Below are 72,089 nucleotides of genomic sequence, written 5' to 3'. Positions count from 1 at the left end.
CTGGGCCGCCATCATTTCTTCGGTTTGATTTTCTCCTGATGTGGTAGCGTCTACTGATTCGTCTTTGATTGCTTCGGCGGTTTCTTTAGCCCGTTTAAGAGTTCGTCGATGAAAGAGTCGTTCCGGTTCAGAAATTGGAGAAACAAGCTCGGATTCAAAAGTAGAGGACATACATGGGACTAAATCAAAATGAAAACTAAAGTAAAAGTTAGCTGAAGTTAGTCTAAGTTAAACTATGAGTTAGGTTAAGCTATTTTAAACTAAACTAGGGTCTAAATTAGTTAAGCTAAAGTAGAGGTAAGGTAAATAAAGGTTAAAATTAGGCTAGCCGTAAAATTATATTTTTTAGAAAGAAAGAAAAAAAAATATATAAAGATAAAATAAAATAGAAGTTAAAAGTTTGTACAATTATAGACAATGATTACATTAAAACTTGGATCGTTCTTAGAAACGTGCGTGCGTTCTATTATAAAATATAAGAGGTTGGAATGATTTGCTTTTGCACAAGATCGTGTTTTAAATTTATAAAAGTGATTTCTACAAAGACTAAACTCACACAAAATAGGCAAGTGTACCTATCGTATATGTAGAATAGTGTTGGTAAGAACCAAGTATCGATCCGTGGACACAAATGTTTCTAATGATAAATCGTTATTTTACTTTAATCGGAGGTTTTAATCATTTTGGGGTTAATTTTTTTGAACTTTTTATAAAATATAAATACTTATATATAATATATAGGTGACCGAGACAAGAAATTCTAAACGAGTTGTTCAATTATGCGAAGGTTACCATCTAAGATCAAGAATCCACTCCATTTTAGCATTGATAAATAATACTTAAACATGTGGTAAACTTGCCGTAGTAATATATGATACATAGCTCCTTAAACCTTAAGTGAGCATCTTTGGCACTAAGGAGATAGCATGCGCATTTTAAAGTCCACCCTTTCCTAATGTCATGCCATCTCAATGATGTCAATTTAAGTTGGCAAGTAGTTTCATAAAGTAGAAATATTAGGATTGACTTCGATTTCTCAAACACCAATTCTAACAACTTCGGGTGGTTGTAGTTCATCACACAACCTCCCCTTGGTTGATTTGTGTAGGTTATGATTACACATTCCGTTAACATATGATTTCTTTAACTAGCTTGATATCCTAAGCAAAGCTATTTTCGGATTACCAAGACTTAGAGAAATACATCATAATTTATATCTCATCATTTCTAAGTACAATATAAGGATCCGTGTTTCGATAATGTATCAAAGTATTTCTATTTTTCAAGAACATGAATCGATCATGAACGATTGCCAATATAATTGACAACCACCAACTTTGAATTAGTAATTTAAGATGGTGAAACATTTCTCATTAAAAGATAATTGTAATATAACCATGTACTTTACTAGACTACACCACATGTTTTGCATATTTATCAAGCAAAACAAAGCTTCTTCATAGATTTTAGATGGTAAAAGGAGTTTAGCTCATAATGAGCATAATGATAAACATTAAGATGAAAGATGATAACAAATACATGATTAAACTTAGAATGATCTAACCAAATGTAGATGAATCTTCCTTCTTAATGATGGTGATGATAGTTGATGATGATGGTTGATGGTGATGATCTCCAAACCTTCAAACTCTTCACTAGAACTTCTATGTGAGTGTTAGTGTGTGTTTTTATAAAAGAGAATCGGATAGAAGTCTTTTCAAGGCACACCCTTTAAATGGCACAAGAGCCTCTATTTATAGGCAATCTGGAGTGAGAAGCACGGCCCCGTTCTTAGTGGGCACGCCCCCATGCATTTTTATGACATGTGCCAGATTTGTTTTGTCTTTTCTGAAAGGTGACCACGGCCCCGTGCTTTTTAGTGACATGTGCTAATTATTTTTGTCTTTTCTGTGTAGACGTCCACGGCCCCGTGGTTGCGAGTCACGGCCCTGTGCTTTTGCTTCCAGGTTTTGTCTTTTCTTGTGTTCAGAAGCATGGGGACGTGTTTCTTGAGGCATGAGGCGTGTTTCTTTGTCTTTCTTGTGCTTTCTTCTGTTTTTCTTCGTCTTTTCGCTTGTTTCTTCGTTTGGGGCTTGGTTTCACCTGAAATTATATTTTATTATGATAAGTAGCCTTTTATGCTATGTTATTTGATAGAAATTGCAGTTTTTAGAGATTATTTGATGCTTGTAAGATGTATTTTTCTATGTACATCAGTAGATTAGAATGATATCGACTCAATAGATTGAAATGTCGGATTCAGAGAAGAATATGTTACCGACAATATTGGAATCAATGATATAACATAAAATAGAGTTGAATATAAATCGGCTATATAATAGCATTTGTTTGTCTACTAGGTCAAATAGGTTATTCGGATTTACTTGAAACCAATAAAAAGTATTTGGTAATCTACTCAAACTAGTACAAGTCGGGTTTGGGTCTGTTAGTTTCGAGTTCAGATTTCATGTGTATAGGTACTTTCAGGTTCAGTTTAATAGTTATCGGACCATGTTTCGATTTACCGAAAAAAATGACAACCCTACTTACAAATAGTCTAAAAAAGGTTAAGCCCTAAAAACATGTCATAATTACCTTTTAGTTTCTACATAAAATTTAATTTATTGAGCGTGTATCACATTGCAATACGGATTATTGGATTTTAATAATCTCAACTTTCAACTTATTTTCCAACAACAATCCCTAAGCTAACGAATCACTAAGCTCATTAGTTTTATGTTGACCGGACCGCCTATGTGGCTGTTTATGAATATTTGTTTGCTGGCTGGACTATGTATGTAACTTCTTATGTTATATATATATACCCTTTATGTATTTATATGTATCACCGGTCACCACCCACCTCCACCAACGCTGGCCACCACCCACCTCGACCACCACCTCCATTGCCACCCACAAACCCTAAATTTATTCCTCTGTTTTTCATCTTCACACATCTAGAAACACAGAAATCTTAGCAATCTTCTAATGGAACTAGAGCAGCATCCATCACAAGAAACCAGGAAAAAAAGCGGAAAAAAAAAAGAAACCACTTAAACAAAGAAGCTACGCCTTCCAGGAAGCCACCGCTGACCCCGTCGCATTTGAAATTTTCGGTGTTTCAATAGACGGTCATGTGCCGATGGTGCAGGTGGTGGTGGAGCTTAATCAACATAATTAGAAATCAATTCATGTTTTGAACTAAAAAACCAAACTAACATTTGAAAGGGATTCCTTCGATTCCCAAGATAACTCATCTGATTCAAGGGTAAGAACAACTTCCCCTACATGTATCCATGAAGAAATTTGAATTCAGAATTGACGGATTTTGACCACCACCGTCATATTCGCCAGAGAATCTTCATCCCCATGTAAACAATTTGTGTTCGTCTACGTATATAATACCCCCCCCCCCCCCAACACACCACATACGTAAGGTATGTCGATTTGGATAATATAATTGTTCTTGATTTGGTAGTTAAATGGGGATTACAGATTTACTGGGATGCACGATAAATATATAAAATATAGCAAATTAAATATTTAGGGGTAGTGGTGATGGTCGATATGTGGTGGTCGGGTTGGACTATGGTGGTGCAGGTGGAGGTAGAGGCCGTGGTGGTGATGCAGCGGTGGTGGGGTGTATGTATGTGTGTATAACTTTTTTTTTTCAAGTAATCGTCCACACAAGCATTCATGTCAGGAAAAAAATCTAACGAGGTTTGTGTTTTGTTAGCTTGAGATTGTTGTAGAAAAATAAATTTAAAGTTAGGTTAATAAAATCCAATAATCACGGCAATAAGCAATAAATTAGTCAAATTTAATTTGTTACTTTTCTACAAGAATGAACTAGAGGTAATAATGTTATTTTTCTTTTTTATAGCAAGAAGTTATAATATATCCTTAAATAGAAATAATATAGCTTCTAAGGAAGAGTCTGGGTGATGATATATACTTGAAAAAAGTAACTATATGATGGGGTCATGCTCCACAGATTTTGAAATTTAAAGTTGACATTCAGCAAACTGTATAACAAACAAATCCATCATCCCTTAATTGGTACGAAATCTCAATCATAGCGCTGGCAATTTGGTTATAACTAATTAAAGTTAAGATTAGAGAATAGATTAAAATTAAAGTTAGAATTGAATGTGGTTAGGACACATCATCATTATTATTTTTGTTTATTAGTATAGGTAGATAAAGCAAAAGACAAACTACACTCTCACTCCTTTGCGTTCATCTAATTTAACCTTGAGCCCCTGTAGTTATAGCCCCCTAGTGTTTTAAATTATGTATAAATATCTAGAATAAGTTACAAATTATACAATCAATTACGTGTTGGTTCTATATCTTTATTAACGCCCCCCCCCCCCCCCCTCACACACACATTGTTTTCGGCATCTTGCAAACCAAATGAGGCAACAATAGCTTTGCTTCCGGCGAGAAACCACCCATATCATTTTTGACATATTGCACTACCAAAGGAGTAACAATCGGTTTGATTCTGGCATTTTGCATAGATGATATGGTTTTAATCGGGACTACCGTACATCATCTTTATCAACCCCCCTCCCCCAAGACACACACAAATACACATCGCTCCCAACCACATCTCTCTCTCTCTCTCTCATTAAATTTAATTTTATTTATGCATACACACACAAATGTATCATATAACATATTATCCATTTAACATGGATTTAACTAAAAATTCTAACGTAGTATATTTTGAATGACATAAAGTGTTACAAACCCATTAGTTTAAGGACATCTAGAGTAGCTAATAAAGAATTAAGGACACAACCGGCAACTAATTTTAGGACGTCTGGTATAACTGATAACAAATTAAGACGTCTATATTGATGTATTGTTTAATAGATTAGACATTTTATGGTGGAGTTGGCAGATTTACAAAGTGTATGCCTACATATAGCATTGTCGATCAAAAGACACCTGCGCTTGGATTAAAAATTCTTCCAGGATTTTTTGGTTGCATCTATGAAGATGATTGTATTCAACACCTTGTTTATATTTTCAAGGAATAAATGAGTTCCAAACAAAGTAAATATTTTTGTTTGGAAAGCGGAGATGGATTGCCTCTTGACACATGAAGGTCTAGCATACAAGAATGCGCAAATAGAGACAATAAATTGCCAATTATGTTAGGAGTCAATTGAAAATGCAGCCAGCCGTTAACTTATTGTAACACTGCCAACCGAGTTTGGCAATCGGTATGCTCAAGGTGCAAAGTCCCCATTTCATTCGCTTTTTCGCTTCGTGACTTGCTTGCAATCCAAAAAAAAAAACCCTATTTGCAACAAAACGAAAAAAAAAAAATCCTACATGAGTACAATGCATTTATTATGAAAGTGTGATGGGGCATTTGGAAGACGAGTAACGAGACTTTTATAAAGATAAATTCTTGGTGTACTTATGGATAAAAATAGGTCATCGTTTAGAGATCTACATTGGAAAGAATGATGTAAGTTTCATTTTAACTTTGTTGTTTGTTTTTTGCTCTAGTTTCTTGCTAGTTCACCATTTTTAATGAAAGTTGTAGTTCAAAAAAGGTATTTCATGGTAATTAAGCTTATCATTGTCGATACACTTCTCATGATCGTTCTACTATGTATGATGAGGAACATGTTGGATCAAGATAAAAAATCGTTCCAAGTGTAAAAGTGTTTCTTTTGTAAATATTTAATTTTTGTGTGTAACTATTTATTATCGTTTTTAACGGCAAATTATTAGGCTATTTTTTTGTCACTTTGGGATTTAAACCCTAAGGTCATGAGGTATACTCTAACCTCAACATAAGTTAAAATAACATAACACTTTAAAGATGGATTAAATCACTTCCCATTTGTGTTAAATTTGTTAAAGAAAAGGTCTTGGATTATGTTTTTAACGGGTTAAAAGGCAAATAATAACACATTAAATTTAAAATTAATAAGGGTGAGATGAAGTTAAAAGGATTAAACCATCTTACGGTGAGATGGAATGAAAGAGAAAAAAATGAATGATGTTGTGCTTATGTGGAGTTAAGATGAGATAGAGTATACCCCATGACCTAACAATTCGAAAGGAATTTAATTTTAACAAACACTTTATACCATTAAATTACAAGCTCTTTGGATTTTAATACGTCCAACTAAATAAAGGTGAAGAATAGGGCGGTATACAGAGTAAAATATATGATATCAAAGTGAAAATCCTATAAATGTATAAGTTTCCCCTAATTTAAGTCAAACAAGATAATGTGATCCGTGATCTGTAATTCAACTCACAATCTTATAATCCCATAATCAATCTTGTGATCTGGTGACAATGGTAAGCTTATAGTGATCCTATGCATTTGCGGGTTTTTTATCGATCAAGATCATGTGGATATATAATCAAAATCTAGCATTAAAATATGGGTGCTGCTAAACTATCCCTTTTACACTATTTTTACTAAATATACACCCCTTAACTTGTTAGATAAATTACTATTACCTCTTAACATTATTTAAATAGATATTGGTCCTTACAACATTTTTTTCACTTAATAGTCTTCACTACATATATCAAATTAAAAACTATCAAGTATTACTATTAATTTATCTTTTTAGTATTAATATTGTAAATATTTATAATATCTATTTTTGTAATTTTAATAGTATATATATTTATAATATACTTATTTTACCTCTTTCTCATTTACAAAATAAACCCGAAACTCAAAAAGCTAAAACCCTAAACCTGAACCCTAAACTCTAAACCCGAACCATAAACCCGAAAACCTAAACCCGAACCCGAACCCTAAACCCTAAACTCAAAATCATAAAAAAAACGCAACTTGTAAAAAGAAAATATAAAATCCTTATTTTTCTGCTAATTTGGTAATTATATAATTTCAAGGGGTATTATGAAAGTTGGTTTTTCAAAAGGAGGGGATATGACAAGCAACCAGGGGGAGATACGTTTAGCCTGACCCTTAAAATATCTTGACTTAATATCTAGAATAGCCTTTAATATGATAAAATTTAGAAAATTCCTCCATCCCTTTTTTCTAATGGTAAAATTTAGAAAACTTTATGAACCAAAATCAAGTAATATATTGGTTGTTAAATACAATTTAGTAAATTTAGAAGGTAATCTCAATAAAGACCTTAAAAAGAAAAAGAATATTGGATTTTAATAATCCCTATTGAATGGTATTGGCCGATAATAATTCTTATTAATTTTATCGCCACTAACGGTCTCAAATTCAAAAAAGTTGGCCCTCAATGGTCTCCCGTTAAATATGACTTAACGGCGTTATAGTTTTTTCTAAATTTCAAACCCATGTTTTAGGGCTTTTGATCGTTAGGAGGATACGAGTCGATTGATGTAAAACTTAGTTCGAAACAGTGCTTCAAAATGACGAAGCAATGCTTCAATTCAGGTGTTTGAACTTACAATTAACCAAAATCAAGTCGTTTAGATAATTGTTTGGAGCTAAGTTTTATATTATTCGACCCGTATCTTCTTTCCGATTAATAGCCCTAAAAAGTTAGTTTGAAATTCAGAAAAAAGTATAACGCTGTTAAGTCCTTTTTAACGGGGGACCATTGGGGCCAACTTTTTTAAATTTGGGACCGCTAGTGACGATAAAATGAATAGGGATTATTATTGGCCAATACCATTAAATAGACATTATTAAAATCCAATATTCCAAAAAAAAACCCTTTTCATACTAATTATTCATTTTCTCAAGAGACAGAGAAAGTTGGTAACTTTTCAAATCAGTGCATTTGCTTTTCAGTTTAAGTTTTTAAAATCAATATAAATTTTGAGATGTTTCTTAGAAAAACATGGTATCATGATTCCCCAATCTTACAAACACTACAAGCACATTATTTGTGTTTGTGAACAATAGAAACTTGAAAAGTAGCTCATGTCTCATCGAAAGTGGCAATAATCCTACTGGAATCCTCATGAACCCAAATATCAACTTGGAATTTAAACAATCTCCAAATTAAGTTGAAACATATATAAGAGGACTAAACTAAAAGAAACCAAAAGAATAAGGTGTAAATGTAAGTTTTGGTTGAATCCAAAGGACCAATAACCAACACCTTCAAAGACTGCCCTCAAACTTTTATAATAAAACTGATAAAAAGAAAAGCTCCACCTCCATGGTTCATGTGCGATTGTCCACCAACCTCTCTCCTCTCACTTTCATAATACATCACCCTTAATCTTGCTCTAAATTCAGCAAAACCGGCCCACCTCATGATAAATTAAAACCCCCCAAAAATAAAAAAATAAAAAATTGTTGATCCTCTAGTAGTTGAAAACATGGATTGTAACTCAATCCCAGCAGGGCTGACCCCGGATGAATACTCAGAGCTGCAACCATTAATTGATGGGTACCACATGTTTGAGAAAATGCCAAACACATGCACGTCTCTGATCACGCAGCGCATCGATGCGCCCGCCCACGTGGTGTGGCCCCTAGTGCGCCGCTTCGATAACCCGCAAAGGTACAAGCATTTCATCAAGAGCTGCAGCATGATCATCGGCGACGGTGGCGTCCGAGAGGTCAATGTCATCTCGGGCCTCCACCAGCACCGAGCGCCTGGAGCTCCTCGACGACGACAGGCACATACTCAGCTTCCGCGTCGTCGGCGGAGAGCACCGCCTCAATAACTACCTCTCGGTCACTTCGGTCAACGAGTTCAACAAGGAAGACAAGCTTTACACCATCGTCTTGGAGTCTTACATTGTCGACATACCCCAAGGGAACACGGGAGACGACACCAAGATGTTTACGGATACGGTTGTTAAACTCAATCTGCAGAAGTTGGCTGTCGTCGCAATGGGGTCTTTGCATGCTGGTCAATGATGCTGCTGGTGGGTCAAGTAATTAGACTTTTTTTTAATATGAAAGATAAGATGTTTCTTAAATTAGTAAAATCTTTTTTTTCTTTTATGAAATAAATATGGGGTTAGAATTTAGCTGCCAAACAAATTAGTATAATTAAATTCACTAGTTGTTGTTTGATTTATTTCATTGTCAACTGTCAACTCATTGTTCATGCATGATTTTGACTTTTGCAATTTGGTAATTGTATATTAAAGATTCCAAATTGTATATTACGAATTGATTTTATATAAATAGATGGTTTAGGAATCCTGCATCTATAATTCTATATAATATAGTAACGAATTGATTTTATATAAATAGATGGTTTTGTAATTAGTGTTTAGACGTCTTTAATTTCTAATTATTATACTATATGTGAAGCACTATATATATTAAAATTGTATTATACGCTGTTGATTTAATGTATTATACGCGACTTATATTTATATTAAAAAAATGGAGAGGACGTTATTCATTCAATTGGTATTAAAGTAGACAATTTATGAATCATGGTTGCAACTTGATCATGATGATATGTGATGACAACATGGGTCGGATAGCGACATTTTTTATTTTTATTTTATTATGTTATGTGTCCAGCCGAAAGTCCATGAGGTTGGCCCAGGAAGAAGTTGGATCCAAGGAATAACAATAAGGCCATGCAATGCATGCATGGATCAGTGCAACATCTCTTTTGTTTTCAAATTATTATGTTAGTTAGTTTGTTTAGTCTAAAAATAAAGGAGATCATGGGGGATGCCCCACGTTTTCCAAGTAACGTATCTTTCCAAGTTTTTAGGTTTACTTTGTTATTATTATTCTCTTTAAAAAGAGAAGCTTTTATCTAGAAATATATCGAGAAATTTGCTTCAGTTTTCCTTCTTATTTTCTTCTCTGGTTCCTTCTATTTTCTTTATCAATCATAACGCACTCTATCCACATCATATTATTGCTTAACTGGCATATATATATCTTAAAAAGGAAGAAGATAAAGGTTGGTGAAGTTGGGAGACTTGTGAGCAAGGCCAAGGCTCCCAAGAAACATGTGATCATGAAGCTATTTCTTTGACTATAATTGGTTTGGGTGATCCAGTCGGTCGTTTTCACTTTTGAGTCCAATCGTTAACTATGTTTTCAAGAATATAATTTCCAACACGGTAATACCATACCTATTCCATTCGACAGTTTGAACAACGTTTTTATAATTATTAAACTCGTTAGTTTGTACCGGATGTTTTTAAGTGCTAAGACGGTCCTAAAACCAGAGAGAGAGAGAGAGAAACAATTCATTTTTTAAAAAAGAGGCTCATTTCTCAAGTGGTTCCTGCCCAAAACCACAGGAGAAGCAAAATGTAATTTACTCTATTATGTAAATAATTATGTATTTTAAAGATAATGCATGCATGTATGTATACCAAACCAAACCACGTGATGGTTAGCTTGTGCTTAACTCGTTTACAAACCGACAAAGCTGATCGGCTCAGTTACAGACCAAGCCAAAATTGAACGAGAATTTTCTGAGCATTTTTCGATCGAACATCGAGCGAGTTTACGAGCATTACGTATTTCTCTTCTATCAATTTATTGGCCCAGGTGGCGGCACCAAACTGGTCAATGCAAGGTTTTTGTTTTTTTAGTTATGAATGTAAGGGAAACGGCAACTGGCTGACCTCCAAATTATCTTCTTTTTTTTTTGTTTCGATTCCGGTACTGTAAGAGCGTGACAAAATCCTACAGACTTCCCGCTGACTCATCGCCTCAACGTCCGGAACTGACAACTCTTAGGTTTGACCAACTTCCGAGTTTTACCAACAGCCACCTCATTGGTCCACCTCAATTTTTATATAATATAATTTTTGCTTTACTTTTGGTTTTGTAATGAATGTAATGAACCGACCGAATTAGCACATCTATGCCCGAAAACATCAACACTTGGGTTTACCACCGATTGATTTTACCGACCGAATAAATGTCGTTTTTAGTTTTTATGTTCTTTTGTATGTATTACTTTTTATATTCTTTTACCAACTGAATAACTATGTTCTTTTTTATAATACGACTTTACAAGTGTCGCTATTTATTTTATTTTGAATATGTTAATTTGACGATTTTATTTTTAGGTTTAGTTCTAATATCGTAACGAACATAACCAAAACCAACTGTATTCGTGTTAACTCGCCGTTGAAACGTCCGCGCAACGCGCATGTACATCACTAATTATGGATTATGGAAGATGATTTGTACATATTTTGTTATTTTTTTATTATCATCTTTTTTTATCAACTGTTGATTGACGCAGTACGGATGGCAAGGAAACCCGAACCTAATGACAAACTCGAAACCTAAAACATTTGGATGGTAATACCCATCCCACTAGGGGTATGAGACGGGGTAGAGATTATTTTTTAGCATTTTTGTGGGTCAAGGATGGGTTTGTGATTTGTGATATGCCTGATCACTCGACCCGATTACCCGATAACATATCTCACTTACCCGATAACATAGCCCGTTTACCCAATTTTATACCCAACAATCCGACATAATTTTCTTTCTTTACTTATTTTAATATATTACCCAATTAATTTTTTTCTAATTTAAACATTTTATTTTAATAAGATTTTGTAGTTGATTAATAGTTACCCGATGTAACTGATTACTTATATGCTATCAAAACTCAATAGATACCCGAAGCGTTTTGAGGCGTATAACCAGTATTTTTAATAAACTAACATGTTTACGCGAAACACGCGGGTTTGCCTGATACCCGCAATAATTACCCATGAGAAACATGACAAGTTTGGGGCAACAATTTATAATATGAGTATGGGGTTGGGGGTTACCTATGCTCGTCTCAAACACGACCCATTACCATCCTGCATCAGTAACCTTTAAGGCTAGTTGTTGTGGGGCTTAACAAGCTTGTTAGTTAAAGCGTTATGGCACTGCTACATAAACAGTGGAGCTTTAACTAACACAACCGTTTAACACAAAGTTGAAATTTAACTAACAATAACTAGCATTAACATTATATTACGTTTTTTTATTTTTAAAATAAATACATCATAAAATGTAAATAAAGTTATAAAACTAAATAGGTTTAGTATATTAAAGTTAAAAAACTACTAAAATAATTAAAGTGAACACTAAAAAAAATATATTTTAGTAATCGTTGGTTTCTTCTTCTTTTCTTTCTTCTTTTATTTTATATTTTTTAAGGGAAACAGCATCCGAAATTTTATTTAAAATTTAAGAAAAATCTTTAGTTAATATATCTATCATATTTTTGTGCTAAGACTTTTACCCCCGACCCAACAATACCTTGATATCATCTTATCTTATGGGCTCTATACATGAGTTTAGTAAACCCGGCCCAAAACCTAGAATCTCACTCAAAATATTTATCCGTTACTCTCTCTACATACAGTAAACACACAAGACATTATTACAAATACCCGTGAGTTGCACAATAAAACAAAATTAACCAAACCAATTTGCTTTTGCAGACTTTCAATAGCTCCTAATTAAAATAGGGTCCTGCTACAGACACCACTCAAATCCAAACACCCACCCATTACGCGTCGTATCGCCTGATATACGACGTATCAGAGGTTTTTGTCCTATTATGTCCAAAGCTTTTGTCTTATTATGTTTGTACCTTATCTGCGGCATATCGATCGATCCGCCCGTCAACCTACGACTATCAAATCAGTCATAAATCGTACACGATCCTCCGAGGATCTACCGATCCGCCCCAGATCAAGACATCGAAATATCGACATCGAAATTATTTGTGTTTGTTAAAATATAGATCCAGGATTTGTGTTGGTTAAAGTATAAAGGACTTGTATGATATTTTGTTTGGTGACGGGAACAACGAGCAGTCGGGCTATGCATACAACGATCAGCCGGAGCAGTCGGGCTTGCCAGATTTGAATGAACTTCCCGACTCGAACCATGAGCCTGGGTATGGAAATATCGAGCAGTACGACTTACCAAATCCTGACCAGGTTATTTAGTGTGTTTATATAGTACAATAGCGCGCTAGTTATTTTTTAAATATTATACGTTGCCTTGCCAATATTTTTTATCAGGGGTATATCATATACGGCGGTAGTCACCCTTCGTGGCCAGAGGATAATAGGATATCCTTGAATACATATGAGGCCAGAGTCGAGGAGTCTTATGGTCAGTCTTCCCAGCAGTTACATGTAGAGGGTCCGTATTGCGGAACCCAGAATTCGTACCAGTTACCTTTAGGAGAGCAACCATACATGTCAAGACCAGTCACGAGCATCGTCGTTGATGGCATTCAAGAGGCTCACGGCGAAGGAGGCAATGAGGATGTTGATGATGATGATATTGTTGATGATGATGATGATGATGGTGATCGTTACATACGGGAGACGACATTTTCTTATGTAACTAATAATGTATGACCTATTTTCTTTTTAAAAAAAATTATTATTATTCTTTTACAACACGTTACTAAATATTACTTTATTTACATTGATTGATATCAGTATTTTGATTCTGTTGCTGAGTTGGTGGATTGGGTTAAGCATGGTTGTGTTATCTCAGTCCAACGTTCAAGGAACAAAAGTGTTGAACTTGTATGCAATCGAGGTGGGGAACCAAAACTCAAGGCAACGGTAAGGCATACCGGGAGTATTAAAAGGGGTTGTCCATTTAAACTTGTCGGGAGGTACAAAGCGCCAGGTGGTTGTTGGAAGCTAGAGGTTGTCAACGAGACGCACAACCACGATCCCGTTTTGTTTGAGGAGGGGCACCCGGCACTAAGGAAACTGACCGACAAGGAAATTGATATGGTTGCGACGTTGCATAGGCAGGGTCTAAGGCCTCCTAAAATTAAGTCAGCCATAAAGCAACGCTTTCCCGGTAACAAATGTATTACTAGGGATATATACAACGTCGTGAAGCTTTTGATGACCAAGATAAAATTGGTGACACCCCCATGCAGGTACTTGTTGTTAGAATATTATTATTTTGTAAAACTCTTTTTAATATATATTATTTTAAATATATATTATGTTGTTTTATCATATATATAAAATCTATATATTCTGTAAGATTTAATAAGAATATTATTTATAATATCATTTTATTATATTAATTTTATTATAATTCTGATGTTTAATAAGAATATTTGTAATGTTTATTAATTTTTTGTTGAACCCAACGTAGGTACTTGAAAACTTTATTCAAATCCAAGGGTTTACCTTTTACACATGGGAGAATCCTTCCACTATAGGACGGAGAATATTTTCTTTTGTCACGAGAAGTCGCATACCATGTGGCGTGCGTTCCCAGATTTGTTGCTAATTGACACGACGTACAACACCAACATGTACAAGTGGCCGTTTGTTCAGTTTGTTGGTGTGACGTCGACATCAAAGTCTTTCTGTATTGCGCACGTGATTATCTTTAGGGAGCAAGAATGTAACTTCACATGGGCCCTGGAATGACTTAAAGGCATGCTCGTCGATTGTAGGGAGCCGCGTGTCATCCTGACTGACAAGGACCAAGCCTTGATGAAATCCTGTGAAAAAGTCTTTCCCAATGCTACCAAAAACCTTTGTAGGTGGCACATCTTCCAGAACATAAAGAAAAAACATAAAAGTCTTTTTCAGACAGATTTCTTTGAGTCCTTCTCTTACTGGTGGAAAGTATTGTACTCGTCACCAACAAAATCTATGTTCGACTACAACTGCGGTCAAATGGAAGCAATGTTAGCTGGACACGACAGACGCGGTAAAATGTTTTTTTATTATGTCTCGTATGTACACATGATTTTAGATTCTAGTTGTACATTGCCTAAAATGTTTTTTTTATTATTTGTTTGTAAAGGCTTGGTATTATATTCGCGACAACTGGTTGGTACCCTACAAAGAGAAGTTCGTGTCCTGCTGGATTGACGACCGACTAAACTTCGGCGAGCATACAACAAACAGAGTAGAGGGCCAGCACGTGAACTTGAAGAGATACCTTGCGGGGCCGAACAATTCGCTAGACTCTATTGCGGTGTTTGCCCTTGAAGTGGTGAATTCCCAAATGGAAGAAATTAGTGCGACCCTTGAAGACTCTCGTGTTAGGGTCAAGAAGTACCATAAGTTGACTTTGTTTGAAAAGCTACATAATAGGGTTTCACTTTTTGCTATCGCTAAACTTGACAAAGAGCTGACTTTGCTTGACACATTGCAAGATACGGGGGCGGAGTGCGACCACCGGTTACAAACATCATGGGGCTTGCCGTGTGCTTGTAAGCTTAACTGGTACACTATTAACAATATACGTATTTCATTAAAAGACATAGACCCCTTTTGAAGGAAGCTCGATTTCAGTCCGGCGTTTGTTCGATACGAAGAACCAGACTATGAAGCGGAACTGAAAGATGTGAAAAAACAAGTTCTAGGACTAAACAACCGAATGCAAAAAAAAAAGTCTATTCTCAAAGATAATGTCTGTTCTTCTTGGGAAATCAAACAAGGACGAGCCTGAGAAACGAGAGGACCCTAGGGGGCGTCCAAATCTAAACCAACAAGCCAAGAAAAGAGAAACCCCTAGACAGAACTCGTACTCCCCGTCCCCGTCAACTGATCCCCACAGACACAGCTCGTACTCCCCGTCCCCGTCATTTGATCCCCACAGACATAGCTCATACGCCTCCTCCCAGTCATTTGATCCCCACAAACACAACTTCTACGCCCCCTCCTTGTCACGGAAACCAACACCCGAAACCCCCACCCATTCGTTGTCGCGTTCCCAGTCTCAGTCTCAGGCCCGGTTTAAGATACCTAAACCACTGAAACGCTCATCTAAAAAGAAAGAGACTCCAACTGACCTTGGGTTTCCATTACTGCGTGACCCAAAGGACATCCCAATCATAGAAAGTTATAGGCACATCATTCCCACATGGGCATGTTGGGTTTTATACAAGTTTATCAAAGTCAAGTTAACCACATTTAACTAGAAAACGCAACGGAAGCTTAGATTTTAAATCTTGTTATGAACATACCATTATGTTAAAATCAAAACCCAATGAACAAGGATCAATATTACAAGAACAATATGCTCACAAATGTAAATATACCTTTTCTACCTTTAGAAGAAGATGTAGGTGAATGAAGAAGATGATGACTCGAAATGGCAAGGTTGCAAGGTAGAAACCCTCAAGCTAGTATACCCCAAGCTTTGTAGCAACAACACCAATTAATTGCTAGGATTAGAACACTTGAACAAGCTCAACAAAACCCCTAAAATCTGCCCACTTTGGCCGTGGGTTTTAGAGAGAAAGAGAGAGAGATTGTAACTTGATTCAACACACTTGAAAATTCAAAATGAAAGATTACTTTTGCATGTCTTGGATGTGGAGATAAATAATAAATTCATCACATGGAGACAAGGGATTTTATTGGGTAAAACCACCACCCCACATGGGTGGCCGGTTTTGATGTTATTTATTTTTTTTATTTTTTTTTTTTGTTTTGTTTTAACAATTAAAACATCTCCATCTCCATTTATTTTATAAAACTCATTTTTATAAAATGCACATACATTTATGTAATTATTTAACCAATTAAATAATTAATTTATATAAACAAATTATCCAGATAATTTATTTAAATCCTCAAGTGTGTTTGTTTAGAAAACCAATTTTCTAAACACGTAGTGTTCGGTATTCGTTTAAATGATCAAATCATTAAAAGAATACATTTGGTGTTGTCTAGCTTGTTATTGGGTATGACCCGACTTGGATTAAACACAGTTAGCCACATTAATATAAATATGTGTCTCGGGCATACGTAATTCCAACAATCTCCCACTTGTACGAGATACATAGAAAATTAATGCAAGTGGTGAATACCGCCTAACAACAGTTCACCACCCCTAATGTGTTTGACGAAGTGCCATTCAATAACATCATCCCTTCAAGTCCCTTACTTGATATGATTTAGGTGAATCTATCATTATATCCCTTTGTTACTAGATGTCATGTTGGATCTAAGAGACATAGGTGATCATTCTCTTTACAATTCAACTTTATCAGGCCTTAGACATCTAAACTCTCAACACATAAGAGGAACAAATTCCGTCTTGACTGTATACGCCTCTCACTATCACTTTATACTCCACCCGAGCTCATCCTTATGTACCATCTTTTACGAATAGCGAAGGGGAGAGTCAAAGTGTAATACTCGGTGAAAATCAAGACCCAATATACATCTCAGGTCTAAGGATAATATGAAATTCTCCTTTACTCAAGATTACTAATGATCAAGTCAATCGACTCCATGTAGTAATATTGAGAGCGGGTCAGTCCAATATTTGTATCCCATAAATATCTATGAACTTTGGCAGCAAACCTATGCTCCATATTCATTTCTTATGAATATCCACCAAACCTAGTTCATAATAGTCTTGCTTCATATTTGTTCCCACAAATGTGATCGACTACGGACTTTTAGAATAAGATAACTTATTCATGGATTAAACATGCAAAATTAGAATTTAACTCAAGATTCCATAATCATATAAAAGAGTTAAATTACAAAAGTCTTTTAAACTTTAATACAAAATAGATCAAATCCAATTACTAGAATATCGAAGTCCTAAGCCACTCGCATGACGCTCATGTTTAGGTCTTTCTAGGAGCTTCGTGAATGGATCCGCAAGATTTTGATCAGTTCCAACTTTGCGAATACATATCTTTCCCTTTTCAACTTCATCCCTTATGTAGTTGAATCTCCGCTCTATGTGCCTTGTCTTTTGGTGCGAACGAGGTTCCTTGATTTGTGCAATCGCACCCTCGTTGTCACAAAAGATTTCTAGGGGGTCTTGAATGGAAGAGACCACCCCTAGATCAGTAATGAATTTCTTCAACCATGCAGCTTCTTGAGCTGCCAATGAAGCGGCGATGTATTCTGATTCTGTAGTGGACAATGCTACCACTTCCTGTTTTGAGCTCTTCCAAGAGACAGCTCCTCCATTAAGAGTGAACACATACCCAGATTGTGATCGAGAATCATCTCGATCAGTTTGGAAGCTCGCATCTGTGTAACCTTTTATAGCGAGTTCCTCCTCACCAGATCCATATATCAGAAACATATCCTTAGTTCTCCTAAGGTATTTCAATATGCTCTTAACAGCCATCCAATGACTGTTTCCTGGATTCTGTTGGTATCTGCTTGTCATGCTCAAAGCGCATGACACATCCGGTCTAGTACATATCATCGCATACATGATGGATCCTATAGCAGAAGCATATGGGATTTGTTTCATCATCTCTTGCTCACCCTTTGAGCTTGGACATTGATCTGAACTCAATACGGTCCCTCTTTGAATAGGTACAAAACCTTTCTTGGAGTTTTCCATCTTGAACCTTTTCAAGATCTTATCAATGTATGTACTTTGGTTCAAACCTATCAAGCGCCTTGACCTATCCCTATAGATCTTTATTCCCAAAATATAGGCAGCTTCACCAAGATCCTTGATGGAAAATCTACTTCCAAGCCAAGCCTTAACGCTTTCCATGGTTGGAATGTCATTTCCAAATAGTAGAATGTCATCGACATACAATACTAAGAAGGTAATTATACTCCCACTAGCCTTCTTATACACACAAGCCTCATCAGCATTCTTGATGAATCCAAAATTTTTGATTTCTTCATCAAAACGATGATTCCAAGTTCTAGATGCTTGTTTCAATCCATAGATTGATTTCTTTAACTTGCATACTTTATTAGGATGTTTCGGATCGACAAAACCTTCAGGCTGAACCATATAGACATCTTCCTCAAGATATCCATTTAGGAAAGCGGTCTTGACATCCATTTGCCAAATTTCATAATCATAATGTGCAGCTATGGCAAATAATATCCTAATAGACTTTAGCATTGCGACAGGCGAAAAAGTTTCATCATAATCAACCCCTTGAGTTTGAGTGAAACCTTTAGCTACAAGTCTTGCTTTATAAGTATCCAAGTTTCCATGCATATCAGTTTTTCTTTTGAAAACCCACTTACTTCCAACAGCTTTGGAGTTGAGTGGTGGTTCAACCAATTCCCAAACTTGGTTGTCATACATGGATTGCATCTCAACGTTCATGGCTTCAAGCCATTTGTCACAATCATTCTTGGACATTGCATCACGGTATGTGGTTGGTTCATCCGAATCTACCACGTAGCATCCTTCTACAAAAAATCCATATCTTTCGGGTGGATTGCTAACTCTACCAGATCTGCGAACGTTTTGTGTGTTTTGATCAACCACTTGATCTCTTTCAACAACCTCTTGTTGAGTGCTAGTATCAACCAATTGTGTATCATCTTGTGATTCTTGATCCTCATCAAATTTCACTGTTCTACTATTAGTTCCTTCCTTAAGGAACTTAGTTTCCAAGAACTTACCCTTTCGAGCAATAATAACATTTTGCTCACTAGGATCATAAAAGTAATATCCTAAATCATCTTTAGGATAACCTATAAAGATACACTTAGTGGATCGGACTTCTAATTTGTTTGGGGTGTATTGCTTTACATAAGCTTCACAACCCCAAACTCTTAAGAATGATAGCGATGGAGCCTTTCCATGCCATACTTCAAAAGGTGTCTTCTCCACTTTCTTGGTTGGAGCCATATTCAATATGCGAACAGCGGAAAGTAAAGCATAGCCCCAAAATGATAGAGGTAAAGTGCTTCTAGCCATCATCGATCGAACCATATCTAATAGGGTACGATTTCTCCTTTCAGACACACCATTATGTTGTGGTGTTCCAGGTGGAGTAAGTTGTGAAATAATTCCACAACTCTTAAGATGATCTTGAAAAACACCACTTAGGTATTCACCTCCTCTATCACTACGAAGTACTTTGATTGTTGTCTTAAGTTGTCTTTCTACTTCAGTTTTGAAGTCTTTGAACATTTCAAAAGCTTCATCTTTGTGTTTCATTAAGTACACATAACCATATCGACTATAATCGTCAATAAAGGTAATGAAGTATCTTTCACCATTCCTAGTCATTGGTCTAAAAGGACCACATACATCCGAATGTATGATACCCAATAATTCTTTTGACCTTTCAAAAGTCTTATTAAAGGGTTGCTTTGTCATTTTGCCTTGTAAACAAGATTCACATACATCAAATGAATCAAACTCATTGGTTTCTAGAATACCACTCTTGCGAAGAGTTTGCATGCGATTCTTGCTTATATGTCCAAGGCGACAATGCCAAAGATAGGGATCACCCAAGTCCTTCTTGAGTTTCTTGGTGTTGACATTATACATTGAATTACTATGTGACATACCACTTTGATCTATTTCATATATACCATTCATGGGTATAGCTTTAAAATAAAATATGCCATTCATCAAAACATGAATATCATAATCCATAAATTTAAAATCAAAGCCACATTGTTTCAAAAGGGACACGGAAATAATGTTTCTCCTTAACTTAGGAGCATACAAAACATTCTTCAAAATTACTTCCAAACCACTTGGAAGCTTTAACAAGTAGTCTCCTTGAGCTTGGACTTCAACTCTTGCTCCATTGCCCATAAAGAGACTAATGTCCCCTTTGTTGAGTTGCTTACTTCTTTTGAACCCCTGCAACAAATTGCAAATGTGAGTTCCACATCCGGTATCAAGTACCCATGTATTTGAAGAAATAACATTTAGTTCAACATATATAGTAAAGATAATACCTGAGGTTTGCTCCGCATCCCTCCTATCTTTTAACGCTTTGAGATAGGTCGGACAATTTCTTTTCCAATGACCTATCTCTCCACACTCAAAGCATGGATCTTGCGTCGCAACCTTTTGCTTCTTTTCCTTCGGTTTGAAGGGCGTAATGGCTTTCCTCTTTCCCTTTCCTTGGACGTGGCCCTTGCCCTTAGCAACACTTGCTTTGGGTTTGGAGTTATGTCCCTTTTTGCCTTCATTGATTGTTAGAACGGGTAAAACCCTTTTACCCATTCCCGCTTCGGCCGTTCTTAGCATTGCGTGAAGCTCTCCAATGCTTTTGTCCCACCCATTCATGTTATAGTTCATGACAAAGGTTTCAAACCTTTTGGTCAAAGAGTTGAGGATCAAATCCGTAGCCAACTCATTAGAGACGGGACAATTCAACCTACGAAGCTTTTCAATGTAGCTTTTCATCTTTAGGACATAAGATGAGACGCTTTGGGTTTCCTCCATACGACATGCATGAAACGCTCGAACCGTTTCGAAACGTTCCGCTCTAGCTTGTTGAAGGAACATTTCCTTCAATTGAGTTATCATGTCGTATGCCCCATGATGCTCGAAATCCTTTTGGATTTCGGGAATCATAGTTCCCAACATGAGGCAAGAGGCTTGCACCGAATCTTTGGTGTACTTAACCCAATCGTAATAAGCCTCCTCATCTTCCACGTTAGGCTCGTCGGGAATGGGATCGTCTAAGACATATGATATCTCTTCTTGCTTGAGAACTATTCTCAAGTTGCGATACCAATCCATAAAGTTATTATGGTTTAGACGATCCTTTTCAAGGATGGTTCTTAAGGATAGGTTACGGGTGTTATGGGTAGAGGTGTTTGCATTGTTAGCGGCCATCTACAAAATTTAACAAAGTTCTATTTTAGTATTATAAACAATTTAATTATTAATACCCTTTTATTCCAAATTTTTAAAATAATAATTAAATTCTAGAATCCAACGATAAATCAAATTTCGGTTAGGTGACCTTTATCCCGTTATTTGATTTAACAAGGTAGTCATCCTTGACAATTGCAACCCTTTGCAACTTCTAGAGGTATGGGACCATTCGAAATCCTTATTTCGTGTTGGCATGTTTATCCCATCAACACCATTGGACCCCATGCTTAGGTGACCTTTATCACATGGTTTCCAATTCAAGTCGTCCTACTTGTATAAACATGTAAGATTAACATACAAGTGGTTAGGTGACCTTTATCCCACAAATATGTTAATATTACCCTAAGTATATTAGTTTGCTCAAAATGGTTAGGTGACCTTTATCCCATTTAAAGTTCCCTAATACGTTAAGTGTCTTACAAAAGGATGGTGTTAGACTTGCTTCCATGGTAATTATGAAAAAGGGATTTTTAAGTTTTCCAATATTCTAGTTTGAAAAACATTATGCCATATCCTAACATGCATTTAGTAATATGGCGATTTTGAAAACCAATTTTCAAGGTTCTAGTTATAATAAAACCAATTTTATTATATGTGAGTAATCGCTTAGTTTTAATAAATCCATTTAATTAAACTAATTGACGCGATATTACCAAATATATATTAGAACCCGTTTTATGCTTGTTGTCGTTCCTATGTGACGGTTTGGATATCCTAATATCTATCAACCACACATTACATAAAGTAAAACAAACAACCAAGCATACATGCAAAATATAGTCATAACCGAGAACCGCTAAGTTTGACCATACTTGTTAGCCGAAACAAGTATAGGTCATAAGTCACACCTAAGGGACAAAACATGACACAAGGATGGAATGTTGACTCCCACTTGATCTTGCATCCAAATGCTTCAAGTATCCTTTCAAAGTTGTTGTGTTCTTGTTGGGCTTGTAAATGGGCTCCAAACTTCCAAAAGTCTTCTTGGGCCCAAGAGTGAAATTTATGGGCCTAATGGGCTTGAATCCCATGATGGGCCGGTGAGGCCCAACAAGCCCAAAATTTCGGTCCAAGGCCCAAATCCACCAATTCTTGCATCTTCAATTTTTACAAAATGTATCCTAATACATATTTTTCTAAAAAAAAAGAAATGCAACTAATCTATTTATTACAAACCAATTTATGAATAAATAAATTACACAAGCCTAAGATTATGAATTATTACAACCATATTGAATAATAAACATAATCAACATACACAAACAACAATCAACACATCCAAGGTCTAGGTTTCGGTTATGACACAATCAAACATACCAAATGTTCTAAGCATGCAACCTAAGCAACCAATGCCTAAATACATCAAAAAAAAAGGGCAGCCCCCCCCCCCCAAAGAAGGCTACGGCTCAACCCCCCCCCCCCCAAAATTTTGCAATTTTGATATTTTCAACATCCAAATGTTAGTAATGGTTTCCTAAGATCTTTGCATGCATGTCAAGATCTTACAAAACCATGAGGGGTAAAATCCACCAAAATTTCGGACCCCTTTTTCACCCATGAAAAACCCGAAATCTATGAACATGCAAGGAGCATAAGTCCTTGTAACCTGGCTCTGATACCATTGTTGGGTTTTATACAAGTTTATCAAAGTCAAGTTAACCACATTTAACTAGAAAACGCAACGGAAGCTTAGATTTTAAATCTTGTTATGAACATACCATTATGTTAAAATCAAAACCCAATGAACAAGGATCAATATTACAAGAACAATATGCTCACAAATGTAAATATACCTTTTCTACCTTTAGAAGAAGATGTAGGTGAATGAAGAAGATGATGACTCGAAATGGCAAGGTTGCAAGGTAGAAACCCTCAAGCTAGTATACCCCAAGCTTTGTAGCAACAACACCAATTAATTGCTAGGATTAGAACACTTGAACAAGCTCAACAAAACCCCTAAAATCTGCCCACTTTGGCCGTGGGTTTTAGAGAGAAAGAGAGAGAGATTGTAACTTGATTCAACACACTTGAAAATTCAAAATGAAAGATTACTTTTGCATGTCTTGGATGTGGAGATAAATAATAAATTCATCACATGGAGACAAGGGATTTTATTGGGTAAAACCACCACCCCACATGGGTGGCCGGTTTTGATGTTATTTATTTATTTTTTTTTTTTTTTTTTGTTTTGTTTTAACAATTAAAACATCTCCATCTCCATTTATTTTATAAAACTCATTTTTATAAAATGCACATACATTTATGTAATTATTTAACCAATTAAATAATTAATTTATATAAACAAATTATCCAGATAATTTATTTAAATCCTCAAGTGTGTTTGTTTAGAAAACCAATTTTCTAAACACGTAGTGTTCGGTATTCGTTTAAATGATCAAATCATTAAAAGAATACATTTGGTGTTGTCTAGCTTGTTATTGGGTATGACCCGACTTGGATTAAACACAGTTAGCCACATTAATATAAATATGTGTCTCGGGCATACGTAATTCCAACAGGGCATACCCGTTCATTTCAGGAATACCAGATGTAAAGCCAGATGGTAATTGCGGTTTCAGAGCAATCGCTGTCGGCTTAGGCACGCGTCAAATGAACTGGAAGGAGGTCAGAGCAAGCATGAGGAATGAGATGGACACTAACAAATCGTGGTGGAGGCACAGGTTGAACTACGAGATAACCGGTAATTATGACACGATTCGTGATTCGTTGGACTACTCAACGTCTGCTTTATTCCATCAAAAGAGTAGGTGGTTTACGTTACCTGGGCACGGACACGTAGTGGCTCAGATGTATCACTGTGTTTTAATCAATCTCCATCTGACTTCCAGTGAGAGTTACTTCCCAATGAGAATGAGTCCGGAACCACTATCTCAGACTCCGGTAATAGTACTCTTAAATGTTAAGGATAATCATTGGCTCAACATACAATTAGAAGGGAATTTCACCGTGCCGCTACCAGCATGTCAATGGGAAGAATAAGCCAATGAAACGGCGCACGAATGGAGGTCTTTGTACGAAGATCGTATAAAAGAGTATCTGCGAATAAGGGAAACTTGGCGAGTGCAAACTGAAGAGCCAGTTTATTTAGGATGATTTGTAAAATGTTTGAGATATTATCAATAAAATGTTTTGTATTATTATGAATAATTAGGAATAAAATGTTTGTGTTATCAACAATATTTAAATAAAAACAACTTGATAAAATGTATAATTTAAAAATAATATATTTTTAAACAAATATATTTGATAATATATTTGTTTAAAAAAATAAAACATGATAAAATATATAACTTAAAAATAATATATTTTTTAAAATAATATTTTCGATAACCCTTATTAAAAAATTATTTAAAAATTTAAAACATGATAAAATATCTAACTTAAAAATAATTTATTTCTTAAAATAATATTTTTGATAATAAATTTAAAAAAGAATTATTTAAAAATATAAAACATGATATTTAAAAAAAATAAAACATTATAAAGTATCTAACTTAAAAATAATTTATTTTTTAAAATAATACTTTCGATAATATATTTTTTTGAAAAAATAAAAATTATCATGATAAAATATATAAATTAAAAATAATATAAAATAGTACCAGAAATATTAAAATATTCATAAATATCTTCAAAAGTAGATCATATACGCCGCATATCGATCTATACGCCGCATATTCTGCTGTAAATCAGATCCGCAGCATGTCGATCGATATGCGGCGTATCTTATATACTTTTGAAGATGTTAAATACCCACGGGTTATAATCGTTCAACTCGTCAAAACCACAAAAAACGCTCAACCTTTCACTCAAAACATCACCAGATTATACCACCAAAACCACAACCATCACCGGTAAATAATGACGACGGGGTCCGAAAATAACATCTACACAGCCATAATAATTTCGTTCTGAAATAATGGTGGCTGTGTAGTTGTTATTTTGGAGTTTATAAAAATGGTTCGAGCGGAAGACAAGATAGAAAGAATTGTTGGGAAGGATACACCGTGGGAGAGATTGGTTACCGCCCAGCAGCCAGCGTACCCGGCTCTCACGCTAGAGTTTTACTCTACGTTCGTTTTCAGGTTTTTTTTTTTTCCTTTTCAATTAACTTATAAATAAAGTATATTTAACCAACGTATAAATATTTCAGGCAACTCCCGGAGGGAGATCCGCAGGTCGAGATGTTGGCTGATGGTGCAGATGTAACAACTCGGTTTTTCCGGACTTATATATCTTTATTATTATTCATTACCCGATCCATTTTTTTATGTTCGGGAAATTTTATCGCGCTTATCGAGTATATAAATTTTTATAATATTATTACTAGTTATTTAATTAATATATGTTTATAACTTTCAACTTATGACAAAAATCACCCTTAACTAAACTATTAACCCCTTTTGTACCCATCCTCAAACATAAAGGGTTGAAATTGAAATTTATGTTATAACCCATTATATCTATTGGATACCCATAACCCATATCCTGATCCAACCCTAAATCGCAACCCGGTTATCCATTGATATTTCTTGGACCTTAATTAACGTAGTTCTTATGGAATTGAATCTTTATATACGTCATATATACCATATACAGCTTAACCGACAGTGTAACTTTGTTAATTTCATTGATTTGATCCGTCCTTCCTTGTATGCGCAGCCGTCATCAATTACATCTCGTATACATAGTTACAGATCATTATAATTCAATTAAATCCTTCTGCGCCATCTTTATACCACCTTATATCAAACCCCCTTAATCAATTAGATTGTCGTTGCTGTATTGATATTTTTCTTGACCTCAAACCGCCGACGCTGAAACGGGATAATTAACCCTTGTAAAATCATCATTAAAGGTAATTATATACATGTTTCTGATCGTCGTGTTTCGTTGTATGTTAACCCTAAGGTTAATTGAATCAACATGTAACACATTAACGAATTGATGATCCTAGGACTTGTAGTTGATATGCACAGTTAACTGTTTGTTTATTTTAATTTGGATTCATGTTATAACCAGCTAGCACCCTTGCCCAGTTGGCTAGGGTAGTGTTGTTATAGTAAGCCGGCCATCTCCTCAGGTTCGAGTCACGGCGGTTGCGTTCTTTTTTGCTATTATTTTGGCAGATTACACTAATTAAAATTTAATTACCTTTAAACTTCTAAAATACATTATAACGATATAAATATAATATTAAATCCGTAAATCGACACTTTAACTAGTTGTTTTCCGAACTTTGGTTAAATCATGTATATATATGTATTAGTTGTTAAATTGTTACAGTTTATATAATAAAGGTTTTTTTAATATATATATTTAGAATATCCCGTTATTTGACATAATGTATAAATCCCAATGTTTTATTAAAAAGATTACAATTTACATAAATATTATTAGTTAATATTTATTATTTTTATCTAAAAGAAATTCTTATTTACAATAAATATATATAAATACATTTAACTTATTTACGGATTAAATAAACAATCTTTTTATATAATTTATCCAACAATTTTATAAATACTTATTTAAGTATTTTTATGTATTTTATATAATTAAATCATGTTATTTACGATAAAACTTAATAATGAAATTTATAATAAAATAATGAAATAAATAAGAATACCCGATCATCATCAAATCCCGAACCTCTATTTTAGTTTTAGACTTTTTATTCAATTCGTATTTATTCCACAACTATTGTTACTTAGGATTTCTCGTCGATAACTCCCGAATAGCGTGACTCTTGTTTACTACTGTTCTTACCGCATTCGTTTGTCTCTTGCTTATTACTAAGGTGAGTACCACATTCCCATATTTTACTTGTTTTTCACGTTTTGGGGACATATGCGTAAATATATTTCTCATATATACTTATACTTAAAGCTGCAACTTTGTTATGTGTTAACAACTTAGACCTTACTTGTGTACGTGCTTATTTGCTTTGTATGATTCCGCATTCGGAGAGGTCCAACTTAATCTCAGTCTAGTATGATCATACGCCAGTCGTTATAGCCTTTGTGCTTCTCGACATCTCAGTTATACTTGCTCATTTGGTTAATTTGTTATTCTCATATGACTTGTTGTAACTACGTATTTTGTTATATATACTATATGTACAACTAAACTGGTGTGCTGCTCACTCAACATGTGTTGTTGACAAAATTCTATTTTAAACGCATATGCAGGTAGTCGTAGAAATTTAATGCAGGTTGGTGAAGACTTAGTGAAGAATTTAAGTTAGAAATGATACGATCAATGATTTAATTTGTAATTGTTGTTTGTTTAATAAGTTGTATTTTTGTACTTGAATTATTTAAAATTATTAAATAGATATTGAAACTTATATTGTGCATGATAGTAACCTTGAGAGCTGTGACAATCAGTTCGCGCCCTGGCATTTCCGCCATAGGTTGGGTTGTGACAGCGGATACCAGTCGGGCGGAGGTTCGGTTCCGTATGGTCGGGGTGGAGCATTTTCTATCATTGGAGGAGTTTGTCTTGGCGAAGGGCTTGTACACATTTCAGGATTTAATCGACCTTGTTTGGACGGAGAGCATACACGAAACACCAGATGACGTTGCACATTTCAGGATTTATATAATATAATATAATATAATATAATATAATATAATATAATATAATATAATATAATATAATATAATATAATATAATATAATATAATATAATATAATATAATATAATATAATATAATATAATATAAATGAGAAAACCATTATCACCATCTGTTCCTTGAACCCATTTGTGCAAACCACTTGGTTTTCCGAACATAATATTCTTTGCTGATCTTCCACTTGCCAAGATTCATCGCCACTTTTCTCCTTTCTGGATCGAACACGAAGACGCTTATGTTTTGCTTATTTCCAAGTATCAGTTTCTCCTCCCGTCAAGAAACCCGGGTTCTTAACTTGTAACATGGGTTTCATCGTACCAACGTTTTTCCTAATTCCCTCCATTTCCTTATTCTTTTACCTCCATTTCTTCACACCCATTTCACTATCTTTCTCTCCAAAGACACACCGAGTCACTGCAGCCGTCTCCATCTCTATTTTGACACCATTGTTCCCTCCAGTCACCTTCTCCGGCCGTTAAACCACCTTCTCCGGCCGTTAAACCACCGTCGCCGGCCATCAGACCACCGTCGCTGGCCTACAGACCATCGTTGGAGCCCCAGGTGCACCACCGTCAGCTCGTGGCGGCTCAAGGTGTACCCGGCTCGCTTATACATCGTTGAACCCGAGACATGGTCGGTTCAGCTCGTGGCGGCTCGGTTTGTGTATATAAAATGATAATAATAATAATTATTATATAAACGAATAATAGTAATAATGAATTTATATTATGTTTTTAATAAACGAGTTGTCTCACGAGCCGCACCCAATTCGCTTATAAATTCGTTGAACCCGAGACATGGTCGGTTCAGCTCGTGGAGGCTCAGTTTGTGTATATAAAATAATGATAATGATAATAATAATAATTATATAAACAAATAATAGTAATAATGAATTATATTATGTTTTTAATAAACGAGTTGTCTCACGAGCTGCACCTGGTTCGCTTATAATTAGTTGAACCCGAACCTAAGCCAAACTTTATGTTGTGTTTGTGTTTATATTATATTTTATATTATGTCAGACTCATTTTATTCATCACGAGCTTAGAATACCCGTCCAAAATTGATTTAGAAATCAGTTTTGGGTTGTCCCCCGTTTTGGGACTGCCTTTTGAATACTTTATCTCATTTATGATGTGAATGTGTATTACATGATTGTTTATTTTAAGAAAGATTCGGTTGTCATTTTCTTTTTGCTCCTTGGGTATATATATATATATATATATATATATTATATACTTGGGAGCTAAAGGGAAATGCTGCCGAGTTTTTCTTAAATAAACAATCGTGTAATACATATTTATATATGAGATAAAGTATTTAAAATGAGGGTTTAGAAGCCTACCCTTGTAAATACTCAACCAGTTGTCCAAACAATCTTTTAATACTTTCCCGTAGCCTCAAACTCCTAAATTATGTTTCAGTTTCATGATCATGTCCGTCGATAAAAATTGGATTACCAATCCAAGCATTATATCAATTATCAAATGAGTATCAACAAGGACTCGAGTCTTTAACGAGACTCGAGATTTTCAAAAACCATGTTGATAGCGGAGGCCTTGTAAGATGTGCATGTGCAGAATGTCAGAATTCTGAACTAATACCTTACAAAAATATGAAAGCTCATATGCGTGCATTTGGCTTTTGTCGGACGTACACTGAGTGGATCTATCATGGAGAAAGTTTAATTCCTCCAGTTGCGGTTGCAGACGAGATTGCGCCAACTAAGGATATGGCGGTGTCCGTGATGATTTTGAAGAGTTGTTAAAGGAAGCCCAGTCAGAACTATATCCTAGTTGTATCAAGTTTTCTTCCCTTGACTTTTTAGCAAAGATTATGCATATAATGGTGAAAAACCAATAGACTAATACTTCGCTTGATGAGCTCCTCAAGCTATTGCAATCTTCACATCCAGAAGGAAACAAGGTTCCCCCTTCGCATTATGTAGTGAAAAAGACATTAAAGAAAATTGGTTTGGGGTATGAGTGATAGACGTGTGCAAAAATGATTGTGCTCTCTTCTGGGAAGAACACCAGTTGTTGCAGAATTGTCGTATTTGTAATGAGAGTCGATGGGTCGATACAAAAACAAAGGGCAAGAAGGTACCACACAAGGTGTTATGATATTTTCCTTTGACCCGAAGACTAAGACGTTTGTATTGTTTGAGACCACAACAAAATAAATGATCTGGCACAGTACCGGACGATCAGAAGATGGTACAATACGTCTTCCTGTTGATGGATCTTCATGGAAAGAATTTGATAAAAGGTACCTTAATTTCTCGAGGTAGACCCGAAATGTTCGCCTAGGGCTTGCAGCTGACGGTTTCAATCCGTTTGGTAACATGTCCTTGGCACATAGCACGTAGCTAGTTGTACTCACCACATACAATCTGCCTCGATCGCTATGCATGAAAGAGTCCTCATTCATGTTATCCTTACTAATTCCTGGCCCAAAATCATCCGGGAAGGACATGGATGTTTTCCTTAGGCCCTTGATGGATGAGCTTAAGCATTTGTGGCAAGAAGGCACACGTACTAAAGACGCGACTACAAACACATTCTTCACAATGAAGGCGGTGCTATTATGGACCATAAATGACTTTCAAGCTCGTAGTAGTCTATCAGGGTGGAGCGGACAGGGCTACAAGGCATGCCCGACTTGCAATGAAGACACTCCTTCAATACATGTAACAAATAAAGTTGTATATTGTTGGGCCTAGATTAGAGTGGTTTGTACTTAGTCTATTTGTGTTTGGGTTAAGCAAGTAATATGGGCCTGGGCTACATATGTAAACCGAGATCCCTTGGGATCTCGATGGGCTTTGGGTTAGTATTGGGCTTGTGTAGTTGGTTCCCTATAAATAACATATATTGTATAGTGTTTAAGGTTGTTTGTTTGGTTGGCCGTCTAAGTGTTTCACAAGACGAGGTTGTAATCGTGCTTAAGCTAATCGTGCTTAAGAACCCAACGTATAATACAGTACGTGTGTTTTGAAGCATTGCTCATGTCTCGTGTTTGTGTTTGTAAGTCTTCTTGAGTCACCGAGTATTAGATTTTCGCACTAATACTTGTTGATATGATAGTTGTAGTGATCCAGATTCGGGACTTAACAATTGGTATCAGAGCCTTAGACCTTTTCAGGCTCGTTATTGTGAAATCAAGGATTCAAGATCTTGATTTCTTGGTGGTTTGTTTGTGTTTTCAAGCGAAACAGTAATTGGAGAAGAAGGATCTGCTTGTTTTGGTAAAAGATTGATTTTGGTTTAGAAACAAATCAAATCCCTTGTTTCTCGGGAGTTTGCTACGATCTAGACTGATTTTCGGTGTAAAATCAGTGATCTCGGCTGAGTTTCCAAGTTTTCGGTCATAAGATTAGAGTTTTATGTCTAGTTTGATCGTTCTCGCCTTGAAACAAGTGTTTTCGGCCATCATTAAGCTGTTCTCGGTCAAAGGTGTGAATTTTCGGTCAACATTGAGTTTTCGGTCAAGCTTGTTCTCTGTTGACTTGTCAAGGTTTTTGGTCAAAGCTAATTCTCGGTCAAACTTGGTCAACTCAGGGTTCTCGGTCAACAACAGATATCGGTCAACAAGTGTGACATTTGTTCTCGGTCAATAAACTGTGAATCCTGTTCTCGGCACAGTAAACTGTTTGGGCCTGTCTAGTCTTTATTTGGGCTTGTTACCTGGATCATAAGACTTTTGGACTTTAAATAACTCTTAATATGGATCAATTAACTAATGGCAATGGTTCAACAAACTCCTCACTCCATCAAGAACTTGACTCTATCATGGGGACCACCACTCGTATACCCCGTCTCTTATCCCATGAGGGGTTTAGTGAATGGAAATTTTGTTTTGAGAAATATGTTAAGATGAAAGATTCCAAAGTTTGGAGAAGCATTGTTAGGGGGCCTCAAAGAATCACTTATCAAAGGGAAAACTCAAATGAAGTTGTTGTGAAGCCTGTTGCACAGTATGACGATAATAATTTTGCTAAAGTTGAGGAAGATGAAAAGGCTCTCTCTACTCTAACCATGGCACTCTCACCCGAGATTGCTCTTCAATTTAGAGAACTTCAATCTGCTAAAGAGTTGTGGGGGGCACTGATTGAGGTGTATGAGGGGAATGAAGATATGAAAAGAAGTCGCCAAGACTTGCTGAGACAAAAGTTCAACATGTTTAATCATGTTCTGGGAGAAACGTTGGACACTCAACTTCAAAGGTTCATATCATTGGTGATTGAAATAAGATCAGCAAGTATTTATCTGGCAACTTCTGAGATAAACAACAAGCTTGTGAACTCATTGCCAAAGAGTTGGGATATGAATATGGCCCTTATCAAAAAGACTAAAGATCTCAACAGAATGTCTCTCTCTGAGATGATGGCTACTATCAAGGCATGTGATATGGATTATAAGCAACGTGCGATAAATCATGCAAATTATTACAGTGCAGCTGGATATAACGTTGCTTCCAATAGTGCTCTCATCTCTCACGACAGTTTTTCAATGTTCAAGGCTACTCAACAACCACCTCAGGGAAACCTTCAAATGTTCTCATCCACTCAAGGCCAACCATCTTCCATTCCACCCCAACCAGCTCCAGTATTCTTCACTAAATCCGGTCAATATTCAGTTAATAATGGAAAAGCTTCACTCTCAGGGGTAACTTCCAGTCAGATTCCTTCCATCCCAAAAGAGACTCAGGAGAATATAGCTCTAATGGCGGGATTCATGAATTGTTATAATGCATTTTTAGCTAGAGACTTGGTTCAACCTGTGGTTTCTGCTGAACTTGATCAGATTCATCCTGATGATGTTGAAGAAATGGATATCTCTTGGAAAATCACCATGGCAGTATTTCGGGCAAAGAAGTTCACTAAGAGTACGGGTAGAAATAATTGGAACATTCCTAACAATCAGAAGGTGGGTTTTAACAAAGACACTCTTAGATGCTACAACTGTCACGAGCCGGGTCACTTTGCTCGTGAATGTACTAACCCAGCAAAGGATGGAAACACGAAAAGGGCATTGGTTCCATTTTGGAATACTAGAGGTGAAGCTGGAAATAGTTCAGGAAACTATGAAAGAGGAATGGTTGCTCAACAATTCTCTTGGGAGGGTCAGATGGTTGCGCTCAACATTGGAAATCAGACCGGAAACTTTGCCAATGTTGAAGACACTGGAGAAGAAAATACTACTGAGGAGAAGATCAAGGAACTTCAATTTGCATATATGATATACGGCGTTTACTTCTCCAAATTCATCTAAGGTAAGTTTTCAACCATGCTCTTTAGATTGTGTTGATAAAATAGAATATTTAAGCTTCATAATGACAACTTAATTAGGGATATAGAAAGAATAAAATCTGAGAATTTTAAACTTAAGAAAAATGAAAAAGCTTTCCAAGATAAAATAGAAGCTCAACAAAAGGATATCTCTAAGCTTAAATCTGATTTTAGTATAAAGTGTTGTCACCACCTAGATGCCAAACAAGAAATCACTGAATTAACTGCTAAACTGGAAGCCTCTGAGTTAGAAATTTCAAATCTAACTAGTAAATTTGAAAGGGCTGAACTAGACTTTAAAAAATTCGATGGTTCCAGTAAAGTAGTCAACTCAATGATTGAAAATCAATTGTGGTGGAAAGAAATTGAAGGTGAGGGAATAGGATACAGTCAAGTTCCCCCACCCTACAATCACAATTATGTCCCTACCAATGTTACCAAAGAACAGGAAGAAAAGGTAAAGGACATGAAGTACGGAAAACAAGACAAATGTGATGGAACCAGTCCTGTAAATGCTGGTCCGTCCACCTCAGATATGAAGGATTCTAATGTGTTTACTTCATGTGCAGAAAAAGTAATTGTGAAGGAATGGACTGATGAGGATGACGACCCTTGTTTTGAATTTCATAATGACATTGTTTCTGATATTTCTTTAAAATTACCTATTTTGGATTTTGTTATTTCGACTGTTTGTGTGGGATCTGTTTTAAAGAGCAAGGATTCTTGTGTGGTTGATTCTAAACTTTAGAGTCTGATAATGTGGTTTCTAAAAAGATTAAAAATTCAAAAATTTCCAAAAAATACGTAGCACCTAAATTTGTCAAAGAGGGATGCTCTAATGACAAACAATGTGATAAACTCAAGGATGTTAAAAATGGTCCTCGCATTTTTAAGCAAACTGGTCCATAAACCAGTCCAGACGAGGAGTCACCCAAAATATTTTTACATAAAATGTCAAACTTGTTTTAATTGTGGCACTCCTGGTCATATTGCCAGAAATTGTCCACATCGTCCATATGTTCCTTATTATGGATTTTATCAGAGGAATATGCTCCATATGCCTCATAACTCGTACAGGCAAAAATTCAGGCATAATCAGGCTAGTCCCTCTGACGATGATTGGAATCGAAACAAATCTGGCAGGTTTAGTCCTCATCAGACCCAAACTAACACGTTTCGCGAAAGGGTTAGAAAAAAAGATGTTTCAAATTCAAATATAAACACTAAGTATAAACCAAAATAGGAGGAAAAGATAGTTTCTTCCTCTTACAAACCCAAAACACCAGAGGTTACGAAAACCATTCGTACTTATAATGCCAAGTCATACAGACATACATGTTTGCCTAAATCCCCGGCAAAAGAATCTGCAAAATCTACTTTTGACGATCAAAAGGATATGTCATGGCAACCCGTGACAACTTTAGATGAGTCAGGGTCACCCAGTGTAGGTATGGACTGGGTACCAAAATCTAACTAATCCCGCGCTTTTTGCAGGGACAGCTATGGAGGAATGTCATCAGACCTTGGTATGTTGATAGAGGCTGTTCCAGGCACATGCAAGGGTACATTACCCAACTACACAACATTCAGACATTTAATGGTGGGTATGTGTCCTTTGTGGGATGAGAGAAAGGAAAGATCACTCAGAAGGGTACCGTAAGTTACGGTGTTCTAAAATTTGAAAATGTTAATTTTGTTCCAGAATTGAAGCACAGTATTTTGAGCGTGTCACAAATCCGTGACAAAGAATTTTTGACTCATTTTACTAAGAAAGAGTGTCTGATCTTGAAACCTGGTATAATTATACCAGAAGACTGGATTCTTGTTCGATCACAACGAAAAGATAATGCTTATGTGATCGACATGAACAAAAATGTTCCTGTTGAAATTACATGTTTTCAAAGGTGTCTGAACATAACACCTTGCTATGGCATCGTCGTCTTCGTCATGAAATTCCAAAAACCTTAATCTTCTTGCTAAAAATAATTTGGTTCGTGGTCTACCCATTAAGGATTTTGTAACTATTGAAAAATGTGTGGCTTGTGCTTTAGGTAAGCATCATTGAAAAACTCATAAGCCGAAGTTGATCAATACTATCTCATTTGTTTTTCAATTGCTTCATATGGATCTTTCTGGACCAGTCCATTTTTTGAGTTTTTATCGTAGCTCTTATTGTCTTGTTATTACTGATGACTGCTCACGTTTTACTTGGGTGTTTTTCTTATCAAATAAGAGTGAAACTGCAGATTTAATCAAGAAATTTATAGTGCTCATGGAAATCAACTTAAATTGAAGCTGAAGGGAATTCGTTGTGATAATGGAATGGAGTTCAAGAATGCATCATTGAATCATTTCTGTTCAGAAAGGGGGGGTGCTACGTCAGTACAGCGCCGTAAGAACACCACAACAAAATAGTGTAGCTGAACGAAGAAACAGAACTCTTATCAAGGTGGAAAGAACAATGTTGTGTGATTCTAAACTGCCACTATTCTTCTGGGCATAAGCTATTAATATGACCTGTTATGTTCAGAATCGAGTGATAATTAACAAATCCAAGATGAAAACTCCATATGAGATTGTTTATGGTCGCAAACCCACTGTTGCCGTGGAAGCTGCAAAAGATGACCCACAAGCAGTATCTCACATTTCTCCATTTCTGGATGATGATGTCACTGATTTAAGTAATGACTCACCCGAAACCAACGCTCAGCCAAAAGAAACTCCAAAAACCAAAAGCTCGCCGAATTCGTCTGAAGATGTTGCTATAGTTGAGGGGGAGAGTTCCATTCGCCAGATCTTCGGGAGCACACTGTTTCCTGATGTCATTCTAAATGAATATGTCTCCAGCACCTCATACTCTCACAGTACGACGACCTATGGATGGAAGAATACTCTTGTTGATGTTAATGAGAACCTGTATAATTTACAATTACAGGTGATGTTTCTGATCAGTTAATTCCTTCAAGAATTTAGAAAAATCATCCAATTGAGAATGTCGTAGGTCCTCTTGAAATGGGCGTGTCCACCAGAAGTCAGACTGGACACATAATTGCTGTCTGTTCTCTTGTTTCATTTCTCAAATTGAGCCAAAGACGGTAGAAATGGCACTTCAGGAACCCAATTGGGTTGATGCTATGCACGAAGAGTTGAATCAGTTTGATAAGTTGAATGCTTGGAGATTGGTTAAGTTGCCGGAAGGAAAGAAAGCTCTTGATACAAGATGGGTTATCCGAAACAAGCAAGACGACACCGGGGTTATTGTTCGGAATAAGGCACGGTTGGTAGTTCGTGGTTTTCGTCAGGTTGAGGGACTAGATTACACTGATGTTTATGTCCCAGTGGCTAGACTTGAGGCAATTAGAATTTTATAGGCCTACGCATCATTCATGGGATTCACAGTGTATCAGATGGATGTCAAGACCGTGTTTCTGTATGGTGAAGTCAAAGAAGAGATTTATGTGGATCAGCCACCGGGTTTTGTTGACTTTAAGAAACCAAATCACGTCTACAAGCTAGACAAGGCGTTATACGGGTTACATCAAGCTCATAGGACATGGTATGCTACATTGACCGCACATCTTTTAGATCGTGGCTACAAGAGAGGAACCATTGATCAAACACTTTTCTGGAAAACTGTCAGAAAAGATTTGATTCTAGTCCAGATCTATGTAGATGACATCATTTTTGGATCCACCAGCGCTGAGTTGTGAACATAATTTAAAGGTGTAATGAAGAAAAGATTTGAAATGAGCTCGTTGGGTGAAATGACAACCTTTCTGGGTTTACAGGTTCGCCAAAGCTCGGCAGGAATTTTATTGCATCAAGGGAAGTACGTTGAGGATATGCTGGCAAAGTTTGAACTTCAAGATTCCAAGAGTGCCAACACTCCTATGGCAGAAAGGCCATTACTGCCATCTGATCCTGAAGGGAGTCCCGTAGATCAAACGTACTATCGATCGATGATCGGGTCTCTGATGTACCTCAAGCCAGTCGTCTTGACATCATATTTGCAGTCTGCCAATGTGCTTGTTTCTAGGCTAATCCTAAACTCTCTCATTTAACTGCTGTTAAACGTATTTTTAGATATATGAAAGGACAACTGAAGTTAGGTCTTTGGTATCCCAAACAATCAGACTTTGATCTTTTTGCTTTTGATGATAGCAATTATGGTGGAGATGACATTGACAAGAAATCTACATCAGCTGGATGCCAGTTCTTAGGAGATCGTCTCATCTCATGGCAGTGTAAGAAGCAGCAGACGGTGTCTACCTCGACCGCCGAAGCGGAGTATGTTGCCGCATCAGCTTGCTGTTCTCAGGTTATCTGGATGCAAAACCAACTACTCGATTACGGTTTGGAATTTCTTGATACTCCTATTTTTGTGATAATGATGCTGCCATTGCAATTGTGAAAAAATCCCATTCAGCACTCTAAAACCAAGCGCGTCGATATTAAAATTCATTTTATTCGTGACTGTTTCAATTGAAAACTGATTCACCTTGAAAAAGTTCACACTGACGGCAGACTTAGTTACAAAACCGATCGGTTAAGCCAAATTTAAGTGCTTGTGAGTTTTCTTAAAATGCTTCGTTTCGAGGATTGAGTCTTTTTGGGTATAAATTTGTACATATTTGTTTAATTTTGCACAAATTTAGGGGGAGAAAATCAAAATGTCAAATATAGTGTCTGTGCGTTGGTTTTATTATTAAAAAAAAATTTCAAGATTCATTCTCGCTTAAAATTATGTCGGTTGCTCAAGTTGGAAGAACATATACTTGTATATGGTTGGTCCGGTGTTCTACTCGTATAGTCGCATGATAGCCATTTACCTAAAGGCTGAAAGCACCCGGGCGATTATGATGTGTTTTGTGTTTCATATTCTTTCACTTAAAATTATGTCAGTAACTCTGAGCTGGAAGGACATGTATTTTCATACATGTTTGGTCCGGTTAACCACTTGTGGTCATACTGGATAGCCATTTACCTGTAAGTTTAAAGTGACCGGGGTAACTGAATTTTTAACACGTGTGTTTTATGTAACTCCCTGGGAAGTGATATTAATATTCAGTTAACAGCTTTTTAGAAGCTTCAAAATATTTTCAAATGAAAATTGATCCAACCTTTGAAAAATGATAGATAAATTGTTTTTGTGTGCCTAACGGGTGAAGTTAATAAGCTTAAAAGGCTCTAGAAAAGTCGTTGATTTATATGGTAGCTTTCCATGGTGCGTAAAAGTTGAAGTGATATAAACTAAATTTGCTAAACTTACTGTGGAGAGTCATTTTGAAGAAATGTGCATGTCTTCATATACATCTCTCCGAAGGATAGGCAGAAAAGCAATTACCCAGTCATACACGAGCCCGTTAGTGTCTTGATCAAGGTTGCAAAAGTCGCTAGGCGGACCCTGGGCGGTCGACTGGGGAGTTGGGAGTACTCGGCCTTAGTCGGTGAGTACTCGGCCTTAGTCGGAGAGTACTCGGAGATGGCTCACCGAGAACTCGGCCTAGGCGGGGATTACTCGGGGATTACTCGTTGAGTACTCGGCGCCTAGGCGCGATTTTTACAACCATGGTCTTGATCACAAAAAATATTGTGTTATTAAGCTATTATTATTAAATAAAAATCAACAAAAGAGTTTTCGTTATCTTATTAAAGTTTATATTTTAAAGCTTAGAGGGTCAAACTAGAACTACAGAGATGGGGCACACAAGTAAGTTCTGTCATGTCTCGAATGAAAGGCTTGTCAGTTCACTGGCTTGTAAGTCCAATGTTCAAACTCTAAGCTTAAACTCTTATTTATTTATATATAAAAGTCTTTTGATCAAGCACTAGGGGGTTGGAGTCAAATTGGGGTGATCTGGAGAAAGGCCAAATACGCTTTGAAAAGAGATAGGAGGCATCACAGGTCCATGAGTGATCTTCATCTAAGCTTTATGCCGAACTGAACCTACTCCATATCACTGATACAATAAAAATCATGCTAAGTTTGTTATACCTGCTATAAACCTGTTTCTTTATGTCATAATAACGCTGAACATGAATCCTAGTGACAACCTCTTAAACGATATGATTCCATGTTCGGATCTTTTCATAAAAAGGCGGCGTTTTTACAGAAACTGAAATTTGATCCCGATCTTACAAAATTCAAGGGAGTTCTTTTGTGCATTAATTTTGTAGTTATTTTATCTATTTCCTTTATTTTATTTTGTTTTGTTTGTTTTATCCCGAAACTACTCTCCTCAAAACGTGTGATTTAACTGGGTCACTTACAAGTTGTGTTTAAAGATAAGTTTGGGCTGTCTGTCTCTTTTGGGTTAACAATTCTGGGCTGTCAAGATGGCTTTGAGTCCGCTTAGGGTTCTTGGCCCATGAAAGTTGGGGTATAAATATACCCCAACTCCTCTATTGCTCTCCATTCCCTCAAAAACCTTTTCATCTCTCTCAAACCTTTCTGCCAGCCGAGAACCACTCCTTGCATAATCTAATCTCATTTAGTTGTAATCTTTAGTCGTGTTTGCTGTTTCACAGGTAAATGAGCAAAGGCTCAAGCTAATTTTTTTCTTTCTTGTTTGAAACTTGGGTTCTCGAAGGAATTGACAGATGAATTACCAGATTTTATGGACTAAGAGGGGTCATGGAGGATCAATGCTTAAAGACTTAGATTGGATGTTTAGAGTCATATGTTGGAAATTACTGGACTTGTTGCAGATTTGATGTAGATCTCGGTGAATTGGAGGAGATGACACACTTTCCAAGACGGAACCCAAAGGGTTCTCTGCCCACAGCTGTCAAGGTGTTCTCGGTTGACTTTCGTTGACCAAGATCACCTAGACTTGATCGAGAACTCTTGTTCTCGGTTAATATTGACCGAGAACTCTTGTTCTTGGTTGATTTTCGCTGACTGAAATCACAGGGTTTGACCTTGAACTCCTGTTCTAGGCTAAATATTGACAGAGAACTCATAGTATTGGCCGAGATCTCCCTCGTGGGCTTAAAAACCAATGTTGCGCTTAATCTAACTGCACTTCTGTAAACTTGATCTTATGGACCAATTAATGAACTATTGGGCCTGATCTCTAATCTTATGGCCCAAATCAACAAGACTTTGTGTTCTTAAAAGGGGGACAATTATTTTGACTAACTTCCTCAAAATTATATAACTATAGTCAAGTTTACGTTTACTGACTTGATTCGTTTGGTGTAGTAATGGCTGATCAGACTCCGTTAAAGTTTGTAGATACACACAATATAGCTTGACACTTATTTGATCCACCACTGGCTCATAAGGAATTCAAATCTATGATCGTCGGCCTCAACACGTGCAGGATTTCTCACGCACTATGAGAAAATACTGTCATATGCAAGAAGATGATCACGAAGTTTTAGAATAATGACTCAATCAACCAACGAGGGCAAAATGGAGTCATGTCGATAGACTCCAAAGTTCAAAAGAAGCCAGTTAGTATCACAGAGGCTATCATCAGAGAGGTGCTGTTGTTTGGTGATCAACCAGATTACCTGACAGAATATTCTACTGCAGATGTTACTGAGATTCTCACCAGAATGGGTTACAAGAGTACTTATCCTCCGGAAATCAAGAAGTTATTTCACCCCTACTGGAGGTTTTTGATACACACGTTTTTCACATGTGTGTCGGGTAGAAAAGGGGGGGGGGGTCTGACGAAATAAGCCATACCCAGATGTCTGCTGTCACTGCACTGATCATGGATTGGAATTACAATTATTCAAATTTTGTTTTCAATGAAATGATGTGCAATTTGAAAGGGAAGAAGAAAGAGATGTTCCTTATGTATCCAATATTTTTGCAGATGATCTTCGATTCTCATTACACTGATCTCGTCAAATCGGTTGATACTTTGGATATGAAGTCAATGGGACCAAACACCTTTGGGTTAATGAAACAGTCCAGGAAAGGATCCAAGATTGTATATCAGGGCCTCAATGCTCTGGTGAAATTTGGACAATTTGCTGAAACAGAAGCTGAGCCAATTATAGCTCAGGTTGCTAATGAGCATGTGGCACCAGCTCAACCACGTGCTGTGGCTTTTAAGATTTCTGATGATGAAGATGAAGAGACAGAACATCGTAACTTGGAGACCTCTCCGAGTGCCTAGGATTTAGAAGATTTTGAAAGGTTCAAAGGACAACTTCAGTCAACTGCTCTGAAGCCTCCTCAGACAGTTGCTGAAAACATTGAAGAAGATTTGATTGAAGAGCCAGCCGCCGACCTCGTTCCACGCAAACGAAGGAGGAAAGATCTGAGACCTGGCGTGCTGGTCAGTGAACATGAAACAACCACAACACCAACGACAAATGCAATCAATAGCCCATAACAACAAACTCACCAACCTGAGTCACATGCTCCAGAGACTCAAGTTGAACCAAGTACATACACCGCTGAGCCACTGATTCAAGATCAGGTGTTTGATGACTTTGCTCGTGATTTTGATTTTGAGTCAGATATTCCACACACGGATGAGGCTGACATACCGCTCAACGCTGCTCCCTCCAGCTCACTAGGCCCATAAAATCAAGGTCAGTCTAGTTCCAATGTTTTTGATAAGGTTGCCCAGATTCTTTCCATGCAAGAAAAATTTATGCAGATCAAAGGCAATGTCATTTTACTAGAAGATGCTCTGGTTGACGTACAAGCTCTCCAACCTCGAGTCTTTGAGCTCGAACAAGATTCTGTTGTTAAAGATGTACGTATTCAAGAATTGGAAGCCAGTAACACAGATAAAGATTCCAAAATTAAAGAGCTTCAATCTAGCATGGGAGAACTAACTGCTATCTATCTAGATCTCCAACAAAAACTTGTTCAAAAGTTCGGAGATGAGTTCAGAAGTAGTACTGAGAAGGTATCCAACGTAGATCAAGGTGGTGGCTCTACTACTCGCCCAGTAGTGAACATAAATGAGTCTGAGACATTGAAACAATATATGGACGCACCACCAATCTCCAAAGAAAAATCTGATAGAATTCAGAAAAGGTTGCTGGTGATGAAAAACTCTAATCAAAATGTCCAATCACTTTTCCTAAAGGTTTCTCAGATAAATATGGTGATCGTTCGGGAGTTGTATCATGGGTGTTCGATGCGGACAAGAACATGTGGTGGGTTAAGAGGAAGTCCGGGACCACTGAGTACTATTAGAAGATGAAAGATATTGGATCATTGACTAAAGTGAATCTCAGTGACATGATAAATTCTCCTTTCACCAACCCAACTAATGATAAACGTGGTATAGATTTTTGGAATTTTCTGAGAAGTCAAGTTGATAGAGGCTTTCCAAACATGAAAATTGCAGAATCCTTCCTGAAGAAAGCAAAGGGGGTCAAGGATCCAAAGACAGGAAAAAAAATGGTCAACGTTATGTGGCCTGCTACAAACAAGGCCACTCACATTCATGTACCTGAAGCGATTCTAGATGGCACATTGGACAACATGAGGTTCTGGATGTATGATAGTGAAACTGCTACTGTTCTCAAATTAGAGAAGGGCAAAGGGCAATACAGATTTGTTGATTCAAGAGATTTGTTAAAGTTTGGAGAAAGGGATATCAAGACTCTTAGCTCGTTCCAGATAATAGCTGACTTGATCTTTGAAGCGGCTTCAAAAGAATACACAAGCATGGTGACCTCTATTATCAGGTGCAAGTTTTGGGTTAGCGCGTTAAAAGATGCTGATATTGACTACATAGAGCATGATTGAAGACCAAGCTACAAACCAAGGAGGATATTGTTGGGCCTAGATTAGAGTTGTTTGTACTTAGTCTATTTGTGTTTGGGTTAAGCAAGTAATATGGGCTTGGGCTACATATGTAAACCGAGATCCCTAGGGATCTCGGTGGGCTTTTGGTTAGTATTGGGCTTGTGTAATTGGTTCCCTATAAATAGCGTATATTGTATAGGCTTTAAGGTTGTTCGTTTGGTTGTTTACCGTCTAAGTGTTTCACTAGACGAGGTTGTAATCGTGCTTAAGCACCCGACGTATAATACAGTACGTGTGTTTTGAAGCATTGACCGTGTCTCGTGTTTGTGTTTGTACATGTTCTTGAGTCACCGAGTATTAGATTTCCGCACTAATACTTGGTTTGTTGATATCATAGCTGTAGTGATCCAGATTCGGGACTTATATATATGTTGGTCATCGCCGGTTCTTACATGCTAACCATGCATTGAGAAAAAGTTTGGACTTTAATGGTGAACCCGAGACAAGATCCCCACCGAAACAATTTAGTGCTGTTGACATAGAAGATTAACTCAGCCGTTTACTCCATCGTTTACCGGGCAAGCATCCCAATTTTGGAGGTGTTAAGAGAAAGCCAGAGGATTTCGAGTTGAACTAGAACAAACGAAGCATATTTTTTGAACTTGAGTATTGGTCCTCTCTCCAGCTGAAGCACAACTTATATGTAATGCATATTGAGGGAAATGTATGCGATAGTTTGCTCGGTACTCTTCTAATGAACGATAAAACCAAATACACATCACACGCACGAGTCGACTTGCAAAATCTAAATATTCGAAGAATACAATGGTTGGAACGAAAGGGTAACAAGTTTTATAGGCCCATCCAAGATACTCGTTAAAGGTAGGTGATCGAAAGCTTTTCTGTCAATTTATAAAAGATGTTTAACTGCCGAATGAGTTTGGATCTAGTATCAACAAGAGAGTGACATATAACAATACTAACATTACTGGGTTGAATTGTTGGAAAATTGGGTAATGTGAATGAAAATTTATTAAATTATTAATATTAAATTCTTTATGTTACTTGTTTGATTTATTAGAATTTATATTAATATTAAATTCTTCATATGGTGAAAACTCTTGAGTATAGCTCGTTATGAATTTGATTAGTTTTTATTAGACTTTATTTCTATAATTAAATTTCTAATTATGAGAGATTTTCACCATCCATAACTCTTATACATAGTAGGCTATATACCTCATTTTTAGAATACTAGAAAAAGTATTAGCTTGAAAAATACAAGGAAATATATGCATACATGAAGAGTTCTTGGTGAAGAAGAAAGTCTTGAAAATCCATATGTTGAGAACCTATAGGGATGAGTTTCTCTATTCGATTCCTCTACTTTCATTCTTTTTATTTTTTCCACAATTTCTAACACTAAAATTTACCTGATGTAACCTCGGGCGTGTGGAAATCTCCTGCAGTACAAACTGCTTCGGCTGTTGTACCCTGGGAGACAGACGCGTTGTCTTATGCAGAGGCGCGAAATCTGTTTTAAGAGAAGCGTGTAGAATACGTGCCTCGGCCTCAACCGTCAACTTTTTTTTTTTCATTCTTGCAGCCAAAGAGACTACTAGAAGCTGTTGTTGTAAAAAAATTGAAAATTTTATTTTTAAGTTCTTGTCATGAAGATTACAAGAATATGTTGCTGAAAAATAGGTTGAAGACTTTATCATATGAAGTTCTTGAGTTAAATAATTTAACATATTTGTTATGTTTTTCATTGTTTATTTTATTTTGTATTACGGTATTTGTACTACTTACTTTCTCATGTTAATAACGAGAGTATCGTTATTATTTGTATTAATTTTAATATAAAAGTGACTCATATTCCTACAATCTTAAAACAGATTTCCATGAGATTGTTAAGGCAATCTTAAACCTTTTTTTTAATAAGGTTATTGGGTTCACGGAAAATATTAAAATTAATTTGTGATTGCTGCGACAATCATGTATATTTTTTTTTGAAAGTATGTATGTAGTACAAATTGTTGTGTATGGATTTATAAAGATGTGGTAAAATCTTAAATCCTATACCTTGATACAAGAGGTGGATTTTTATAGATGTGGTACACTATCAAATCCTATACCATAATACAATACGAATGGTTTTTTGATTCAATCGTTCAATTTAAGATGATTTTTCAATCGTTATGTTTCTAACTTTTGTGTTAGACCGGGTTTATTGGTGTGAATCTATGTTCTTTGTGAATATTAAATTCTCGAACGAGCATGTTAGACCAGATGTATTTTTATAAACAATACATTTTGTAAATGCTTCAATTTCTAACATGCGTGTTAGAAATTCTTACAATTTATAAATACTATGGTTTAATGTGTTTGCCCAAACGTCTCGTTTCTTAAACGGGTATGAGAAGTTATAAACTAATAAGCCTTATAAGGGTTTTTGTAATCATTTATTTCTTAATGAGCGTGTTAGATTTGGTTTATCTGATATAAACCAATAAGTTTTGTAACGGTTTATGTAATCGTTTATTTCTAATGAGAGTGTTAGAAAATAATGCACGGAGACATCCATTGGGTGCATTTTAGTGTAATATAAACACAGGCTTCCATGTTTTTGTTATAGTGAAATGGTACGTATGGGACTTCCATGAGTGTCTATTAAGATTCCTCTTATTAAGTCACCATTAATCATTGCCTTAATTAAGTGTTAATGAAAACCTTAACTAAGTGTTAATGAAAGCTTTAACTATTTGTTAATTAAGTGACTCTTGGGCTAATAAGGTTTTATGAACTAAAGATTTCACTATAATATAGAAAAACGAATAGTTTAAAAAGATTTTGTCTCAATGTTTAATTTTTCTAATAAGTGTGTTAGAAAGAGTTATTTTATAACTTTAAACAACGTTTGCCTAAACATTTTAATAGTCTAGCGTGCGTGTTAGATATGATTTTATTTGTAAAACCGATGGTTTTAAACGGTTTAGAAAGAAAAAAATTATTTTAAAAAATAAACGATAAAATAAAATTATTTTATGAACATAAGTTTTGTTAAAATTTACAAAGTCCACGTAGTTAACAACTTGTTGTTTTGGATAAATTTTGATTGTTTAGTTTCAAAGAAGAAACAAGGATCTTATTTTTATGAGAACATAGAGAACTATTGAGGGAGTACCTCAAGTTATGGCATAAAAGGATATCACTGCGATGATTTCTATCGGACAATGAAGGTGTTGAAGATAATAACACTTTATGATATGATTTGTTATCTTGTAACATCTCGAAATTTCTAAGAATAATACTTAATATATTATTTAATTACGGTGAAAAAGTTTACTTGAGTTAGTAGAAAAATAATAAAATAACAAAGATTCAAGGATAATTAGGCTAATTAGATGTAATTAATTATAGACCAAAAAGGAAAGATAGACCTAAGGTCCATGTGCTTAAGGGAGTATAAATACCCCTTAAAACCCTAATCCTTTCCATTTTCATACATCTGTACACCATAGCCTACACAAAAAAAAACACACTTCTCCAATTCCCGTTTTTGAGAAAACCACCCACAAAGACACCAAGATTCCCGGAGATATATCCGTCGGATCGGTCTCAAATTTTAACTAATTGTTCATGGTATATAAATGAAGATTTCCACCGATTAGATCTTCGATCAGAGGTCGGGAAGTCCAGTTTTTATCAGCAAAACCATAGCAGCTCAAAAGTGAAGATTCTGGCGACTGTAGAGGTGGTTTACAGTGAAGATGAGCTGATGGGTTTGTAGATCGGGGAGAGAGGGTTCTGTGGCCGCTTGAATCACTCAAACGGATTTCGTTTGATATGGTTTTGGGCTTCTCGAGTGGTTTCAGACAAAAATATCAAAGGTACGTTTTTGTTAAAAAGCTTACATTTCGTGCACAGATTTGCATGAAACTTGGTAGGATGATAGATCGGGTCATGATTATTGATAAAGTAATAAACTTGATAGTAAACGGGTTATTTTGTTCGTTTCGAGTAAAACGAGTAGCGTTCGGTTTGAGAAAAGAACGGGTAAACAAAGTCGGTTTTGCATGAAACTTAGTAGGATTTTAAATCAGACCTTATTATGTAATAAAGTTACAAACTTGATGTTTAAAATAGACTTAACGAACTCATGGTTATAAACGGCTCATAAAAGAAACCCTATATCTAGCTTTTTGTAAGTTTTAAGCCATACAGGTTCAAGCTTTATGGTTGCACGGGTCAAGTTTTGGCCGAAAACGGTTAGGGAAATGTTTTTGGATTAATACCGAACCATAATAAAGTGTTAAGGTCATGAAATATAATAATAATAATAGTGATAAACGGACCAAAAAGCTTCAGCTCATTCGATTATAATGCTTATGTTCGAATACACCTATTGAACTCGATTACACTGTTAGAACTCACATACATTTCGGCTCATTCGAATACATCATTGTATTCGATTACAATGATGTCATTCGCATACAATGTTACGGTTCGAATACTTGGAATGTTTCGAATAAAATCCGGATTTCGAATACAAGGCTTATGTTCGAATACACTTAAAGGACTCAAATACATATATACTTGATTACAAACATACGTTCAATTACATCTATACATTCGATTACATATATACTCGAATACATACATGCATCGGATTACATATATATATTCGAATACACACATGCATTCGATTACATATATATACTCGAATACATACATACATTCGATTACATATATACACTCAAATACATACATGCATTTGATTACAATACCTACACTCGCATACATGCATAAGATTGAATACAATATAAAGTTTTCTTACATGTTTAAACCCGATTACCCAGAAGACTCGAATACATCATATATACTCGAATACAATAATAAACATTTGGATACATAGGGTGATTCGAATACAAACCCTATACCCGAATACATTAAGGATTTGTATACAATGTACATATACATTCGAATACATTAGTGTTGAGGGTAAAATTATATTCTAAGTAAAATCTATTCTAATACAAAGTCAAGCTTATGAATGCAAACCTTATAAAGCCATTAGAATAGACCAGACTTAGCCATTTTGGGCTGAAATATGAATAATGTGATTAGAGCAAGTATTGATACACGTGATTAATATACAGTTATCAGAGCTCAGTTAAAGAAATGAATGACCGTGAGCGGAGAACGTAACATGACCCGGGTGAGTTTCTAGCCCCATTCCTTTTTATGTTTTCGGGGCTGTGTGCATACTCGATGTGATAGTTAATACACTTACCTTAAATGGTAAGTGTATGCCATGTATGATTTATATGTTATCTATAATGTATAATGTTCCTTCTATAGATAGCATAGTGTTCCTTCTATGGATAGTGTAGTGTTTCTTCTATGGATAGTATAGTGTTCCTTCTATGGATAATATATAGAGTGTTCCTTCTATGGAAAGTATATAGAGTGTTCCTTCTATGGAAAGTATATATAGATTGTTCCTTCTATGGAGAATATATATAGTATGGGTAATAGTAATAGTTCTTATAATAGATATTACGTAACATTCCTCTTATGGATATTTACATAAGGTTAAGGCATTAATACGTGTCTTCGTATACGTGAAGGAATGTATGAGAATGTAATGTATGTTGCCTAATTCACTAAAACTTACTCAGCATAGCTGACTTTTAATATGCACGCAGGTCAGTAGAATGAAATGGCTGACATGAGAGAGGGACACATGGCACAGACTTAAAAGACTAGCATCGGACGAAGAAGTGATATGATGTACTACGTTATATGTAAAGACAAGATTTGAAAAGAATTGTAATGAATGATTGATGTTTTATGTTCCGTGAAATGTTTTAATTAATTCTGATTTTTAAGAACTATGTTTATCAGTAAATACGACATGAAATGTAGGGCACTGGTAACAGGGCCTTACATATTTGGATGTCGCCTATTTATCCATTTGAATATTTATTATTAAAAAGTGTTTTACACTTTATGTTGTAGTTTCGGGTGTTGTATTATTTTGGGTTCAATATCTTCGGATAACACATGCAGTTTTACAACCATATACAATAATATTTATTGTGACGTGTAAAATTATAACTTTAAATGGACACTGCAAAAAGAATTTTGCTCAAGAAACAACTTGTAAGTTGTTGCTTTGACTAAAGTTTATGACCACACATCAAATGTATAACCACATCATGAGAGGGCCATTGAATAATGTGGTGAGTATATTAAGATGAAATACACAAGAATGCGATATTTACCTCCTTGGAAATAAGTAAATGTGAATTAATAGATGTTGATGGTGTATTTAACTCCTTGGAGATTCACTAAATGCGAATTTTAACGTAATATCGTTAGTGAGATATTTATATATTTGGATATTCATCTTTGAAAATTCACTAAGTGTGAATCGTAAGAGATCTATTATGTTATTATTGTAATTTAATTTAAGTAAATCTTAAGATATTGATTATAATATGCTTACCATAGCGATGAATAGATAGATGTTTCTATTCCCATCCATTTTTAAACTATGAGAAAGTCTGTCTTTCATTTTGAGAGAGGATCTCAATAAATAGTTTCAAGAGACAACAATGAAATGTATAAATCACTTTATGCTAGTGTGAATTCCAAGAGTTTGAGTGTCAATCTAGTTGACTTTATCTCAACATAATAGTGATTGTTGACGAGTAGCGTTCATCTTGTTGGTAATAAAGGTATTCATCAAAATGATTCAGATTAAGACTTATTTTCAAAGTCCATATAAGTAAATGGTGAAGCCTTAAAGATCAAAGGAAAAAGAGTTATGTTCCTTAAATGAATGAAAAAATTGTGTATGTTCTATATACAATACCTTGTGAGACTTTCCTGAATATTAAGGTTTGGGGATTGTGAATAAGTCTCAAAATTTTGTCTAATTAAAGGGTTGAGTGTTTCAAATTGATATTGTAATGGCTGTGAAGGATCAGAATGATGCATCTTCTATTCACATGCTAAAGTATTGCAGTCTAAAGCATGCTAGACTAATACTTGTTAATTATGGTGCTTTACAAAGACTAATTAACGCGAAAATTTTAAGCATCAACAACACAAGAATGAATTTGTGTATAGACAAATTTAAATAAATTTTCATTCAATATAAGGTAACAATATAACTTATGAGGATCTTGAGAAGACCTCAACTTTCTAGGATTGCCTTAGAGGGTAGTTTAGAATCCTTCTAAGTTGGGGATATTTGATAACAAACTTTTGACAAGTGTTACTTTATTAGTAAGCATTGATGAACTCATTGATACAAAGACGTGGTCTTGTTCAAATCATGAGTGTCAAGTTTTCTTCATAAGTAAAGTTAAACAAACTATATCAAAATGCAAGAAATGTGTAGAAATGGTATTTGATATGATTTATCAAACTTGTGTAGAAAGGAAAAACCTTTATTTGCCCCATTATGTTATCCAATAACACCTAAATGTGGAGGTGTCTTGCATTTGAACTTGGAAGGTTTAGCAATGAGGATTATTGTAATCCAATCTAACATTGCAAACACACGATTTAGTGGAGGACAAAAAGGTCGTAGTGCATAATGGAGATGTGTTTGCCTTAATGATAAGTTTATCTTATAAGACAAATATTATAAACAGATTCAGGTGGCTACTGAGGTTATAGGGGTCTTAGAAAGTTGACAATAGGCAAAATTAGCTTATAAGTTAAGAACACGTCATGACAACTGATCTCAACTACGCAAGTTATCTGTAGTGACTAGACAAAGTCAAAGATAATGTTATGGATCCAACAACATGAGGGTTTAGTAAAAATCAAGTTGTTGAATGAGACTAAAGCCCATCAAAAAGGGTATATAAAGGAAAACCTAACTTAGTTGACTGGATATCCCCAAGATCTAAGTTCAATAGGACAACCTAATTATATATACAAGGGTGTTCACTATGGGGGGCATAGCTTATGTATAAGCTGACATATAAGCTAATATCTATATCCTCCTAAATTAAAAAGGGAGTCTAACAACTTCCTAGTCCGTTCCTATAACAACATTGACATGTTGTGAGGTTAAGCATAATGTATGGTTAATGATTTATAACCTTAATGCTTTTAATGATTTATGGATAATAACCTATGTGAAAGAGAAGTGTGTTCGCTTCAAATGAAATTGTGGGGTGCGCAATTCCTAGAGCTTTCATAGAACCAGGCTAGTGTTCCAAGACCATAATGGACAAGACAATGAGAGGATGTGCCCGGCTAGGAGAGTATTGTGTGAAGTGTATTGTCGTCTACACAAATGGGGGTTTGTTCAAGGACACCACATCTACTAACCGCTAGGAGACTAGTGTACTTCACAATGGAAAGTTCAAAGCTAACAGCTACCTATCCTGTAATACTCAACTGTCGAGGTTTCCTTAGATACTTTGAGTGCTTTGATCAATCTCCATTCATGTGGGGGATTTTTGGAAAATTGGGTAATGTGAATGAAAATTTATTAAATTATTAATATTAAATCTTTATGTTACTTGTTTGATTTATATTAATATTAAATTCTTCATATGGTGAAAACTCTTGAGTATAGCTCTTTATGAATTTGATTAGTTTTTATTAGACTTTATGTCTCTAATTAAATTTCTAAATATGAGAGATTCTTCACCATCCATAACTCTTATACATAGTAGGTTATGTGTCTCATTTTTAGAATACTAGAAAAAGTATTAGCTTGAAAAATACAAGGAATTGTATGCATACATGAAGAGTTCTTGGTGAAGAAGAAAGTATTGAAAAAATCCATATGTTGAGAACCTATCCGAGTTTCTCTATTCGATTCCTCTACCTTTCATTCTTTTTATTTTTTCCACAATTTCTAACACTAAAATTTACCTGATGTAACCTCGGGCGTGTGGACATCTCCGGCAGTACAAACTGCTTCGGCTGTTGTACCTTGGGAGACAGACGCGTTGTCTTATGTAGAGGCGCGAAATCTGTTTTAAGAGAAGCGTGTAGAATACGTGCCTCGGCCTCAACCGTCAACTTTTTTTTTGTTCATTCTTGCAGCCAAAGAGACTACTTGAAGCCGTTGTTGTAAAACAATTGAAAATTTTATTTTTAAGTTCTTGTCATGAAGATTACAAGAATATGTTGCTGAAAAATAGGTTGAAGACTTTATCATATGAAGTTCTTGAGTTAAATCATTTAACATATTTGTTATGTTTTTCATTGTTTATTTTATTTTGTATTACGGTATTCGTCCTACTTATTTTCTCATGTTAATAACGAGAGTATCGTTATTATTTCTATTAATTTTAATATAAAAGTGACTCATATTCATACAGAAATCTCATGATTGACATATTCTCATGCAATGTTTGTTACCGATTGGTTTTCGAGGGTTTTAGTCAAAGATATTTATACGCCTATAGTAGACCTTTGCACGCTTTTTAAGCAACTTTGCTCAAGAACACTATTGGTAGATGATATGAAGAAAGCAAAGAAAGCAATTCTTTTAATATTGTGCAATTTAGAGTTGATCTATCCTCCATCATTTTTTAAAATTGTGGTTCATTTAGTTTTGCATTTACCTAATGAAGCAATTCGTGGAGGTCCGGTATGTATGAGATGGATGCATACGTTTGAAAGGTATATTGAAAAACTAAAACATTATGTTAGAAACAAGGCAATGCCAGAAGGTTCTATAGCTGAAGGTTATTTTGTTCGATATACCTTCGAGATGTTCAAACTTGGTTCAATCGCCCCGACAAAATGAAGATGTCGTTGTCGAAAAAACTAATTTATGGGTGTTTGAGTCTAAATGTCGCCCGACTAGCGCAAAGAAGATCAAATATCTTACTTTCAACGAAGAGCTCAATTTCGAATGGTTTGGTCTCGATAGCTGTCAAGAAGTTAGGGACTATATGAAGTAATTTTTCCTATCTTTAATCTTTAATAATTTGTTAAGTATTTTATCTTTATTAGTTATATATTTTTGTCATCAATTAGTGAATTCAAATCTGTACATCCCCAAGATGATGTTAAAACCAAATTTTAAAGTGGTTTCTCGAGAAGGTAATCCATATAATCTATTAATCTGTTAAGTATTTCCCCTTTCATTTAAATTGCATTTACCTGATGAAGTAATGCATTATTCTATATTTTTAGTTATATTCTATGAAAGTACAAAATTCTCTCGAATTCCACCTAGAGTTGTATGCTCTTTCATTGGGTGTGGAAATAAATGCCTTTACTTAAACTACTTGCATAGTCAACGGTGTTAGGTTTATGGTACGGGGACGTGACGTAGGACGAACAACACAAAACTCTGGGGTTCTAGCAGAAGGAGTGAACCATGAGAAATACTATGGCCAAGTAGAAGAGAACATCGCGTTGTGTTATGGAAATGGGTATTCAACCGTCCTATTTCGGTGCAAGTGGTTTGATACTCGAAGGGGTGTTAGACCTGATAATAATATCGCTAGCATCAACACAGAAAATGAACGGGACAAAGAAGATCAACTCATAATTGCTTTGCAAGTCAAACAAGTGTTCTACATTCAAGAACCTTGTCGAGGAAACCAAAATACTAACCACCTATGGGTTGTCGAGAATGTTAATCATCAAAAAATTTAGGATCTACCTACATTAAATGATGGTCACCTCGAAAATGCTAAAAATTTTGACAATGACTTAGTAGAAGATCTTGACGTTGTTCACAACAATTCTTCGTCTAATTGTTTACTTTCCATCGACTTTTCTCAATACTTGTTAAACATGTCTTCTCATGTCACTACGGGTGAGAAGCCAAGTGAAGTTAATCCGCCAACGGTTTCCGCTAATACATCGTCTGAGGACGAGAGTGATAATGACGAGGACGATTTTGATTACCACATGGAGAGATCGGAGCACACACTGAACTATCCGAGGGAGAGTTTGATTAAAAGAATAGTTGTAATTTGTATTTGTATCTGATCATAAGAAAACTTTGTATCTATTTTTATGTTGCAATATTAGAAAACGTGAATCATATTATATATTTGTATTGTATATCCTATAACTTTTTAGATTATGGCGGGAGTGATGCCTTGAGGACATGGCGGCGATGGTGCCGAGGATCCGCCACCTCCAGGTGGTTTTGGGCGAGGTTTTCACGAGGAGGACGGTAAGTGTTATTATGATTCATTTATTTACTATATCTTATTTATTTATTCTAAATATATATATTGTGACTAATAATTTTTAATTATATTTTGTAGTTGTCCTGGCTCGACGTAAAGGAAGAGGTTCAACCAAAAATAAAAAAATTGGCAGCGGTATTTAAGAAAAAATTGGGGGCCTTTGTCTCTCACATTTGACAGGAGCGCCACGTTTATCCCAATTGGTGAGGTTGCTGACATGTTCGTTTGTGAAGTGGGGATATACATGGGGAGGAACATCGCCTTTGACAAGGAGAGTTGGGGTAATGTGTATGCAACATAAAAAAATGCCTTGAATGAGCATCTTAGTGTAAGTGATTTATTAATTTTAAGTATATTTCATATGTTCTTCATTTAGTTATGTGTATTTACTTAATTAACTAATTTCTTTTAATTACTTTCAAACGATACTTCAATTTGCAAGAGATTCAGCGGGATCCTCAAAAGAATCTGCTAAAGGGTGGCATGGAATTTGTAATCTCAAAGTGATATAGAGACCGAAAAAGAAAAGCAAAATGTCATTATAATTCTATCGGTGGAAAGGCTAATTTAGAGTTAACAAAGACCAAACCCCCCAAGAATATGGGTGAAGAAAAATGGAAGAAAGTTGTCGACCTTTTCAAGACTGAATCACATGAAAATTGGTCGTTGGTCAAAAAAAGAAATCGTCAAAAGCAACAGTACACAAATCGCGGGGGACGACATCCTATTGTAGTTATGGCTACAAAAACGTAATGCTTTATATTTTTACACACACACATAAAATTATATATTTATTGTATGATCTAATATTTAATGTTATTTAGAGTATGAACGAGCTTCAGATGTTTAAGAAAGCTCATTGTTGACGTGATGGGACTTTTGATAGTGCGGTGGCTGAGCGACAATATGTATGTATTTATTAAAGAATATATTTTCAAATATATTTATATCTATCTATATTAATCATTTGTTGTAAAATACATAATGATTTAAGGAGAGAGTTCCAGGCGCTAGCTGAGCCTAATAGCGAAGGTGAATCTGAAGAAAGTAATGAGCCGATTTCAAATGCGGTCGGAATATTTGAAAAGGTGTTAGGTCCTCGGCGTAGCTGTACGAGAGGTATCGGGCCTAAACCTTTTGTAGCCGCATCGTTGAGTGTCGCGGATCAATGTGAGCAGAAGCGGACACCACAGCCATTCTTTACACCATTAATTTTTTTTTTATGTTGAATCAAAGTGGTTTCGGTAATTTTGACCCATGTTGATAATTATTTATTGTTTTTAATTATAGGCTCAACTAGATAGAATTTTTAGCGACCCAAATTTTCTCGCTCGCCTTTCGCATCATAACGCCTCAGCCTCCTCCAACAAGGGATCAAGTAAAAATGATGATCTTTTGGACCAATATACCATGGATGAGGAAGAATGAAGTTATTTTGGACTGATATGTGTATGAACGGTTGTTAAAACGGTTGTTTTGTGTTTTACCTTAACTATCTAAATAATGTGTTGCTAATTTTATGATATATGTGTACGAAAATCTTTGAAACATAATTATGGACCTCTAGGTGCCGTGACTCCAGCCGAACGCCTGGTTATCGTCGAAGTTTTCGTTGGCCCATGAAGATATTGACTCATACCGTTCAAAATAACAAACAATTCTTATAATTCTAGCACAGGCACGGATGGCGCCAATGAGGAAACACGGATCCAACCCCAAATAGGTTAGACTGATGAGTCCATAGAATACATGTCAGGTAATTGAAAACTTGATGGTATGAAGATATTGACTCATACCGTTCAACACAACAAACAACTCTTATAATTCTAGCACAGGCACAGATAGCGCCAATGAGGAAACACGGATCCAATCCCAAAGAGGTTAGACTGATGAGTCCATAGAATACAAGTCAGGTAATTGATAACTTGATGATATGAACTGTAACGATTCCGACGAAACCAGGTATACCCTAACTGGTAGACGTTAGTTACGTCATATACAATGTCGGGTACACGGGTTACCATGGTAATTATACGAGAATACATGGTTCATTGTATTGATTGTACGTGAATATATAATTCACCGTATTGATTATGCGATCAAACGATCGATAGTTATTGAAACCCGAATGAATCGAGGGTTCAATTATAGACGAGATATATGATATTTAGTGATGTTACGAAGTATTAAAGCTTCGGGATAAGTGGATTATAGCACAGAAAAAGGATTTCGATTTAATAGTACGTCGGTACGTTAAACGAAACCTTCAATACCAAACCGAGCAAGAGATGATCGATCAAGCCGAAAAAGATGCGCGATAATTAATAATATGATGTTTTAAGTTAATAAAAGTCATGGTTTAAGTTTTTAAAATTTTTAAGTCGGTTTTATATAAATTTCATTTTTAAGCCGAAAAACGACCGTTTTAGCCTCGTTTTAAGCCGAATTAAACGTTTAACCGAAAAACGAACTGAACCAGATTATCCAAAACATTATCCAGATCATGGAAATACAAATGAGTGGACTAGATTGAACAAGTGGGTCCCACCCCACCCATCCACTAGTTCCGATCGGAACTTACACACACCCACAAACCATTCATTTTTCTTTTTTACACAATCCCAACTCAACATCCTTCATCTCTCTCTAGTTCATAATCCAAAAACCGACAATTCTAGCAAGAATAACGAGGTAATGATCGTGTTATGTACGTGTTTATCTTTGTTTCTTGAGTTTTCTTTCAAGAAAATGAGGTTTCCAAGTTAAAAAGGGTGAAAACCCGAGATGGAACCGATTCTTGCATGATCAAGTGATGTATACAAGTTATACAAGGGATCTTGGACCAAGAAAGGAGTTAAACGAGTCAAAAACAAATTTTTACGGTTAAATCTTTGTTTTAGTATCATAACCGTAACCATGAAAGAAATGGCTTGATCGTGAGTGTAACTTGCTTGGTATTGTGGTATGTTGTTTGTAGATTCTGTATTTAGTGGTAGACAAGGCGGAAAGATGAGTTTGTAGCTTGTAGTGGCGGAAAACGAGAAGTATATTCGGTTATGTTCGGTTATGAGTTTTGGGACAGATTATTGATGGTTTAGAGTTGGGTCATGAAATTTTACAGGGATGTTCTACACATGAAAATAAGAGTTCTGTGAATTTTTGGTAATTTTTGGATAAAGGATGAATATTTGGTGAATTTAATGCTCGGTTTTGTCCAAAAATGGTGAAAAATAGCTAAACATCATGAAAAATTCTGTAAAATTTAAGATAAGCTTTTTATATCATGTATAAGTCACACACAAAATTTGAGGTCCATTGGAGAAGTCTAAGTAGGCTTTTCGGTTAAACGAGTTCTAGGGATTTCTAGCTCGGTTTTGGTAAAAAGGAGATGTAAAAGAAGATTTTGGTTCTGGAAAAATTACAGGGGACTATGTGGATGGCATGGGACATTCAGGTAAAATTTGGGATTTTTCTAAGATCGTTTGGTATTTACGACATATTTAATGTTTAAATGGCGTTTATAAATAGATAAATAAATTTTAATATAAGAATTAATTCTGGGAATATTTTTATAAAATTCCCTACTGATAAAAAGTGGTTTGTGAAAAATTTCAAGATCCGAGAGTAAACGGATAATTAATCGTGCTAATTATCAAACTTTTAAGGTTAAAACGCGTAAACCGGTAAAGTTCGCATAAGCGAGCTGACTGGTGTATAAAAACCTTAAAAATGGACTATTTTCATATAATTGAGTTAAACAAGTAAAAATGAATCATCCGAAAGTAAGTCGGATGATTTGGGTATTTTTAACCGATTTTATCGGTTTCCGGTACGCCAATGACGGGAACGAGTCCCGCGGCCAATCGGGACGTCTAAACCGAGCTATAATTTCACATTTTAAATTAAATTATCAGACAACCACTATTTTCGAGTCGTGTGTGACCAAACTCATTTTTGAAACATAAAACGGATATTCGTGCTAGGCATGCAAAACGAGAAAACGATTAATAGAAATTGTGACCATGGAACTCTAAACGACATCACAATCTGAGTCCGGAGAAGTATTTCTGGGTTAACATTGCCCCCGGAACAGGTACAGTACTGGGTTAACAGTGTCCCCAGATGTACCGATTGATAAGGTTAAAGATTATATAACCAATAATTGTATAATAACGATCGTAGGGATCATATTACAGATTGGACGTGTTAATTGATAATGATTGTTGTTACCTGCTTGCATGTGCTAAGGTGAGTTTTCACGAGCCCCTTTTACTGAACTGTTTTTAATATTTTCCCGGGGCGGAAAGCATGTTTTTATCAAAGTGTTTAAGTACATGCTGATCGCATGGAAATGAACGTATTTATATAATGTTTATTGTACGGGAATCGTACGGTAATGAATTAAGATGGTAATTGTCTGAGTTGCTAACAGTGTAAGGCCCGAAACAGTGTTATGGGGTAACCGAGTTCCCAGATGTTATTAAATGTGTTCTGGGGTAACCGAGTTCCCAGAGGTTATTAAATGTGTTTCTGGGGTAACAGAGTTCCCAGAGGTTATTGGAAGTATTCTGGGGTAACAGAGTTCCCGGAGGTTAATCGATATGTTTTGGGATTAACAGAGTTCTCACTTGTGGGCTCAGCATAATTACATCGATAATAAAATTATTTTATGATAATGATTTATCATGGTTTACTCGAATTGTGAAACTCACCAACTATTCGTAGTTGACCCGTTTTCTCACATGCTTTTCAGGTACAACTAAGATAAAGTGATTGATTACGTGCTAAGTGCTTGATGTGTGTAAGGTTTGCATGCTGGACGTTAGGATACATTATAGCAGATAAAATTATGAACCGTATTGTATGATGTGTGTATCACCTAGACGGTAATGAAAGATGAGATAATGTAATTTTGAAGTATACTAATGCATTCGGTTTTCTTTATAAACAATGTGGTTGATATCAGAGGTGTCTGTCGCATCCCGTTTACGTTTCCGCTGCGGTTTCTGGGTGTTACAGAACTTGGTATCAGAGCCATTGGTTATAAAGAATTAGGATGTCTTTAAAAGATACCTAAAATATAACCAGTAGCTCAAGTGTTGTAGGATCTGAATATCAACTAATAATTTATTGTGACGAGGTCTGGATGAACTTGGAAGGACAAGTGAGTTATTATGGTCCGGAACATAATAACAGACTTGTCCGCACGAGGGAATTCAGGGGAAGTCACGGGGTACATTAATAGGTAAAAATGGCAACATATGTGTAAAGTATATAGTATTATTTATACGTGTTAATGTGTATATATATATATGTACATATCTTGTGGGTACATGTATTGAGAAATGGGACCCGGATAAGGAACCGGGGAAGAAAATAATAGAAAGTACCGAGGATGCTGAGATTTCTAGAGCATCGGTTGATAATGAGTCAGACTTATCGGGCCATAGTTATGATAGTACCAAGTTAGATCTCCCGTTTGACATTAACCAGAAATATCTAGTAACCGTCACTCCCAACCAAAATTGATGAATCCCTTACCCTACCAACATCGGTACCGTATATCCTAATAACCCCAGATGTTCACCCGAACCGTCGACCCTCACGTACGAACGGATCCGTACCTGAACCCATTCTTATTTCATTAAAGTAAAGGAGTAAATAAATAAAATAAAATAAAATAATATATTGAAATATATATATATATATGTATTGCTCACTCACAAACATATGAGACGGACCAACTTCAGATCGAGAATTACCGATTTTAGCAAACCTAGAACGCCTGAGGACATTGACTGAGCGAGTGTAGAGTTTCCCATAATAGTAATTAATAATATTTGAAGGCAACCCATGTTGCAAAATTACCTTGAACCTTGCAACTCCCTATGTTATCCTTACATCCGTTAGATGTTTACACCCATGTGTGCTCGAATAGAATGATTACCTATACACAAAGAAGTGTTGGAATCATTATAGCATAGTTGGTTGTTCGTTCGTAGGAGGTATACTGTGTATGCCGGATATACGAATAAACACGGATATTATAACTCCGTGGTATGTAATCGTTTGGTGCTCACGGTGAGCATGTATCGGTTATGCTGATATGCAGAAGGATATTGAAATCAAGTATATTAAACGATAATCTTTGTTGAGAAAAATCTATATGTCAGTTGGTGACAAGGGTTATGAAGCATATTTAAACATTAACCGATGTCAGGTTAAGTCCGTATGTTATTATATCTATGGGACATATATATGCTAGATGCCGGTATGTGTAATATATATGATAATATTTGGTGTGTATGTGTACCTGTTGTTATGATTGAACTGGCAACGAGCTATACGGTGAGATTAGTATTGATTACTGCGTACGGGATGAGTACGGCAGAATGACATAAAAAGAGTAACTCCAATGATGGAGATAGATATGATTCAGTTGATTGCTCAAAGATAGCAGATGATGATACCGAATGTCGTATCATAGATCACTGCTAGTGTTGATGAAAATGTGATCGCAAGATTGTAGACCGAGCAATCACATGATTATGAATATTTCAATTCTTAGTGGTATTACTAAGAGTGATAATGTCCCACCGAATGCTATTATGACTACAAGTATTAGTTATATACTAAACATGAATGGTAGTCATAATGAATTAGATCCGGTGTGAAGAATATGTTTATCGGTTGCGTTAAAGGGATTATTAATAGTCGACTGATGGTAAAGGATGGAATAGATTAGCGAGTGGATGGAAAAGATCGAAATGGTTAAGGATATTGGTATGAGTCTAGAACATTGTGTAGTGAATTATGCTACAGATATGTTGGTAGATTATGTTGTATCGTGATGGAACACGATGGTACAAAATTATAGTTAGAAAATTATTGCTCTGATGATATGGTCAGGATTTAAAATTCTTTTACTAGAGCACTTTTATTCGAGTAATTAAGTTCAGATATTGGAAACTGAGCTATGGAAGACAGAAATGTTGTATGCTGATCACTTAGAAAACGCTAATCGTTTGAAGGAATTGTCATGTCTGGTAACATGGCTAATTACTCCTGAAACTAAGCGAAGTAAGCGCAATATTGGGGACTAACTCCATCGATAAGGAGCATAGTCAACCCTGTAAAATATACAACCTTTGGAAGGGTTGTGTCACAAGCCAGCATTGATATATTTGACTCTATGGGAAGCGGACTGGAAGGACGTTAGGCGAGACGTCGAGTAATAAAGAAGAGAAGTGATAAAGGTATAGTGCAAGATAGACTTTTGAATAAGTAGGCACGTCCTACAACCCAGAATTATACAAAGACTAGTTCTGGTGTGAAAACATGAACCGCATGAAGGGTCCTTCCCTGAATGTGAAAAATATGGTCATCGGCAGGAAGAAGAATGTTGAGTGATAGTAGGCCACGGGTGTGGTAAAGATGGACGTAGTGCCTTAATTGTATAACCAATTGAAGCCATGTGAACCAGCAACCCCCAACCCATTCGGGTACAACCACTCCGAACCCAACAACTTCAATAACAATCCATCCAAAGAAATCAAATTATGCCAAACAGTTGTACTTGTTAGGGATGTGGCAGTACAGAATGTTTCAAGAGAAATTGCCCAAAGTGAACCAAGGTATCGTTGGAAGACGAACCTCATGACAAGCATCAACCTCTGATCAAGCAAGGAGCCGTGCCTTTGTGAATAATTCGAATAAAGCACGTCATGGTCCAAAAGGGGTATTAAGTACATTGTAGTTTTAAATCAATTGGCTTCAGTGATACCTTTACGGTCGTCGATAGAAGTTAGTTCCTGCTAACCTCCTACCCTTTGGAAAGATACCGATTAGTGAAACTATAGAACCCTATACTGTAGATTTGCTAACGGCAAATCCCTAAGGGTTAACTAAATGGTTCGGAATTGTTCTATTATCCTAAACGATTAACCTTTCTTTATTGACCTACGACCCGTAAAGTTAAGAAGTTGTGACGTGATAGTTAACATGGATTGGCTAACTCAACATGAAGCTGAAATCAAATATGATAAGAAGATGCTTAGAAGGAGAAACACATATATATAGAAATATATATGTGTTGGGTACAGAGAAATATATAACATACAGAGAAAAGTGTACGGTATTATGTTACCACTCTAATCTCACCTTGAGGTGTTATAATATTTACGACAAGAAGACGTGGTGTATTTAACAAACGTGATTGCCTAAGTATTTAAAAGAAAACATATAGAAGATATCCCGATGGTACGCGAAATTCCACAAGTTCTTCCCAGAAGAACTTCCTGGATTACCGCCAACCTGACAGGTCGAAATTAGAAACGATTTAATACCTCAAGCTGGCCCTATTGCTAAAGCACCCTACCGACTTGCACCGTCTGAAATGCAAGAATTTTTGGATAAGGTTTTATACGATCTAGTTAGTCACCATGGAGTGCACCAGTGTTATTGAGAAATGAAGGACGAAGGTGTTAGGATATGTATTGATTACGGAAAATTGAATAAAGTGACGATCATGAATAGGTATTCACTTCTTCGAAGAAAACGATCTGTTTAACCAACTGCAAAGGGTGATTTATTTTTAGAAAATTGATCTTAGATATAGTTATCGCCAAATGAAAAATCCAAGAAGAGGACGTTGCAACAACAGCGTTTCGGACTCGCTACGGCCATTATGAATTCTTAGCTATGCCTTTCGGGCTAACAAATGCGCCGGCAGCATTCGTGGAACTCATGAACCGAGTCTATAACTTTATTTTGACAAATTTGTCATAACATTCATTGATGATATTTTAATATATTCGCAACGTAAAGAAGAGCACGATCGACGGTTAAGGAAAATTGTGGAAGTGTTAAAGCAAGGGGAGTTGTACGCGAAGTTTTCAGAATATGATTTTGAATAAAGAATGCATAATCCCTTGGTCATGTTGTAAAGCAACAAGGATTTCACAAAGATCCAAAAAAATAGAAACCATTAAAATTGTGCCAAGCACCAATTTTAAGTCTCCCCGATGGAGACGATGGTTTTGTCGCGTATTGTGACGCGTCGCGTAGAGGATTAGGATGCGTGTTGACACAGTATAATAAGGTTATAGCCTATACTTCCTGACAGTTAAAAGTACACGAGTAAGATTACACTACTCACGACTTAGAACTGGGAGCGGTTATCTATGCATTTAAATGTGGAGACATTGTCTCTACGATATGAAGTGCACCATCGTCACCGATCATAAAAGTTGCATCACATATTCGATCAGAAAGAACTAAATATGAGGCGTTGAAAGAGGGACATTTGGAAAAGGAGGAACTTTACGGCAACGAAAGGAATTTCGGACAGCGCGTGGACGAAACTCTCTATTTCAAAGATCGGGTTTGGATCCCGACCCCCCCATGACCTTCGTGAATTAATCATGGACGAAGCGCATAGATCGAAATAATCCATACATCCAGGATTGGATTTGATTATTGTGATACGGATATCTGAAAGGATTTTATTAATGGTCGAGTTTGGAGAAAGATATGGTTACGTATGTTGGTGAATATTGAGTTATGCGAAAGATAAGTCTGCACACCGAATACCCTTGGGAACGCCACAATGAAAGAAAAAAATTCACCAATGATAGTGGGAATAAATTACATTGGTTTTCGGGATGCAAATTCCCAAGATATATCAAAGGCATGAGGAAAATTGGGTAATCGCGGATCGATTAACCAATCCTCGAATTTCATTCCAATCTACGACGATTACCACAATGAATTCTTGCCTAAATTCCTGATGTTGAAATGGTAACTCGTCGTGGAGTACCAATTTCAATGATCTCAGATCGATATAGTCATCCTACTTTCATTATTGGAAGGAGGGGAAGGAAGCATCGAGAGCTTGAAGCTTACTATGGGTGAAGTAGTTATCACCAATTAGTTAAATTGAAAATTTCAATTAGCGTCGATCGAGCCATAAGATTTGAATTGATCCGAGAAACAACCAATCGGGTTTATAATGATTAAGAGAAGTCGAAAGTAGCGCGAGGATTGGCAAAGGATTTATGTCAACGTTCAAAGGAAACCATTGTCACTAAATAGAGGTGACAAGACATTTTTAAGGCATCACCTTAGAGAGAGGTGATATGAGGTTTGGTAAAACCGAAAATAGCTTCTTAATATATTGGACCCCATGAGAACTATCTCCATGGTTGGTCATTTAGTCTATCAATTAAAGTACTCCAGGGGCTAAGTACTATACATGATATTTTGCCATGTATACGGATTGAAAAGTGCCTAAGCGATGAGGCAACGAGAGTACTAGTAATAGAGGTACTCATAGAGGACATGCTTGATATCATATCTAATTCCGTAGTGATAGTAGACGGGAAAACTAAACAGTTTGGACATACCAAGCTTTATTAATTAAGATTAAGTGGAATTCACAGCGAGGACCAGATTATACTTGGTAACGCGAGGATGAATTCTGAAGGAAAAACCCCCCCACCTTTCTCTCGAAAGGGGATAGTGGGCGTGAAAATTTCGGGGACGAAATTTCTTAACGGGGGAAGAATGTAACGATTCCGACGAAACCAGGTATACCCTAACCGGTAGACGTTAGTTACGTCATATACAATGTCGGGTACACGGGTTACCATGGTAATTATACGAGAATACATGGTTCATTGTATTGATTGTACGTGAATATATAATTCACCGTATTGATTATGCGATCAAACGATCGATAGTTATTGAAACCCGAATGAATCGAGGGTTCAATTATAGACGAGATATATGATATTTAGTGATGTTACGAAGTATTAAAGCTTCGGGATAAGTGGATTATAGCACAGAAAAAGGATTTCGATTTAATAGTACGTCGGTACGTTAAACGAAACCTTCAATACCAAACCGAGCAAGAGATGATCGATCAAGCCGAAAAAGATGCGCGATAATTAATAATATGATGTTTTAAGTTAATAAAAGTCATGGTTTAAGTTTTTAAAGTTTTTAAGTCGGTTTTATATAAATTTCATTTTTAAGCCGAAAAACGACCGTTTTAGCCTCGTTTTAAGCCGAATTAAACGTTTAACCGAAAAACGAACTGAACCAGATTATCCAAAACATTATCCAGATCATGAAAATCCAAATGAGTGGACTAGATTGAACAAGTGGGTCCACCCCACCCATCCACTAGTTCCGATCGGAACTTACACACACCCACAAACCATTCATTTTTCTTTTTTACACAATCCCAACTCAACATCCTTCATCTCTCTCTAGTTCATAATCCAAAAACCGACAATTCTAGCAAGAATAACGAGGTAATGATCGTGTTATGTACGTGTTTATCTTTGTTTCTTGAGTTTTCTTTCAAGAAAATGAGGTTTCCAAGTGAAAAAGGGTGAAAACCCGAGATGGAACCGATTCTTGCATGATCAAGTGATGTATACAAGTTATACAAGGGATCTTGGACCAAGAAAGGAGTTAAACGAGTCAAAAACAAATTTTTACGGTTAAATCTTTGTTTTAGTATCATAACCGTAACCATGAAAGAAATGGCTTGATCGTGAGTGTAAATTGCTTGGTATTGTGGTATGTTGTTTGTAGATTCTGTATTTAGTGGTAGACAAGGCGGAAAGATGAGTTTATAGCTTGTAGTGGCGGAAAACGAAAGGTATATTCGGTTATGTTCGGTTATGAGTTTTGGGACAGATTATTGATGGTTTAGAGTTGGGTCATGAAATTTTACAGGAATGTTCTACACATGAAAATAAGAGTTCTGTGAATTTTTGGTAATTTTTGGATAAAGGATGAATATTTGGTGAATTTAATGCTCGGTTTTGTCCAAAAATGGTGAAAAATAGCTAAACATCATGAAAAATTCTGGAAAATTTAAGATAAGCTTTTTATATCATGTATAAGTCACACACAAAATTTGAGGTCCATTGGAGAAGTCTAAGTAGGCTTTTCGGTTAAACGAGTTCTAGGGATTTCTAGCTCGGTTTTGGTAAAAAGGAGATGTAAAAGAAGATTTTGGTTCTGGAAAAATTACAGGGGACTATGTGGATGGCAGGGGACATTCAGGAAAAATTTGGGATTTTTCTAAGATCGTTTGGTATTTACGACATATTTAATGTTTAAATGGCGTTTATAAATAGATAAATAAATTTTAATATAAGAATTAATTCTGGGAATATTTTTATAAAATTCCCTACTGATAAAAAGTGGTTTGTGCAAAATTTCAAGATCCGAGAGTAAACGGATAATTAATCGTGCTAATTATCAAACTTTTAAGGTTAAAACGCGTAAAACGGTAAAGTTCGCATAAGCGAGCTGACTGGTGTATAAAAACCTTATAAATGGACTATTTTCATATAATTGAGTTAAACAAGTAAAAATGAATCATCCGAAAGTAAGTCGGATGATTTGGGTATTTTTAACCGATTTTATCGGTTTCCGGTACGCCAAAGACGGAAACGAGTCCCGCGGCCAATCGGGACGTCCAAACCAAGCTATAATTTCACATTTTAAATTAAATTTTCAGACAACCACTATTTTCGAGTCGTGTGTGACCAAATTCATTTTTGAAACATAAAACGGATATTCGTGCTAGGCATGCAAAACGAGAAAACGATTAATAGAAATTGTGACCATGGAACTCTAAACGACATCACAATCTGAGTCCGGAGAAGTATTTCTGGGTTAACATTGCCCCCGGAACAGGTACAGTACTGGGTTAACAGTGTCCCCAGATGTACCGATTGATAAGGTTAAAGATTATATAACCAATAATTGTATAATAACGATCGTAGGGATCATATTACAGATTGGACGTGTTAATTGATAATGATTGTTGTTACCTGCTTGCATGTGCTAAGGTGAGTTTTCACGAGCCCCTTTTACTGAACTGTTTTTAATATTTTCCCGGGGCGGAAAGCATGTTTTTATCAAAGTGTTTAAGTACATGCTGATCGCATGGAAATGAACGTATTTATATAATGTTTATTGTATGGGAATCGTACGGTAATGAATTAAGATGGTAATTGTCTGAGTTGCTAACAGTGTAAGGCCCGAAACAGTGTTCTGGGGTAACCGAGTTCCCAGAGGTTATTAAATGTGTTCTGGGGTAACCGAGTTCCCATAGGTTATTAAATGTGTTTCTGGGGTAACAGAGTTCCCAGAGGTTATTGGAAGTATTCTGGGGTAACAGAGTTCCCGGAGGTTAATCGATATGTTTTGGGATTAACAGAGTTCTCACTTGTGGGTTCAGCATAATTACATTGATAATAATATTATTTTATGATAATGATTTATCATGGTTTACTCGAATTGTGAAACTCACCAACTATTCGTAGTTGACCCGTTTTCTCACATGCATTTCAGGTACAACTAAGATAAAGTGATTGATTACGTGCTAAGTGCTTGATGTGTGTAAGGTTTGCGTGCTGGACGTTAGGATACATTATAGCAGATAAAATTATGAACCGTATTGTATGATGTGTGTATCACCTAGACGGTAATGAAAGATGAGATAATGTAATTTTGAAGTATACTAATGCATTCGGTTTTCTTTATAAACAATGTGGTTGATATCAGAGGTGTCTGTCGCATCCCGTTTACGTTTCCGCTGCGGTTACGGGGTGTTACATGAACTCAACCTTGCAAGTCCAATGACGAAAACCTGCAAAACAACCACCGTGAGCTTGTTACGGGAAGGACAAGATGTAACAACTCAGACTTTTAAAATATTATCTAACCCGACCCGCTTTTACGTTCAGGTTATGTTAATCAAATAAAAATACAGCACTTATCAAGAAGATTAATTAATATTATATTATTCTTAATTATTTATATAATAAATAATTATAGCTTTCATATTGTGGCAAAAACAACCCAAACAAGAACTATTACCCTTTTATGCTCCCACTTTAAAATTTCAAAGACTAATTAGCAAAATTTCAAATATATTATAACCAAAATCTGGTTAACCTGTATCCATGTTTGTATCCTTAACCCGATGACCCGTTTGATTTCTTGGTCCTCAATTCTCGTCACAATCATAGTAATTGAATTTTTTGAGATGTTATTCTTTCCATTTATGGCTTACCGACACTCGTTAATTGGTAAAATCGATCAAATTGATACTGATTGCTTAAATAAACGGACCGACCTAAACCCGTTTTATATTATGCATGTAATCATGCATCAAAATTCAATTAAACACGCAGACATCGTCTCTATTTAATCTCCAATCTAACCCCTAGCCGTAATTATAATATTGTGGTCGTCTGATAGGTGTTTTGATTCTAGTTTGGCCGAAGGTTTATCGGTTTTGTTAGCCCTCATATCAACGTCGTTCAGGTAATTATTTATATGTAATGGTTCGTTTTGATCTGTTTTACATTAGCCCTAACATCAATTGATCAAACGTTGAACGGATTGATCAATTGATGTTTTAGGGTTCATGTGATTTATGAATCGTGTCTGCTTTTGCTTATATATAAATCTAATCATCTTGTAACCAGGTAGCACCCTAGCCCAGTTGGTTAGGGTGTTTATGTTTTAAGCTTCGGCCGGCCAGGCTGCTCGGGTTCAAGTCCCGGCAGCCGTGTTTTTTTGTTATTAATTAGCATACTAGCTTGTTTAATTATTTAAATTGTAGTATATATATAATAAATAATCAGTGTTTTTCTAAAACCGACATAATAACCGGCCACCTTTCGGTATCTTTGTTAAAACCAGATGTGTGTGTGTATATATATATGTATGGATATATTTATGATCATTAAAAGTTGTTAAAGGTTTTATAATTTTATGTAAAGATTTATAATTTTTATAATATTATTATTTACTATTTACATAATTAGTTTAAAATGAAATCTTTATTCATAATAAAAATATATAAAAAAAATACATTAAACATGTTTTGGATTTAAATAAACAAATCTCTTTATATAAACTAAAAGGTTTTATAAATAATTATTTAAGCATTTTTATGTATTTTATATAAATAAAACATACTATTTACGATAAAACTTTGATAATAAAATTTATAATAAATCTATTAATATTTAACTTTCGTAAGAGTATACTCGATTATCAATTCCCGAGTCTCTATCTTGTTTTAGCTTCGTTATACAATCCTTATTTATTACCACAATTATTCTTTATTAGGAGTTCTTGTCGTTAATTTCTGAAGAGCGTGACTCTTGTTTGCTACCGTTCTTATCGCATTCATTTATTTCTTGCTTAATCTCTTTGGTGAATATTTCACTCCCCTTATTTTACTTATTTTAACTGTTTTTGGGACATATGCGTTCGTAGATATTATATATAGTATTCAACTGCAACTGTCTATCCTTGTGTGTTTATCAGTTTGCCTAACTTGCTAATTGCTTACTTGTATTATTTGAACACATTATGGTGATATTCCTCATTATAGTATGATCATACGTCTATTTTCGGCAAACGATGTCCATTTTTATGGCAATGGTTTAGTCCATGCTTGGTAACCAATGTCCCTTTATATGGAATTGGTTGAGCTCTTTCTTTATGGTTTGTTTGATTGTTATGTGTTATGGCTTAACTGTATATCTCACAGGAACAGTTTGCACTTTTACTTATTACTATTATAGTGTCTCAAATCTGGTATTATACTCACTCAAACTAGTGTTGACAAACATATGTAGGTAATCATGTGATGTGAAGTTAGTTCAAGTTTTGGAAGGACACTTAAGAATAAAGATAGAGAAATTAAACAAGACTTTTGTTTTTATGATTTGTGTTTGTTTGGTGAAATAGTTTTCTTTTTCGATATTGTATTGAATAATTTGTCTCAATCGAATTTTATTAAATAGATATTGAAATTTCTAATATTGCATAACAGTACCTTGAGAGCTGTGGGCAATCAGTTCACACCCCAGCATTTCCGCTGTAGGTTGGGGTGTGACTCAAGAGGGGGGTCTTCCCATAACCACCATCTGGTGTGAGAATAAGTACCGCTCTTAAGGAGATAAAAGTACTTGAAGTATTTCAAGTGATCAGTGAGGTCTGTATGAATACCTTGTGATGACGAAGGTGGTATTTATAGCCGAAGGGTTTAGGGAATATTATATGTACGGTAGTCCCTTTCTAGAAGATGCTTTTGTAATAACCTGGACACGTATCCGCATGTGATAGGACGAGCTAGCTGGCCATGTGCACGGTTATAACAACCTCGTCTGCTGTCCTATTCTAATTAGTTGTTACATCACTTGCTTTCCAAGGAAAGATCTTCGCGTAAATCTTCTAGAAGGAAGTTAGTTCCAGCCGATTCTCTGATGTCAGCCTCTACTCATCTTTGCGCATGAAGGAGATACCTTGTGGATGACTTCTGAGGACAACCTGATCAACCCGCAGATAGTCTCGGTAGTTTATTCTTAATCTTCCTCTGACCTGACTTATACGGGTAATAAGAATGTTCCGTGGGTGACTCTTGAGGAAGTCCTGGATGACCCGTGGATGATATTTCATGGGTATTTGGATCTTATAAATACCCTACCTCTATAAGTCTCCCCTAGTCAATTGTTTCTTCCGCGTGAAGTTTTATGCGGGTGAAATTTTAGACTTGTATTTTTATGGAGATTTTGAATTTTCGCGTGTGTTTTATGGATATATTTATTTTTGAAGATAAACATGGGAAAAGATGATGTGACAGCCTTGCAGGGCCGTATGGCTGATGTAACGTCTGTGATGTCTGTGCCGACTGTCAACTGTACGCCACTGTACCATTTTTTCGCTTTTTCGGTTTTCCCGCATGAGGTGGTGTAATCCTACTGGGCCCTTCATTTGTCTCTCCACTACCACACTCCCATCGCATTAACTGTGATGGGTATAAATAGGACTCTTGAGTTTCACTTGAAACTTTTATCGCCTTCAGATGTTCATATTCTTCCTTATTTATTTCGAACCACATCTGACTTTCATTGTTCATCATTGCTCCTTGTCTTCCTTTACCCTCTGACAAAATGTCCGGTGAGAAGAAAGCCTATTCGACTCCAAACGTAGAATCCATCGAAATAAATTGGAAGCAGTCGGAGTTTGAAAAACTTATTATGGCGTACGACATAGCGCCAGAGTGGGAACCAGAGTTCCCGGCTGCCGGATCATCCGTAGATAAACCTCTAACTGGCCAGATGGCCGTGTACGCTGAGTTTTTCACGTATGGAACCTTAGGTTTCCGATAACCAAGTTTCTGGGTAACATAATTACCGGCCACGGGCTACACCTTTCACCGATCCATCCCTTCGGCCTAATGCGAATCCGCCATTTCGAATTCATTTATAGGGCGAACAATATCATGCCCAAGGTGGACAAGTTTTCTGTTTTCTACAAGATGCATGGTAATGGTGGGTGGTTCAATTGTGCCATCTTGGCTAAGAGGGCCATAGGTATTGAGCCCACGCGTAATGCTTATGATTGGAGGACTAAGTTCTTCTGGGTGTGGGGGGGACGTGGTGCCAATAACCATGGTCCGCCGTCCACCGAACGAGAAGCTTACTGAGATGAAGATTGCACTATTTTGGACCAGGCGTGCTTTAATACAGTAATGCAGAAGCCAACGCCCATGCGGGATATTGTTTAGGAAGCCCTAGTTTGGGCCCGTAAGAGCCAGTTATGGACATACCCTAATTTGGAGC

The 72,089-nt window shown here is 36.0% G+C and overlaps 1 long non-coding RNA gene and 1 pseudogene across 1 annotated transcript; both read left to right on the top strand.

The window, feature by feature from the left end:
* The first annotated feature begins 8,325 nt into the window (after positions 1-8,325).
* Positions 8,326-8,872, top strand: LOC143569857 (abscisic acid receptor PYL2 pseudogene; annotated as a pseudogene).
* Positions 8,873-53,864: 44,992 nt separating this feature from the next.
* Positions 53,865-55,325, top strand: LOC143569856 (uncharacterized). The gene is made up of 3 exons (XR_013141807.1): positions 53,865-54,401; positions 54,496-54,745; positions 55,242-55,325. It is a non-coding gene; the product is annotated as an uncharacterized LOC143569856 (long non-coding RNA).
* The last annotated feature ends 16,764 nt before the right edge of the window (positions 55,326-72,089 follow it).

This window comes from Bidens hawaiensis, unplaced genomic scaffold (genome assembly GCF_021521415.1).
Source record: "Bidens hawaiensis isolate Kalapana, Puna unplaced genomic scaffold, B.hawaiensis_p1.1 tig00024685_1, whole genome shotgun sequence".
Taxonomy (NCBI): domain Eukaryota; kingdom Viridiplantae; phylum Streptophyta; class Magnoliopsida; order Asterales; family Asteraceae; genus Bidens; species Bidens hawaiensis.
Note: the sequence above shows the minus strand (reverse complement) of the source record. Positions and strands in the feature narration are given on the sequence as shown.